Below are 72,089 nucleotides of genomic sequence, written 5' to 3' on the forward strand. Positions count from 1 at the left end.
GGGCAGGGCAGGGCTGCTGGCTGAGGGGCTCAGGGAAGCCCGCCTCCAGGCCCTTGTGGATTTTAACTTACAAATCTCAGGAATTAAGCTTCCAATTTTCCTTTTACTCTTTTCATAATGATCTAATATGTTGTTTTCCTACAGAGGTCAGCCAAACTTTTATAATGTAGACCTTGAAGGATTTGCAGATGATGGCAGCCTTAGGAAAAAATCTCGAAAACTCCTGCTTAGCTAATGCCTGTGCAATCAGCTCGAGTCAGGCAGTGTTAAACCTTACACAAATCCATGAAGAAATTAACAACAGCAATTAAATGGAGGGAACAGTGAATATGAGAAGGGACGCTGAACAATGGATAAGGACACCTTGCAGGTCAAAGATTAAAATGGCAAATACACATGTCTTGTCATATGGTTTTGTTTCTATTACTTATTTCTTACGTTGTCTGCCTGGCCTTACCTACTAAGTTTATCAATGTGTATTCACCAACAATGCATATATCCTAGCTAGCAGCAGAATATATCTACAAAATGACTTAAAACATGCATCTGTCATAAAACCCAAGTTATGTCCAGTTCTTCAGCTATAGCTTTGCCTTTTTAATAATACTTCTAAAGTAAATATATGCTTGGCTTTCCCCATGTAATTCCAGGGAATTACATACATTATTTTATTTCATCTCATCTCCTGCCTTAGGTTTTATGTCCTTCACTGAAACGTACACTACCATAATTCAAACTTGGTCTTCTAAAAGTACCCTATGCGGTACAGGGGAACCTTCTTCTCTTTCATCTTTCAGAATCCAGTCTGCAGCTGCGAGCAGCCCTGCAGGGAAGTTGGATGTCACTGGCTGCGTTGTCACTGCTGTCTCTTCAAGGGGCTCTATAAGGTCACCACCATATTTATAAGCACAGAGGAAAAGACTTTTCTTTTTCTGGTATTCATTTTTTCATCTTTGAATTACATCTTTGTCCTTGAAAGAGGGCCTGCTGCAAGAAACATCAAGACTCTCTGCTTTAAGATTAATTTTACATTCCTGTGAAGATCTTAATTTATTGGAAAAATTGAGGTTATTTTCTTCTTCAGCTAAGACTTCTTCGTCACAATGTTCTCTAGTCAGTGACTGAAAAATAGCTCTTGGGGCTGTATAATTTGTGCTTATGCAAGCCTGCTAGTTCTTTTATTATTAAGAAAATGCCTTGGTTTGGAAATGAGAAATAAGGTGGTTTTCTTCAGAGGCAGATTTTGAATATGCAGGCATATATTTTGAGGAAGAGTATCCCCTGGGTGGATAGCTACAGAAGGAAAATAATTTTCATTAAAGATATTTAAGTGAAAATACATTTGGATTAATAAGAGAAATAAGGCGTGTTTTACAATTTTTCTCTCTTCTTTCAGAAAGCATAAATTAATTTTTGAAAAGAAGTCCAAAAGGTTATGGTTGCTTCTGCATGACTCATCATACTTTTTCATGAAGATGCCTCCTATTCCAAGTGAGATCTTTGGATCAAGCAGCAGAAGAAAGAATGATGGAGACATGGCCAGACAAGGTTGTATGGTTTATGCTGTACAGGAAACCAGAGCAAATGATTGCTGTGTTCCCTTCTGGCCTTCAAATCTTTTTGTCAGTTTCATAAAAAGTTCCACTTTTTCCTCACATGCTGCCAAACAAGATGGCACCACCCTGATTTCAGAATTATTCAGTATTGGAAATGGTGTGTGCTTGATGATGCCTGGCTTTGGGACTTTTCATCACTTGAAGGAACAGCAGTAAACCCTACAGCTCTTTACAACAAGGCGTGCATGGCCACATCTTCCTTCTTCCCTGATCTCCACGGGGAACCCAGCTGACACAAACCACCACCATGACCCATGTCCTGCTAAAGCAATAGAAAGGGTTTCCATTGGCTTCAGTGGGAGTGGACGGAAGTTTTGTGTGCCCACGTTCCCTCTCCTGGTTCAATACCTGGAGCGACAGAGCTGTAGATTCTGCCTTACCCTATTCATTGCAACACTCCTGCTTGGCTCTCAGCTATCCTTTCTCCAGCCCATTTTGCTGGAGGACTCCACTGTGATGGGTTCGATATAAAATTTTTTCTTCCTCTGTCACTTGTTAGTGAATTGAGGCAGCAGAGAAAACCTTGTCATGCTTGCTGTTGCTCTCTGCCTCAGTGAACTTGCAGTCTAGAGAAGGTGCGGATAGACTGAGAAAGCCATTGCCCTTAAGCCTGTCCTCAGCCTTTTTTGCTGTGTTATACAAAAGATGACAATTATCCTCTCTGGCTTTGGAAAAGAAGCTAGATAAAATGCAGAGATTATGAAGGGGAGCAGTCACATTACAACAATTCTGGGCAAAGAAATAATAGTTGTGGGTGGAGTGAAAGGATGGTACAGTGTCATCCAAATGCGCACTGGTGCCAGTGTGAGTCTTTCCAGCCACAGTCAAAAGAACTTTATGCAGCCCTTTGTTTGCTCTCACACTATGATATAAAAGGTGAAATATTCCATAGACTGAAGTGACCAGGATGTCATTAGTGTTATTTTACATAGGATTTCAGGGGAGATGGCTTCAGGGGTTCATACACAGGATTTGGACTAAGGATCTCTATCAAATCTAGGGTTTTTTTTCGGTGAAGTAATTGGTGGTGTTGCAGCTTGAATGGAGCAGAGCTCTTTATTGAGGGCTGCACATTTAATCTTTTCTCACTAGGACTTCAGGAACTAATAGAGTGTTAACAAAAGAGTGAGAATCTCATTTTTCTGCACATTTTGTTTTTATAATTGTAATATTATAGTGCTGTTTACTCAACCAATATAAACCCAGTGCTCTTGGCAAATACTTACAATGCGTGTGCTCTGAATTTATTCTTTGCAAAGCAGTCTTTACACGCCACAGATGAAAACGCTTCAGCCTTTATTTAAATAGGAAATAAAAGGGATTGCATTACTCTACTTCTTTGCAAGCTGAAAAAAAAAGGCATTGTCCTCTTTCAGAGTTCAGATTTCATTTTCTTCAAATGAAGTTGCAGTGGTTAGATTTACAAACCCTCTATTCTCTTTTTTTTTTTCCACAGATCTGCAAATTTCCTATCTTTAAAGTGTTTGCACAGAGTCAAAAAGGAAACAATAGAAACACAAATCTTCATGCTGGCATGAAAAATGGCAAGAACAAGATTTGAACACTTCTTAATACCAGTGTAGCTATGAGATTACTTTTAAATTATTTTTAATGAAAATCTTGTGCTTTATTTATGAGGGCAAATCAGAGTGTAAAGTAGAGAAACCATTTCTAAAGATTTTCTTGGACTGTTTAAAGCTGCATATAGACATATAATAGAAACACACGGACCAAACTACTATTGTGTTTTACACTTTGACATTTTTGCAAACTTCTGTAATTATGTCTTTTTAGTACATTAAAACAAACAGCAAGGAAATAGAAAATATTTCTTCCACAGCTGTGTTTACAACCTTAAATGTGTTGGTTTTTTTTTTTCTCAACCAGGCAACCAGTCTGAGCTAAGAGGTTTCCCTGCTGTGTAACACAGCATAATCAGAAGCACACACAGCACCTACCTGGAGTATTATAATACACAAGAGTAGTGGAAAATTAAAGAAATACAATGGAAAAGTCAATAGCTTTTTCCAGTGAGACACATTTGACACAACAATAGACATACTTTTAAAATATATAAATGTACATAAGATGTTGGAGAATTTCTCTGAGTGAAAATTCTGTTCATACAGGTGGGAAAAAAAAAGAATATTCAAACTTTCTTGAAGAAATCCAAATTTTAATTGAAAAATTTTAAAACAGATCCCCATTTTAACACAAAGTGAATCATGATTTTACACTTTTTTAACTAATTTGGGGAGCATATTTTACATAAAAAATAGACTAATGAGCTATTCCTGGTAAAATGAAAATATTTTGTCAAAATTGAAAATATCTGAAAAATGTTTTTTAGTTGAAATCAGCAGCACCTTCAGAGATTTCCTGCAGAGCTTTAATCTGCTTGAATATCTGTTGAGAAATGATACTGAAATTTTTTTTACCACCATTTCTGTAGAAGAAAGAAGGTGCAAATTCACTGCTGAAAAATATCTTTCCCTTGAAGTTATCAGTATTACTTTCTGATTTTCAGACATTGCTAATATGATGTATCCACTTTTCAAAAAGTTCAGACATCTTTAGGTAGGATTTTATTTCACTGGAAAGTTATATGGATCTTGTAAAAACTTTGAATTATCACACAATAATTATTCCAAATGCCATAGGAATCAGAAATTCTGATAAAATTTTTGGGTCATGTAAAGCATACATTTTTCCTGACTGAAATGAAATATTTTATTTTAACTTCAAGTGTTTCTTTCAGTTCTTTCATTTAGTATAAAGGAAATGAAATAAATCATGTAATCATGGAATAAAAATGTGTTGTAAAACATCAAGATGGACTTTCCAGGCTTTCATACTACTTTGTTTTTTTTTTCTCAGTATGGACAGCTGAAGATAAAAACTTCAGAAATCTAGTGATGAAATATTTCTGTCTAATCAAATTTACAGTTTTTGTTAGAAAACAACCTTGTCTGAAAAAAAGTGATTGGAACCTACTTTATTCTTTAAATCGAACACTGGCCATTGAAGCATTAGCCCTGAGAGCAGACAGGCACATGGAAAAGGAGGGTCATGAAGTTGGTAAGGAGACTGGAGCACCTCCCTCATGAAGACAGGCTGAGAAATTTGGGGCTGTTTTGGAAAAGAGAAGGTTGTGCAGAGACCTCACACCAACCTTCCAGCATCTGAAGGGGCCCTGCAGGGAAGCCAGAGAGGGACTATTTGTCAGGAACTGCAGTGACAGGACAGGGAGTAATGGCTCAAACTGAAAGAAGGGACATTTAGGGTATCTAGGTGGAAGGAATCCTTTACTGTGGTGAGACACTGGGACAGAGAAGCTGGGCATGGCCCCATCCATGGAAGTGCTCAAGGCCAGGCTGGAGGCAGCTTTGAGCAGCCTGGTCTAGTGAAAGGTGTCCCATGAACTTTGGGCATAATCTGGTCAATTAACCTTCATTAACATGGTCTTTGCAGCTTGCCTTATTTTAGCCACATAAAATTCAGGTTTCAAGTCTAGGCCAGTACCTTCAGCTTCCATTGCTGACATGAAGAAGGACTGGATGTATCTCAAGGTGGGATCACTCTCCTAGGAGAGACATTATGGGACAGCTGTGTGGATGAAACCCTGAACTTCTATCAAGAATATGGTCACACTCAAGTGTTTATGATACAGATGGATATCTTACAGATAATGTAAGCTAATATAACCTCTCAGGAGTAATTTCCATATTACCTATAATAGAGTCTGAATATTTAGCACTCTAAGGGCATATAAACCAGGACAACCACCAAGAACCATCAAATAAAAGTGTTTTTGAGTCTTCAAACTCTTAGTTAAACCCATCATCTGGCATGAGTGCCACCCCAGGCACTATGAACAGGTATTCAGTCACAGGGACAAGTGTAGCATGTTCTCAGGAGAATCTGAAGTCAGAATACTCCAAAGAGAAGTGACACAACTCTTCTTAATAATGAAGATAATTAAACCTCAGACACCATAGTCTAAGCAAATGTCATAGCAAATTCATTGCCATCAGAAAATCATGTCAAAAGTGTTTTGGAGCAAGGCTGCTCCCAGTGGTGCAAGGAGATCTTAACCATGGCCTTCCCCAGAGGCCAAGTCAGGTCAGCACCCATCTTCTGCAAAATCTCAGTTTATCATCATGAGCTCTAGTTTTGTCATTGGATAAGAACCACCAGATGAAATTTTATGTCTGTGCTGCAGTAGATGAAGCTGGTGGCTTGCTCTTCTAGCATGTCACCCTTTACTACATCCTCCACAACACCTGGCTTTAAATGGGACTTTGAGAAGTGTTTAGAAATAGTTTTGGTTATGAGAGAGCTTAGCAAAGTCTGTATCAAAGCTTAATAAGGTAAACGCAAGCTATTCCTTAAACTTGGGAGGTGTTTGTTTAACTCAGTCAGTTCACATCCCTGGTGGGCTGGCCTTGTCCAGCATCTCAGTACCCACACTGCTGCTCATTCACTTCTCCCACCCAGGAGAAATAGGAAGAGCAGAAAGAACAAAAGAACTCCCAAGGTGTAAAGGTAGTTTAATTCGTGAAGAGACAAAAACAGCAAGCAAAGCAAAGGCCCACCACCTCCCATGGGCCAACCAATGCCCAGACAGTTGCTGAATGTCACCAACTTGGAAACTGGCTCTTCATCCCTCCTTCTTCTGCCTCAAGTTTTATTGCTGAGTATGATGTGACAGCATAAGGAGGTGAACAGCTGCAAAAACTGATCATTCCTCAAAGGATGTGTGAATTTCTAGGCACTTGTAACCATTAAAAACAGAAAAAGTAGACATAGGGATAGATTTGTCCTACCTGTGATGCCTAGAGAGTCCTTTCTTTAGGATGGTATTTGAGTCATGGAATGTGAGTTTCCTTAAGGAGGATAACTGGATAAAGAAGCATTTTATTTTTCTTTCTCTCTCTTTCAAAAGAAAAAATGACTGTTTACTTACACAAACAATGCAGTGAACCTTTCTATTCCCTTTCAGAAGAAACCTGGAGTTGCAACCAGTTAAAAATCACTTTCTGCAACAAAAAGCACTGTTCTGCTCACTGAGATATTTATAGAGGAAATTAGCACAACTTCTTCATAAATCTGCTGGATTAAAAAGTGATGTGGCTGGCAAACACAGTTTCCCTTTTTAGCTTCTTGAGCATTTCTGTCATAACAAACATTGTCCCCCAATTGTGGCACCCTTTCCTTTCACAAATTTTTGAGTGGTGCTGGAACACACTGATATGATTCTCTTTCATTTCTGACACTGTTATGTCATTTTATGGATTTGCACTGACAGCATTTCATTTCGACATCATTATAGCACCTCAACTGACTTTGCACACTGAGCACACCAAGAGGCTTTTGTGGTGATGCTATACTAAGAACGACTAGAATAAACAGCTTATTAACATGATTACAAATAACTTCACTAAAGATTAAGTATTATGCATCAATATGAACAGGTTTTTTTTGGTAAATTTTCATCTGTTGCAAAATATTATATTTTCTATCTTTTACAAATGGTCAAGAGATTCAAGTTATAGGTAAAGCTACCCTGCAACTGGAGGATGCAGAGCCTGGTGGGTTCACAGACTGCTGTTATGGCTATCGAAAGTGGGCACAGCACTCACCAGGAGTCAGGAGCCAGTCCATCATCTTTGGTTCCTTGGAAGGTGCCTGAGCTGGGCAGCAAGGTGCCCAGGGGGGAACTGGGACACCTCCACCTGAAAGTAGGAGGAACCAAATAGGGTTTGACCTGTCAGTGTTGGACCAGCTTCTTAAGGTGTGACGGGATTTTGTTGGGACCATGCTGGTACCAACTGCAGAGGAAGGCTGGAGAAGTGAAAGGTGTCTCTGCCCAAGGCAGGGCAGTTGGAACTAGGTGATCTTTAAGGTCCCTTCCAACCTAAACCATTCTATATTTCTCTGATTCTGTGAACTAGCAACACTGTTTTAATTAAAAAAAAAAAAACAAAACAAAACAAAAACTTAGGAGAGTCTAGTTCTATCCAGAGAGGTGAAAAAAAAAAAAAAAGGAAACTGGAGAAAAATACCATAACAGAAAACAAATAAAAAAAGGAAGAACCCGTAACCTCCAACACATCTCTTCTTAAGTCTTGGTGCTGCGTCTTAGAGATTCACAGCTGCACAAGTCAGGGTGTGCAAAGGAATCCCAAGTGACAAGCCTAAGCCAGATGCTTTTCTGAGGCCCCTGTGATTAGAGGGGGCCAATCTATGACGGCAGAGGTGCTCTTGAACTGACATCCATGTAGGCCAGCAGTGCAGCCAGCCCAGGATCAGGTATATCCCTGGGTGCCATGGCTGGTGGCCCTGGTTCCCTGAGTGGAGAACTCCTCTCATCCAGGTAGCTGGGCTTGCAAAATGCAGATTGAGATGCAGATTGAGCTCTGTGTGGGAGCATAAGACAAAAGGACTGTCAGCCTTTGAGATAACAAAGGCCACAAAGATGGGTGACAGCCGGTCAGGTCAAGGTGAATGGACACTGAGAGACACTTCAGGAGCTGGGAACTGCCGACCTTTTGGATGTCAAAGTAGATGAAGATGAGTGAAGACTCCTTTGTTGAGGGTGCTCCTCAGACATGCCAGCTCTGTCAGTTTCTCTGTTACTGCTCTGTGAATAAATGGAACTAGACATCTAAGAGTCTGCTCTGGGAAAATTAGAGGTAGGGAAACCCGGTCTGACTGTAAGAGTGGAGTGTGGAGTGAGTCAAGTGGCCCTCCCATCAGCACACCGGAGCTGCCCTCTCTGAAGGACCTTCAGTCCCAGCAGTCCCAGTCTCTGGTCTTGGGAATGTGACTGGCAGAGAGTCTCAGAATGAATGGTTAGGCTGGGGGTAGTTTTCTTAACACCTGAACCTTGCTGCAAAACCTCCACCTGCACCTGAGCGTTCCCAGACTTGCATTTGCTCTAAGCAAGAAAATATATGCAAACTCATGCACAATTACATTGAAAGTTATAGAATATTTAAATAGCAGCAGAACCAAATACAGCAAAATTAGATTTTTCAAAATGTGCAATATTCAGAAAGCCTTCATTCATGTCCCTTCTGGAAGTGTGTTCTAACACAGGCTCTAATTACATCATCAACTACAATTTTTTTAAAATGAATTGGAACATTTGTGTTGGCGAGGATATCCAAGGCATGCTTAAGAAGTGAGATAGGTCAGTATTTTTACTGCAATTTTAAAATTAGTGATCTTTACAACTAGTGCATTTGGTACAAGTAGAATCAGTTATTTCTTCATGGTCTTCTGCAGAAGTGGGAATTTTCTAGTTTCTGTAGTATGGAAATGCCTTAACAAACTTGATAATGTTTTTGCTCAGGTGAAACGAGACAATGAATAGCATTACCTCCACTGTTTTAGATAGAAAAATGAGACAGAGGACACTTACTGGAGTCTAGATTAAAGTCAGCATTTTGGGCTCCCATATCCATCTTGCCACTGTCTCCACCTCTGTGAGGATATCCTCAGGCAGATAGAAAAACAGAGATCTATTTTCCTCTCCTTTACATTTTATTCTTTACATTTTTCTTCTTCTTTACACCTTCACACTGCAATGGCATAGTCAGTTGTATGGGAAAAAATGTGCACCTGAAAGAAGAAAAATTGATGGTGTGTTTTCAGTCAGCTAAATCCTCAGATAAATGTTCCAGCAAGCTCTGGATGCATGGGATAGGGAACAAGACTGTGAGGAATCAGATGAGGAAGTAGTGAGCTGGGAATGCAACTATTTAAGACAGTGCTGCATATTTTTTATTTGATATTTATGGATCAGCTGATGTAGATCAAAAAAATTACCAGGGGCAGTTCTAAATGATCTTATTCGAATGAGAAATCCCAGGTAAATGTGAAAGTCTGGAGGCACAGCACTGGGAGCTCAGAAGCCTGAGACTGCTCTCAATTGAGTAGTACAAAGTTTCCTTCATGTGCTTTGGAAAACCAGCAGCCATAGCATGTATAACAGGAATGTGGAATGGTGTGTAGGAAATGGGTATGCCACCTGTAGCCTGACCCATGAATTATTAAGTTGATGTTTAGTCACAAATTTTATTTTTTTTTTGCAAGAGACTACTTTGGAATATTAATAAAGACCATGGATAGCTCAAGTTGCAGGTAAATTTATCTGTAAGACAGCAGGTGAGGCTGCTGTGATCCTTAAACATGTTCTGTCACTGTACAGCCCAGAGGACACTGCTGTAGTACCTGTGGACCTCAGTCTGTTCATGCAAGTGCAAGAGTTTGGTTGTCTAGACAGTCAAAGGGGTGCTCATTTATAGGACCTCTGTATGTATACCATACACCTCCTATCCAAACTTGGGAACAGCCACAGTTCCCATCCATACTTGTGGGTGACCCACAGAATCCCAGAATGAACTAGACTGGAGAAGACCTTTGAGGTCATCAAGTCCAACCTATGACCAATGCCATCTCATCAACTAAACCATGGCACTGAGTGCCACATCCAGTCTTTTTATAAACATGTCCAGGGATGGTGACTCCACCACCTCCCTGGGTAGATGATCCCAGTGCCCAATCACTCTTTCAGTGAAGAATTTTTTCCTGATGTCTAACCTAAACTTCCCTTGATGCAGCTTAAGACTGTGTCTTCTTGTTCTGCCAGTAGTTGCCTGATGGAAGAGACCAGCCCCCACCTGACTACAACCACCTCTCAAGAAGTAGAGAGTAGAGAGTGATAAGGTCACTTCTGAGTCTCCTTTTCTCCAGGCTAAACAACCCCAGCTCCCTCAGCCATTCCTCACAGGGTTTGTGTTCCAAGCCCCTCACCGGCCTCGTTGCCTCCTCTGGACACATTCAAGCATCCCAATGTCCTTCCTGAACTGAGGGCCCAGAACTGGACACAGCACCAGGTGCAGCCTCAACAGTGCTGAGTACAGGGAGAGAATGACCCCCTTGGTCCTGCTGGCCACACTATTCCTGATACAGGTCAGGAGCCACTGGCCTTCTTGGCCACCAGAGCACAGTGCTGGCTCATGTCCAGCCAGCTGTCACCAGCACCCCAAGTCCCTTTCCGTGGGGGCACTGTCCTCGTTGGAAGTATTCAAGGTCAAGCTGTATGGGGCTTTGGGCAACCTGATTTAGTGAAAGACGTCCCTGCCTATGGCAGGGCCTTGGATGTGAGGATCTTTAGAGGACCCTCTCAACCCAAACCAATAACCTACCAGTGCAAAAGTCTCCCAGTCCAGGAAGAGTTTTAAGTGTTTCCATGAATAAGCAAGAGGATGAGCCACTCTAAGGGAGGAACAGTGTTTCTCTTGTGCCACCTCAGCTTATTCCTGAGCTAGTGAAGCCTGAGTAGACATTTGTGAAATGAAGCTTGTCCTTTCAGATCCAAGCCTATGCCTTTCAGCTGCCTCACCCCAAGACAGATGTGCTGCGCCAGCCTCCAGAAAACCTGATTCATGGCTTCATCCATAGCCCATTGCCAACAAGCAAAAGATTTCCGTTGACTTCACTCAATTTCACACTGGCCCCTGGGACTCAAAACACGCTGCAGAAGGCCAGCTCTCTGCTGAATCTGTCAAGTGTCTCCTGTGTTGTCAGAGCCAGCAGGGCCTCACTGGTTGCTGCCAGTAGGGAATTTAGGCCTCTATGCCATTTCCAGTTTGCAACATGGATGTCGCAAGATGATGGGTAAATGATTTCTTTTGAGTTGTTACAGATAAAAAATATGTCAGACTTTTTGGAAAACCCTACCTCTTGTTCTACTGCCAAGTGTTTCCTTCTCTATTGCTACCAAGTTTTGACTTCAAATGGAACTTCCAAATTACATCACAAATATTATATAATGTAAATTTGGAACCTGTTAACATAGTCCAAAATAAAATAGCTGAAAAATAACAGAATACAGCCTCTTTTCATTAGACTTTGAAGGTCTAAAAAGTTCTGGAGTATAAATTCTCAGTCCTGTCTGAGTATTGAAGAACAGATGACTTCACAGCAGAATGAGCTGGTTGCCTAAAGAAGTTGGCTAATCCATGAGACATTATTTCTATCTTCTTCTGTTGGCATCTTTTGTAATAGTTTATTAACAATGATTTGTGTCCTGTTGAGTAAGCTGTGTTTGTATAACACCATTGGCACTACATTAGCTGAAGCCAAGGGTACTCTGACTAGTTAGTCACAGCTATCAAATGCTTGGAACTTAATTTTCACTCTTTTCTAGCTAAGCATTTTTAACAAATATTTTGCTGCAGGGTAGAGACAATCCCAAATACTCAACAGTATTGTTTGCAGGACCAGACAGGCATTTGCAGCCAGATGAATATGTTTGATGTGCTTTTGCAGTGGAAACACAATGACATCTACTGGCTGATGAAGACGGCTGTCAGTGTCTGCTGCAGCAAAACAGCCCAGAGTCGACTGTGCAAGGAAAGGGGGTGACATTCTTCTGGGAGGCAGGATGACAGATCAGAACAACACCCATTGATATCTCAAGAAATACAGTAGAGATTGAAAAACAGAAAATAGAAGGTATTTTATTTGTATGCCACTTGTTTATTGTTAGCTGAAAAACAAACAACACAAATCCTCTGATGATGCAAAGTTTCTCTGTTGTCCTCAGTAGTGGCTGTTGGAATTAAAAAAGTTAAAGCAACTTACACTGAGTGTAGACAGCTAAAACTCACAGACAAGATCTAGAATGCACAAGGGCTTTCTCTCCTATTAAAAAAAGAGATACATGTACCCTAAAGTGATGCAGTTGTGCACGACACTGATATTAGTGCATTTTTTTCTCTTAACACGATGCAATCTCTGTAAGTCTTGTGCAGAAGACTATACCTAATCAACCCCAAAGGCATGGTGCTCCAGCAGTATGGTATTCCTCTTGCAAATAGTGTTATTAAAAATAAATGAGGCAATCAAAACATGTCTGTTTCTGAAACTGCCAATGCTAACAAAAGCAATGAGAACAAATTTCCTACCAGCTCACACTTCATATGTTTAAAATGTGTATAATTTTGAAATCCTTTGTCTTCCATCAATTCTGCTCCTGTAATTTTTAGTTGTGTTGCCTCAACAAAATGATGCAGTGCAGCAGAACCAGCTCCTCTGAAAATCATCATGCTTGCTTTCTAAAATGGATAGGCTGTGCAAATTACTCAGTGAGCAGCACTAGGTTGGAAATGTTATACAGCCAGTACATCAGTGGAGCACCCAGAAGAGGAACTGTGTGGAAAAGAAGTCTTTGGCTTCTGTTCATGGAAGCAAAACAATCCAGAACTAAGGAATAGAGCATAGACTAGATTTGTCCATGGTTGTACAGGCTTCTAGATGATGACAAGAAAATAGAGGCTGTCCAAAATTAATGAATATTGCGCATGGAAGTAAGAGCAGAAAATACAAGCAATGCATTAAATGTGTCACCATACTCCATGGAGACTTTAGTACCATTTCACATTGGATTTAGCAGGAGTCAAGAATGTGCTTGTTATGGAGCAGCATCTTGTACAATGTGAGTGCTCCAAAGCTCTGTACAATTTTGCATGTCACTTAGATTTCAGCCCTTACAGAGGAGATGGGGGAATGTGAGCAAAGGGATTTGACCCTAATGTCACAACCCTACTGCTCAATAGGCCTTTCACGATGCTGTTGCAAGGAAAAAATGTGGAGAAGAGACATGGCATAACACAAACAAGCAAAAAATGGTAAGGTGTTACGTGTTCAGTCTGTGATTATAAAGATCTAAAAATTGTCCTCATAGCAATAAAAGACAAATCTGTGATAAAAGTGGTCTGGCCATCAAAATATTGCAGGAAGTTCTCACCAGACCATATACAGCAGATGATTCCTTCTGTATATTGCATAGCAGTGGAACAGCTGTGGGCTGGATTTCCCTCCTCAAATCATTTCAGAGCATCAGAATTGGCATTTGATTCCTGACTGGCAGTATTCAGGACCCAGGACCAAACAGGAATGTGTACATCTGTGAAGCTGCTTGTTTGCATGTGTCATCCAGGGTTTTGGTTCTGAAAGGCTACATTCTATTGAGACAAAAAAAAATTAGCAAGAACAAGGAAATGTCTTCCATATTTTTCTGATATGTGTAACTTTTATACACAGAGCTCTCATGGGATGTGAATTGTCATGTTAAACATAGTGACATCTAACAATGAGTAAAAAATAAATCAGATGCAGATTTCTGGGCTGCTGTCCTATGTTACCACACCATCCACGACTTTTGAAAGTGTCATGTATGTTAGTGGTTTCCACGCTGCAGTAACTGGGATGCAACCTGAAAACAGTCAGTGTGATACTCATGTCCCTGTTCAGTGCTAATATAAACCCTCTCTCTTTTATGCTGGCAGGCGGGTGCACCATGTGTCCATGGGTACATTTCAAATTAATTCTGAGTAATAATCACTCTGTGGAGTCCTCATAGTTATTGTCTTCACTCATTTGACTTTTATTACATTTCCTATAAACATACTTACACAGAAATATTAAAAAATACTTGTTTAGATAATGAAGGGTGAGTTTCGGGGTTTTTTTTCCTTCCTTCCAAACTCCAAAAATCTGCTGACTGTCTTGACTAGCCAGGATGTTCACTGGTAACCTTCACTCCCCCTCCAAAAAGCATTTCACTGCCTGGGTTATTTGCTTAAAGTGATACTGTGATGTCAATCTGGGATCTAAAGATAGCAACTTTAAACACAATTCTTTTAACAAACCAAAGACTCGTGGAAACATTTCTATGTTTATAATTTCCAGTGCATACCTTATTGCAAATCCTTATTGCAAATCAACATCTTCCACTCAGCCAGTCATCCCAGACAATGCAGCCTTATGCTCATGCATGGGAGTTAGGGAGTAAAAATTATGAGAAATTCATTACTTAAAATTGAAATTAATCAACTAATTTTGTTTAATTTGGAAGAGTGAGAAAATACAGAGGAGCAGTTAAATACTAAAAAAAATTTATGAAGCCTCAGAAAGTAAAGGTGGGAGAGTTAAGCACCCTGGTTAGAAACACATCTGGAAGAACATTTGTCCCCAGGTGTGCCAGATCGCTGCTATTTCCAGTTAAACAAAGTTAGGAGGAGCCTTTTACATAATTTTCTGCATAATTTTCTGCATTCCTGTCTTCAATTCAGAGATCTGTTTGCATATTTGGATGCATAAATATGTACCTTCTCCATATACATATGTAGAGATGAACCAGAGAGCTTTGCATGCACAGAACTGCAGTCTCCACCTGGATACACTTCAGGAGTGAACTGTATTATTCATTTGTGTGCTCCCTTTGCGACATCCTGGAAGATCCTGCTTCTTGGGACTACAGAGCCTATGCCATTTTAGGACACTTAATCCAGCCTCTGGATGTGAAAAACACTGTTTCCAGCCTTAAAGCCTCATTTGTCAAGCCTAAAGACAGAACTCCTCTAGGTCATGCAAAACTGGACTCAGGAACACCCTGGGTGAGGGGTGAAGCAAAGTGAGGCAGGTGAGGGTGCTGATGTTGAAGCTACTCTCATCTTGCCTTGATCCCTTGCTGGTCCTGGGTAAATCTCTTCATTTTCTTCAGCAAGGAGACACCCAGCGAGGAAGAGATGATTACTAGACAGTGAATAAGCCAACTGTGGAATGGCTAAACAATATAACCATGCTAATAATTATTAGCAGTTTTTAGTCCTTGTCTCTGTTAAAATACATTTTTTCATCCTGTGGCAACACTCATCCTGCGGCAACTGTCCTTCTCTGGTCCTGCAGTGTGGCATAATGATGAGATTTGTCTTACCAGCCTCTAGAGATTAGTTGGATAGAATAAAAAACTTCCACTTTGCTAAATGACCAAATAAAAAGAGTTGTCTTTGACCACTTCCCATCCTCCTCCACCCTGAAAAGACCAACCAGAAAATCTAACAGGATGTATATAAAATACGAGCTTGTGAGCATCTCCTGGTAGTTGGTGTTCATATGACTTTTGAATGTTTCTGCATATCTTCAGTTCTCTTTGATTCTTCTGAGGTTATATGGGTGGTTGCTGGCAGAATTACACAAATGCAGTCTTCATAGCTCAGCAATCCTTGGATCCAGATTTGGAGCTCAATGTGGGTGGCATAGGAGTAAAAGCCAATAAGAAGGCTAGGACAGTGTTGTTACTTTCAGAAACTAAATGACTCAGTACAGAGCCTTTGCAAGCAGCAATTAAAGAACCAGAAGAATGTTTTGTAACTACTAAAGAGCAAGAGGGAAACCTCATTTTTTTTTTGTAATGATGTTTTATTTTCACTCTTTAATGAATGTTTTAATCTTGCCTTAAGATATATTTCTGTTACTGAATGTCAGCTAGAGACAATCAGTATCTTTCAAGTCTTTTGCTGCTAGGGCATTTCCACCTTTGCTGTGGGAACACCTTTAAGTTCATTTTAGGGTTAAGGCTTCAGATCTCAATAGCTGCACGTTCCTGCTGTTGAGAGAGCCTCTACAGGATATATAGAAAGCATTTACTAAAATCCTCATAGACTTTAGATTGATTTGTATGGGTCATATATCTGATGATGATGATGAAAATGATCTATTGTCCAAAAAATTTCAAATAAGAAACTGACACATTCATACAATGTGGAATAATACAAAGTTGTCCAAACTTCAGAGATAATATCAGCTATTGACTGAAGCACTGAATTGAGACACAGGCAAGCCTTAAGTTGTTGTACCATCTCTGACACTGTTCTACTGAAGGCTAGGTTGGCATGATGACTCAGTTTCTCACGTTTCCCATATGTGGAGTGGCAATGTGGTACTCTCAGACAATCTCAGTGTACCTGGAGGCACGTTTTGATAGGCAAGTGTGCAAAGCAATCAGTGAGTGTCAAGCACACACACACAGGACACAGTTTATATTGTGGAAAATACTGGGAAATGCTACCAGAAAGAAAAAAAAAAAGCACCATATTAAAAGCCTTAAAAATCTGATTACACAATAAACCAGGAAAAATGGTTTTGGTATGTTATTTCAGAATGTTACAGTAACAAAGCACTTGTCTGTGTGTGTGTATGTATTTGTGTCCATGGACATACGTATGTGAGTTTGAAGGGGCACGTGGGTGTATGTATATACATTTATATAAAAACAGGTATATGCACACATAGCACATACTACTTGTGTGGCACATTTGTGGCATATCTATTCCTTTGCTTGTGCAGCATCACATGTATCAAACAGACAATACTTGAGAAGGAATTGAAAGCATTTATTGACAGCAAGAGAAATTATTTGTGTTCTAGTATCAGAAAAGTAATTTTTGATTTTGTTTCACTTTTTCTAAACCATCAGTGATACTAAATATTTCTCAACTGTCTGTTTACCAAATTTTAATAATCAGTTTGGTTAGCTGAAGAATTAAGCTTAGGATCAGTCTGCAATATACACATATTTCATGGATTTCATACCCTCAGATTTCTCTGACTTGTTTACAAAAAAAAATCAAGAATCAAAAATCGCTAAGCACTTCCACAGGGAGGGAGGAATTACTCCAAATTTACACTGTGAAATGTTCCAGTTATTGTCATGACTAAGTTTTCAAGACAATCACCATATCCCAGTGGATTTCCAGGAATATAAAATGCAGTTCTCCTAGGAAGGTTGAAAGGAAGGGGTATTATCTGAAGACCTGTTAGACCAACTGGCTTCAGACTTGCATGGATAATGATGCCTCTGGCCCTAGTGAGGTGTAACAATTTTCAAAACATGTTGGAGATGCCTGTGGATTTTAGAGCACTTTGAAATCCAGGTCTTAAAATGAGAAGTTTTGCTCTCAGGGCATAACTTTGAAAGCAGAGTGCAGGAAGACAGTAAATGAGTACCAGCAAAGCCCTCTGGAAGCTGTAAAGAGCAGTTTTGATATCTGAAGCTGCACAACAGAAGGGATTACAATTCTTGTCCTTTTGAAGAATTTCTGAAGTACTGATCCTCTCAAGTACATCTTTTGATATCACAGCCTGAGATCTGAAATATCAGCCTGATATTTGAAATAGACACTGTACCCTAGACCTGGATGGGATTCTCCAATATTTCACAATGACACAGTAATCATTTGAATTTTAGAGCTCACAGAAAAATCATCTGTCCTACAGAATGTAGTTTTCACCATAAGCTCCAGGAGTATATCTCTGCATTAAAGAGTTTGCTTTCAGAATCACTGTCAAGGATTTTTAAATATGCGTTATCTTTATACCCTACTAATGAATACAAAAGAATTATAACTTATATATGGTGGGAAAATAAAATTGGAGAATGAAAAATGCTAGGATACTTTGTAATTGCTATATCCCATTAATGAAAAGTCTCCAGCTTCTTTCCTTTCAAGAGATTGTGACCATCCTGCTGTCTATATCATTAGACTGAAACAGTTGAAATTTTTTTCCCCAACATCTTGGTCTGTGCTTTCTATACCACCTGGAGCTACTACTGCTCCATAGCATACAAGAACAAGTTATCTTTCAACATCTTAGGTTAAAAACAAACCTCAAAGAAGTAAAAAAACAAATGCCACTTCCACAAAGCAGCAAGCAGTTTGTGATCATTAACTCACTTGTTTTTCAGTCTAAAAATTATTCCTGTGGCACCTTGCAAATAAGTTTTGTTTTGGTTTAGGAGAAGTGAAAAGCCATAATTCACATGGCAACAACAATAAACTCATTATTAAAAACCATATCTCGCAGAAGTGATCATTTCAATACTAAGAAATGCTACATGTCTTTTGATCACCACTGATCCTGCCTTCAGGTGGTTTGGGGAGGGGGTGGAGGGAGGAACTGATTAACAGTGATAGTGATGTTGGATAAAAAGGGCTTAAGGAACCTTGAGTATTTATTTAAAAGCTTTTTTTAATGTGGTATCCTACACAGTTCTATCCTAAACCCCAACCATTAACACAAGATGTTATATCAAGAAACCGCATAGGAAAATCCTGACTATCAAGAAATGTAATTACAAATATTACCAGATCCAGTGAATAATAAACCTTGGATGAGTAGCCATCCAGATACACCCCCAGTCTGCAGTGTGGTGCTGAGTTTCAGGGCAGGGAACACAACAAAAGAGCACAAACAGTTTCAGAGCTACACAGTTTCATGTTGGATTTGTTTTCCTGATTGATTACAACATCAGAAACTGGATGGAGACAAGAGATGCCTATCCAAGGCTGCACATCAAAGGAAATGCCAAGTGTTTTAGCATGAGGCCAGTTAAGTATTCCAGAACCTGGCCTGCACCTTAAATTGTCCTGGACAGACTGGATGCATTCAGAGGGCTTTTAAAGTGCTAGAGATCTGAGATGGAACATGTGCTTTGCTGATAGTATATTGTTTGTGCCAAAATAATGAATGATGTTGGATAATGCATGCTTCATTTTAAATAGCAAACAATGATCTGGATTTGTGAAACAATAACAATGTTATAGAAAGGCCCTGAACCTGAGCAAACCTGTAACCACTGAGCAAAATTTGCAACCACTGAGTATGGTAAGAGGAGAAATCCAAACATTCTCAAAGGCTGTCAAAATTTATGTTTGGCTTTGAATTTTATGGATTTGCCCTGCTTTCTGCTCTGAAGTGTGCAGCATTGCCTGGACACTTGCAGCTGCATCCCCCATGCTCAGTGCAGTCAATGGCTTTGTTTCTCTCCTAGTGGGAAGGTACAGGCCGCCAGACCAGTAAGAGCCACAGGGCTCACGCTTTATTTGTGACATGTAGTCTGCTATCTATATACCTTAAAAAAGCAAGAAGGGATTTCCAATTGATCTGTGATTACTTTGTGGAGCCAGGGAGAAAGAGAAAGCACAGTTTTCTTCCCAGTCCTCTTTGGCTCTAACGCCAAAACTGAAGCAGCCACACAGAGAGCCAAGGAAACTTAAAAAACTTAATTAGTGAAGAAAGCAAATAAAATAATACTATGGTGTGTTTACTCAGAGCTGTAATGCTGCCAGAGAAATCTCACAGCTTGCATTTGTAAGCTATGCTTTTCATATAAAACATATTCAATGAAAACAGGAGACGGGACAACAAGCTTTCTTCTAACTTCATTTAAACACGTTTATGATGCACTTTAAATTCCTCTTGGATTAATGTGGAGCTGGGCTAAAAGTTTGGAAGTGATGTAGCCTAACTACCTTTATTCCTTGAGTTTAAGCTTCAGGGCCTGACAGCATGTCACCTGGAGCTCCCAGGACACATGGGCACCACTGGCCAGAAGGGGCTCGCTTATGCTCCCCTCCTGATGCTTTGAGGCTGGGCTATACTTTTGCAGTCACATATATGTGGTTCTTTCTGCAGCTTTTCAAAATACTAATTTTTTAATTTGATCATCTATTCACTTGTTCTGTTTCCCCACTCTGTTAAAAGCATCAACATAAAAATTTCTGCACTCTTTTTGTGTTATTATGGAAGGAGTTTTAATGGATTTGTGGAAGCATCTTTGCATGGCCTTAAGTTTTACAATGACTTACTAAGTAGAACAGGAAAACAAAGCCTTACCTACGAATGGTGCACACTTCATTATATATTTGAAATAACATAATGTGTGCTTTCAAATTGTATTTATTTCAACATCAGCATTCTGCTATTAATTCACTTACTATGTGAATAAAGAGCAGAATATTGTATCTCTTGCAGAATTTGAATGCAATTAAACAGAACAGCACACGTGGCAGATTAAGTAAGTGAACTAGTACTGTATTTACCAAAAGGATCGTTCACAAGAGAAGAAGACGCACAGCAATTCCAAATAATTGACACTTTTAAATTCTGTTTGGATTTTCAAAAGTAGAATAAATGTTTTGTAATATAGGTAATCTTTTGGGTGCTTTCTTTGAATGTTGAAAACAATAGCAGCTTAAGGATGAAAAAGATTTCCAGTTCATAGTCTGACTTGGCACCATCTATAAAAGAAGGTGTAGGATTTTCCCCCTAAAACCATCTTGCCTGCCATTCTGCTGACTTTTGATGCTCTTTAATCATTCTACCCAAAATTTAAATTTTGGATCAGTTCACTGAGTAGAACTCTTTTAGAAAATTTCCACTGAATACAAGATGTTTCTGAAAAGAGATTAAAGAAAACCCTCACAAGATTAATGGCAATCTCCTCTTTTTCTTTCACAACACTTCCCTGAGACAAGCTGCTGCATGTGTGCTTTGAAATCCAGAGCTGGACTAGGGAGAGGAGATGAAGGTGGGGAGATGGGGAGCAGGAGGGTCCATGTGCAAGCCTGGCACCCCTCTGGGCTGAGGTTGCCTGCACTTGGCTTGCTCCAAAGCTCTGCTCACACGTATTCAAGCAGAAACTTGACAGAGTTTGGTAGCTAAATTCTTTGAATATTTTCACACACTTGGCATCTTTCATGTCTGCAGGAGGCAAGCAGATCTTCCTCAGGAGCTGTCAAATATTTGTTTTGGATGATACAGATCACGTGCTTCAGATGAAAGTACAAGAAATCCTGCAATGAATGAGTGGCTCAAGCATAAGCGGAACCAAAGCAGAACTTCCTTTTAATATCCAAAAGTACCAGCATACCAAACATGTAAATAATTGATTCTAGTCCAAAACCAGCTGACTGCCTCTCCCTTCCAAAATTATCATGTGCTGTATTTATTTCATCAGAAATATGTTCTATTTGTTTTCATCCTACTATCAGATGCATGTGTGAGTACCTGAAGCTACACTGTTGAGTTGCACCAAATTACATTTATTAAGACATCCTTTTTCCTCACTGACATGGAGCTTTTGGAAGAAAATCATCTGTCCTGTCTTACTACTGTGATCTGCCTGGAGCATACCAAGCACAGACTGTGTGAAGAACACTGGGCCAAGCATGGAGAGGCAGTTGCCTCTGCAGCCAACATCAAACACAGCTGGTACCTTCATTAGTTGTATTTCCCCAGGCCCTGGCAAAAGAGCTGGTCCATTTCCAGCAGCATCCATGTATAGTAGGGTCCAACTTTTGGGTGGGTTTTGAAGCAGACAGTCCCATGCTAGGACTTTGCTTCTATTGAATTATGGACAAAACTCTACTCCAACAGAGGTAGAAGCATCCTCAGAATCTCTACAGTACCTATGGCTTTTTCTAAGTCATTTATGAAAGTATTAATTTTCTGTTTCCTACAGTGCAGGAATAATTCTGCGTCTTTTTAGTTTATGAGGAACATTGGAAGATGCCACAGAATATTTAGTAGACAACTTGTGCTGTCATAACAGTTCTTTGGCTTGGTTTTTGAATCTGCCTTGGTCTGGAATAGCATGCAAAAAGAAACTGTCTTGAATCTATTCAAATGTTTAGAGAGTTTATTAAAAACATCATAATTCTGAAGTGAGAGATGCAATTTTATTGTGATCTGCATAATGCAAAAAAAGGAAACGGGAAAGGGCTATATTTTTTTATTTAATAGCAGGAAATTAGACTGTACTTTAACATTTATCCACAGTTTAAAGAAAAGATTACAGATTATTCTGTGGGGTATATTTTAAATATGACAATACAATTTAGCTTCATCAGGACTATCAACAGTTCTGGAAAGAAATATCACATCATTGCATTCTATATTTAATCATTTATTTTGATTCACAAAAAGAACTTCTATCAGGATGCTCTTGATAATTTAAAAAATTACAGCAATTATACCACCTCAATAAATACTTCAGCTTCATCTTCTTTAGTCAACATATTACTGATAAAAGGAAAAAATAAACATGGAAGTGTTCCTTCAGTCTTTCTACATTTGGAATTAGGACTGTAGCAAACAACATGGCCACTCTGGCAGATTCATGGGGTCAAAAGTTCAGAAGGATGGCTATGAAACCCCTTTGCATCTATGCTTTACCACAGATTTCTTGTATATCCTTAGGAAAGAGCTGAGATGCTATTCACACAGTTACTAGCCATGCAAATACAGATTTAATATATTGGCTAAGCCACTCCACCTGTCTTTGTGCTGGCCTATTTGCAGAGCTGACACTGCCTCCCCAGATCCAAAGGCACTATGATGGAGTATGGCACAAAGACACTTGTATTTTTGTAGGATCCACATCAATTCTAGCACAACAAACACTGAGCCAGTGCTCTAATTCCCAGTCAGACACAGAATAATCCATTATGGGTTGTCTAAATCGTATGTACCACAGTACATCTTTCTATTGACATATGGAAGGAAGTAGTGATTAATTGCCTCCACCTGCCCAAAAAGGAGTGGGATGAACCACACTCCTGAGATACCTCTTTTTTTGATGCAAGCTAAGAAGTGCTCACAGGCTGTGGAGCACCAGGAGCAGCAGGACAGACACCCCAGTGCCTTGCACAGAAGCAGTGCTGCCTGGTAGAAGAGGCAGGCACCAAGAAGAGGCAAGCAAAGGAGTTGCACTCACGTGTGTTAACTAAAATTGTGTCTGGATTCAAAGTGTGGTACAGATATTTTGGGTACTGATGACTGAGAAGTCATTATGGAAATAATATCTCTAATAGTCTATCTTAATGAGTTCTGATGGTGAGTTCTTTTGCGCTCATACACAAAGAATATGGCAGTCAATTGCCTCTGCTGCCTCTCCACATTACCTGATAGTGCAGAGACCTTTGAGGACCTAGGTACATAAAAACTGTTAATAGACAAAGACTAACAGCTTAGACTGTTATCAGCAGCTTGATGAGCTTACAGCTCTATCTTCTGCTCCATGGGGAATTCACTGGTAAGTCCTCACTCCTCTAGCAGCAGCTAGGGAAGGCACAGGGACAAGGCTCAAGAGCTGCAGCTAAAGCAGCCTGGAGGTGCAGAGATGCTGCAGGAATCCTCCTGGGCAGGAACCACTTGCCCCACAGGATGGGCAAAAATGGCTTTTGTCTCTATGGACAGAAAGACAAGATGTAAGAAATGTCGAAGGTCACAGATCTGCCTGAGCTGGTATTTCAGCCTGGTGAGTATCTGAATGGAAAAGTGAGTGCCCAGCAGAGGGCTTAAGCAGGCCATGGAAGGAAAACAACTCCTAAAAACCACACAGGGTATGTGTAGCAAGGAGAAAGCTCTCAATGTGCAACATGAGTATGGTGGTCAAAATATAATGAAATATTTAAATAAATTCTCTAAATGAATGTACCCTGAGATGATTCAGAGGAATTACATCACTGCAAAGAAGTGATACAACAAAACAGTTTTCTAACTTCAATCCTCTTAAACTATGAATATGTTGAAGGATATATGGTAGACAAAATGCATTAGGTCCAGAAATCCTCCCTCAAATAAATGTCTGCAGAAAATACAGTTTGAAAATATAGCAAGACAAATCAATTCGAAGATCAGGCCAGGGCCCAACTGCTCACTTCAACAGCATCACCAGCACGAATAGGACAGGAGACTGTTGTTGAGAGTAGTGAACCTCAAGCATTTGCTTTTATTTCAGTAACTTTGTGTTACTGGGAACTTCAGTTTTCCATCAATTAAGTGCTTAGGACAATAAATAAACATAAAGAAATAGTAGACAGTAATATAGCCTCTACTTCGCTCTTTACTCTGTTGCTCTCATATAATAACTTGGGCCTTTGATGAGGCAGTACATTTTTATGTAATTTCCCAATATTTTAGTAAAGCTTAATGCTCTCCAGCCCAGTGGAAATATTTCCTTTTTGTTTTGAATCATGAGTAATTTCACTGGCTGGAAGGAGCTTAACACTCACCCGTAATGAGGCAGGACTTTTGCCACTGCTGCCACTGCCCGACTGCTTTTTCCATAATATCTGTGACTGTTGACATTTGAAGGTTTTTCCACATGGGCGAGTTGGATGTGGTATGAAGCTGCTGAAAAAGCTTTATGGAGAGCTAGGGAGCTGGAGTTTGAGCTGTAAGTAGGACATAGGAGAAAGCAGGAGCTCGGTAGTGACAACGTGGTGGCAACAGAGTCCCAAGCAGCACCACGGAGGCACTAAGTTTCTTGCTACGACTCATCTCAGTGAAAATGTAAGTAAATCAAATTTAAGCGTACTTAGCTTGGACTTAGTGGCCTAACTATTGTGCCACATTCTACTCTGGTATAAAGTGCACATTTCGTTCTTCTGGTGGTGAACCTGGAGGCAAAATGAACTTTGTCCATCTAGATATCGTGATCTCTGCCACCCGCACCCGTCTTTGTGGAACAGCATCCTCCATGCATTTTTACAAGTGCTACTTGCAACCGCACGGCTGGGTACGGCTGTAATCGCTCTTGGCCGCCCGGGGAGCCGGCGCTGTGTGGGCCCGGGGAGCCGAGCGCTGTGTGGGCCCGGGGAGCCGGCGCTGTGTGGGCCCGCGGAGCAGGCGCGGCCCGGCCCTCGGCCCGGCCCACGGCCGCCGCCATGGCGGGCGGAGCGCGGCGCCTGTACCGCCGCCTCCTGCAGCTGCACCGCGCGCTGCCGCCCGCCCTGCGCGCCCTGGGCGACCGCTACGTCAAGGAGGAGTTCCGGAGGCACAAGGCGGCCGGGCCCGCCGAGGCCCAGCGCTTCCTGCGGGAATGGGAGGCAAGTGCCCGGCGGGGGGAGCGGCGGGGCCCGGCGGGGCGCGGGGCGGGCCTCGCAAGGTCAGGGACGCCGGGCGGTCGCAGCAGTTCGGAGGTTGGACTCGGAGATCTCAGAGGGCTTTTCCAGCCCAGCTGATTCTCTCTCCTCGGGCATGCTCCCGTGAGGGCGAGTTCCTTAGAGAGCTGCAGAATGCCTTGTAGTTCCATGTCTCTAGGCAGGTTATCTTTTACGGTTCTTATTGCCGTGCCTCGGATGTGTGTGATCATACTTATGCACGCCCAGGTATATGTAACAGAGTGACATCAGTTATATAATTAGCTATGTATAAATATATAAATAAAAATATACGCACCATTATCTGTATGATCTATAATAATGCATTATATAAGTCTATATAAATATTTATAACTACATACATAACTAATTGTATAATTATAATTAACTAAGTACATAGGTGTAAATAGCTTCCCGGTGAACTTGCATTTCCTTTTTGAGTAATGTTTTTTCAGTGTGGCCTAAGGAAACAAGTCTTAATGTGAACATTGCTTCTCTGCTTAGCACCCCTTCGCCTGAACTTGGTGCTTGGTTTCACCGAGGAGAGAAAAGTGGATCATTCCCAAGTGATGAGGTTGTAACAAGTTTTACAAGCAGCAGAGCAGGGAGACCCATAAGGTGCTTTCCGCACATGCCTGCACCCCAACAGATACCAGCATATTAATAGGTCCCAAGAAGTCCACAGGGCAGAAGAGTTTCTCTTCACAGAAGAGAAACTTCAGTTAAAGCATAAACACAGCTGCAAGAGACAGATGTATATACAATCTTCCCATTATTTTTCATGCTCCTTGGTACCAAGCCATACCATAAGTAAATCAAATTTATATTATTATATAAATCAAATTTAGATATATTATATAAATACTGGCATGGTAGTACTTTTGAATCTCAAAACTATTTTCCTTTCTGTGGAAGGAAATTCTGCTCTGCTTTGCAGTGGAAGGTGGTTAGCAAAGGTAGAATCTGTTGCCTCCCAGTTTACCAGTGAAAGGGTGATGCAGGAGAACTGCCCCATCCCTTCTACCTGCAGTAGATGAGATCTTGTGGGTTAAAGTAACTTGGGCTGGGGCATCAGGAATAAGCAGGAGGAAGACTGCCTGGTATTCTCAACAGAGGAAAGGAATAAGTGTATTTTAATTGCCTCTTGTGCCAACTGATAGATCCTCGAATCAGAAAAATTTGTACCTACCTCTCAAATGCCTGATGCTATTGTGATTCTCAATTGCCTTTTACTTGATACTGCTGAAATGTTTCCGCATCACTGCTTTCAATTTTAACGTGAGCTGAAGAGACAAGTTACAGGTTACTATTTTCAGTGCTAAAATCTTCCTTAAAATAGTTTCAGAAAAGGGAGGAAATATTTACATTGAAATGTTTACATTGAAATATCTTTAGCCATTTTTAAAGTGAAGTAAACAAATAGTGAAAATATTTCTCAGTTTCGAAACGTTTTAAGAGTAGATTACAGGGAAAATGGTGACAAAAATTAGACTACAAGTAACAGAAGTTTAATTTTGAAACCTGACATTTAGTGCTATTAGCTATGATATGTTCATGGAAAGGAAACTAATTTAATAACTGTTTTGAGTGTGTGAGTATAAAGAACTTTGCAAATATGTCTGTCTTCTAACAAGATGCTAGGAGATATTAGCACATAGTTAGCATGTCTCATCTTTAATTTTTGTTTTGTTCTGGGGTCTTTTTCTCACCCAAATAATAGTCTATTTCAAGTGTGATATTTAAATCAGACTTTCACATTTTTGGCCTGTGAGACTTGCTTTGCATCTTATGTTATCCTGTGGTTCCCAGCCCCAGGAAGAGTTGAACTAGGTAATTTAGGATAATGGACTGGGGACAAACTGGGATTAGGTAACTCAGGGCTCTAATTACATGCTAATTAATTTATGTTGGAGTCAGTCCTCTGTCCCGGTTTTGGCTAAGATAGAGTTAATTTTCTTTGTAGTGGCTTGTTCAGTGCTGTGTTTTGGATATAGTATGGGAATAATGTTGGTAATGCACTGTTTTAGCTGTTCCTAAATGTGCTTACTCTAAATCAAGTATTTTTCAGATGCCCATGCTGTGCCAGTGAGGGGATGCACAAGAAGGTGGGAGGGAGGATGGCCAGGACAGCTGACCCAAACTGTCCAAGCAGATATTCCATACCATACAACCTGTAGAATGTTCAGTATATAAACTGGGGGAAGTTGGGCATGGGGAATTGATCATTGCTCAGGCATGGGCAAGGCATCAGTCAGCAGGTGGTGAGCAGTTGGATTGTTTCTGTTGTGTTTTATTCTTTGCACTCTTCTTGGGCAGCAGGACACTGTTTTGACCAGAGATAGGCTGGGAGCTCCAGGACAGTTCTTGCAGGACATACCAGCATAGCTGTGAAGTGCCTGGTTCTTACCTAAGAGTCACACAGTTAGCCACGAGTGAAGCCAAGATACAGCTGCTGCATCGTGTACGTGAACCATAACTGTATCTCTTGCCTCTAATTTTATTAAACAAAACAAAAACCAGTAAAACCAAACAAAAAATCAACCTAAACAAATCACTAAACATTGATACAAACTGGTTGTTTAAATTTCCTGTTAAATTTCTTTTTCTTTGGAAAATGTGTACTTACAGTTCTGATAACGGTATTTTGGCATGTTGCATTTCCAACATTTTTCTTCCCAATTTTCTTTTTCGTTAGGCTAAGCATATACCTTGCTATATGCACTTTAATGTTGTCAATATTCAGCTTACATCTGGAAATGTTCTTTCCTCATGCCTTCTGTTGCATTAAGGGCATCTGGTACAGAGTGGCATGATGTCTCGTGTTACAGAAAATTAGTGTTCTTAATTTATGTTAAAGTAATATATCTTGATGTATATTCATCAGAGGGTAAAGATTATGGATATGATGATTGCAGTGATGTTTCTTGACTTTGAATGAGGATTTCAATATGAAGTGTAATCTTAATAAGTCATCTGAAATGCTTTTTGCATGAAAATTTCCAAGGATGTCTTATTTTAACATGAAACTACTTAACTATTGCTAAAACTCTTCAGGCCCTCTTTGGGTAGTCTGATCTTCTGGGTATGCTTGAATATACTACTTCATAGCCTGTGGTGTGCTTTCTTGTCCTCCAATTTGATTCATATTAGCTAAAGGTTTAGAAAACAGGCCTGGCATTTCAATCACATTATGGTTGCCTCCAATGATGGCCCTGCTTCCCTTGCTATTTAAATTATGTTGATTCAGGGGAGCTAGGGGTATTAATTCAAGCTTATAGCCAGGTGGGAGTCAGCCTCTTGTCTCAGGCAGCTAGGGACAGGGTGAGATAGCCTTGGGTTGTGCCATGGGGAGGTTCAGGTTGGACGTCAGAAGGAATTTCTTCACAAAAATGGTTGTTAAGAGCAGACTGCCCAGGGAGGTGGTGGAGTCACTATCCCTAGAGGTGTTCAGGAGATGACTGGACTCAGTGCCATGTTTTGGTTTACAAGTTGTGTTTGATCTAAGGTTGGACTCCATGAATTTAGAGATCTTTTTCAGTCTGAATGATTCTGTGATTGTGTCTCACAAATGGAACAAATTGCCTTTATTTTTTGAGAAACATGGTGGAAAACCTGTAGGGAGATTTCTAAGATCAGCTTTGAAAATAAAGGGGGGAAAAAAGTGGTAAAAAGCTGTGAAATAATATTGCTGTAGTAGGTGAGTGGTTCATGTTGTTTTCCTGTAAAGGAGATGAGACAGGATCTCATCTTGCTCAGAATGCACAGGGATTTGATGTTAGAGCCAACCATGTAGATGGCTAATGAAGTTTTGTAGGAAACCTAAGCTGACCTATTTACATTTATAAAATAGGGAATCTATCCATTGAATATTCTTGGAGGAGTTTTTAAGTGGGTACAACCAATAATAGACTGCAAGCCCATATGTGTTTATATAAAAGTAGAATATAGATATTATGGTTTTCCTATCATTGGTATTGGATTGCTACTTTGTGTCTTGAAATCTGCTGGGAAATATTAAAGGGAGATACAAAGAAAGTAAGCTTTGTTGTTCAGGAATTATGCTTGTTCAGGTAGATTCAAATTAAACATATGAATTATTAATATATGTTCCTATCTATTTTCTAAATATTTAATATTTTAATTAAAATAATTGGTACTCGTTTACAGGAGACTACTGATATAATTAGATTGATACTGATTATTACCTTGGAATGCTATTGAATTAATGTTGACAGGTATGGTAAGTCAATTAGTTCAGCAGTCTCCTAAATCATGGTAGCTGATGAGAATGCTTACATAAGATAAGTAATATTAAGATAGTATTGATTACTTCCATTTCAGATTGCAGTAGGTACAATATTCAGTTAAATAATTTCAATAACAATTTGTTTCACATTTTAGCTTTAATTTTGAAAATGACCATTTTGCACTTTGCTTTTTTAAAAAGCCCAGTCCTCTAGATGAGAGAGCCTGGACTGTCTTTTAGACAAGCAGAATCATTCTGCAGAATTATACAACATTTTCTCCATATAATAAATTTAATAAATTGCCTGTGAAATTCTTCGGCCACTCTTGACCCTGATAACCTTTTTACAGGCTTTCAAATGAACTGTCACATAGCCTCTCAGGAATGACTAAATTGTTAAATCGGTGTATTTGATGCAATACAAATAATTCTCATCCATCAAATTTATTTTCAGTTGCCTGCGTCACTTGCAGTATTTACTTTGCTGGGATGATTGTGGGATGCTGTCATATCTCAGAGTATATAGTTGTTCTGATATGTCTTTTTCTGCTTGCTTACAGAACTTTTTCGCTTCTTAATTTTCTGGGCGAGTATGATTTTCCCTCCCCTTCTTGATTTATTTTTAAACTACTGGCACTCGAAAATATGTTGAAATGTTGAATGGAGAATTTGAAGAGCAAATAGTCAAAGAGGGTGGAAGAGGAAATTGTGGCCAGTACTGGAGTCTGACTAAAATGGGAATGGGATGTGTGGGTTGCCTTTGGTGCTGTCTTTCAGCAAATAATGTAGGTAGCATAAGTATAAAATGGTTGCTGGCATTCTGAATTCTGCTCTCAGTTTCAGTGAAGTACATTATATAAGAGATGTTTTCTTTTCCTGACAAAGAAATATAATTTTTGGAAGTAAAATATGTCTTTAGGTTTTTTGCCATTTTATTACTTTTATTAAAGTCGTGAAATAGGATTTTAGAGTAGTATTTCATTTTAACATTCCTGGTTACGTCAGAATTTGCTTTTAGTGATTTTTATGGCTATCTGAATGAAAACTTTCTTATTAAGAGTAAATTCGTACTGAGTCCCATGTTTTTGTCCCCCACTTAGGGTGTTCACTAGTTGTTAATTTGTAAGAGCTAAATTGGAGTCAATTTCCTCTATTTTCTTTTGTATTTCTCAAAAGGTAGGAAGGAATTTTGCGCTTTCCTGAGAGCCAGGGAGTTGTGGCTGGTAAACTGAAGAGCATGTGGAATTTGGGCATGAATGGCCACAGGAAATCAGGCTGCTGCTCTGTCCTGGCATTCCTGGTGGCCTGCTTGGTTGTAGGATTTGAAGTCTACCTCTGATGAAGTTTTGCCTGGGTATACCCATGATTTGGTGAGGGTTCTGAATTAGTATTTATGTGCAATTGCAAAGGTTGACCTTTTGTTGTGAATCCCTGTTGTGAAGTTTCATGCAAATGACATATTTTTCATATTATGCCGTCATTTCCATCCTTCAGTGCTCTTTCAGATTTGGATTTAGAAGCAGGAGCTGGTGTCTGCTTCTCTTCCCTAGAGAATCCAGGCAGTCTGGGAGCTTTCCGAGGTGGTGAGACTTTGGATAGCGTGGTGGATACCCACTGCCTTGTGCATGATGCACACCTGTTGCAGGAAGGTGAATTTGTTGCTTCTCACCTGGAAAGCAGCATCATACCCTTTCAGGTTCACCTGGCAGCTTTTGAGGCCAGTGATTTCTTGCTGGTTTGGTTTTTTTTTTTATTTTTTTGTCCTCTGTACATACTGGTTTTAGACCTTTACTGTATTTTTTAAATTTAAAATTTTATAAATTGTGGCATCAGTATTCTCAATGCTCTTGTCATGTTACCATGCCAATTATCTGTATGCTATCATATCTATGATTGCATGTAGTTAGTCAGATGGTTGTTTTGATAACTGCTGATCTGCTAGTTGAAGTTTTTATTTTGAAATTTATTTTATTTTATTTTATTTTGTTTTGAACTGTTTTGACACAGCAGGAAATGATATCCAGGTCCTAGGGGTGACATCCAACAGTAATGTCAGTCACTTGCATGTGCCTGTCACCTCAGGTACATTGCAAGTATAAATACATGGTGTGCAAATAGGTTTATAAATTGCAGATGGTTTTATAGCATGCTTTGGATATTTAAAATGTGGCATGAATTGAATCCCTGAACTGAAATTTCTCGGCAGAAATTTCTAGCCGTAGTTTAGATTGAGAAGTTTAAGTTGCTGTAGAAGTGGGATGCATCTCTAATGAGTGTTAACAGTTGATTCCTTACATTGAATAGCACTGGAAGGGCATATTTCTCAGGGTTAATGCTCTCAGGGTTGAAGATGCTGTAGAAGTTTTGTGGATGTCTGCTCCATGAGCAGAGACCTGTACCTTCCTAATGAGTACAGGTGCAGTACTCGGGTACCTTCCTAATGAGTACAGGTCAGCCAGTGTGAGAATAGATCTCTAAATAAGAAAACAGCCAGGCACAGTAGAAGCAGAACCAGTAATGGAGCATTTACAGAATTGTCAGTTTAAAAGGTAATTCAGGTTTCCATCTAGTGGTGGTATAAAATTCCGTCCAAGCCATATGAGACAGGATGTGCATAGCCATGTTCCTAGCATTCCATTGTACTTGTACATGTGGTATGTGTGTGAAACTTAGGGAATCAAAAGCCTTTATTATGTATAAATTATATCTGTAATAGCACACAAATTTCAGGGCCTCCAGATTTTTTTTAAGTTAAAGCTGCAATGACCAGCAATCTGTTATTTTGTGCATTCAGAGATCCAAATACTCTTTGAATGTAAGTTTATTTTATTTGCTGTTAATTAGTCTGATTCTTCTTTTTCAGTATTCCTTGACAACCGTTTCAAAATGTTTAACTTGATTCAGGTTACTGAAAGCTAATGGGTGTCTTAAAAAGTTTTCTCCAAGTTGTATGTGCTCAAGTATGAGTGTTGTTAGATTTCTTGCTTTCTCTTACATGTAGACAAAACAGAAAAAAAGGAAAAGGAACAGATGGGTATTCTGATTCTTTTGCCCTGGTTATTACATTTTGCATTATTTTGCCCTATTACATTACATTTTGCTCTCATGTCATAGTCCTGTTTTTAGTATTTAAAGTATTTTGCAGTAGAAAACCTTACCAGGTTAGGTTTTCAGATGAAAGTTAACAGCGACTGAAAGATGGACCAAGAAGTGTGATGCTGCAAGGACATTTATTGACAAAAGGCACAGATATTTATGTTGTTTTAGCTGGTGCATAACAATTTCCAATTGTTCTGTCTACATGCGATTTAGTACAGACCAGTCCATAATGTATATTTTTTCTTTTATACAGTTACCACTGCAGGCTGTTCTGTTCTTTGGGAGGGGGACACAGTTTCTGCAGTTCCTTCTTTATGTATCTTTCTCAGTTTCTGCAGATCTTTCTCACAGCTTTTTCTCACAGTTCTTTCTGTACAATCTTCAGGAATTCAAGTGTATTCATGGTTTTTAACTCATTCTGCTCTGCAGCACAAGGTATCGAAGTCTGAACATTGCTGCATTTTAAGACAACGTAGTGGGTCAAACAGAGTATGAATTGCAGTTGCAAAGTTATATGGATTTCTGCTTGTTTGTATTTTATTGACACCTTCCTTCTAGCATTTGTTTGGTACTTGTGTGAATATTGTCAGCATGTAGTGTTTTGTAAGCATGGTAGGTTTTACCGCCTTGTCAGTGCATTTCCACTATCAACACTGTAAACACTGCCAACTTTCTACAAGTGCTGTCAAGTACCATATTTTGTAATTACTGCAATAACGAGTGCTATAATTGCATGTACTGTATAGATGTGCCTTTCTGTCCTGTGTAGACAGAAAATTGATATTTTCTGTAAGTTAAAATGGCATCTGGAGCACACTGGAATAATTGTTTAGAAATGTGGGGCTCTATTTTTTTTTTTGTTTGGTTTTTTTGGTTTTTTTTTTGTTTTTCTTCTTTCATTGTAATGTCAGGTTGCACAAATAGAGTTATGCATAGTGGAGGATTTTAAAGCTCCAGATTTTTTATGTATAGAGCTATACTTAGGACATACTGATGTGTACCCATTGAAGAATGAAAAGGGTTTTTTACACAGCTTGCTGATACTAAAGTAATTTAACTGCATATTGGCTTTTGCAAGAAGCTGAACCTTAAATTTTGACGTCATAATCTTGGTATTAGTGGCATCTTTATCAGCATTCATGTTGCTTTAGCTGTCTTTTGTAATGCCAAGAGCTTTGGCTGTTTTGAGGCTGAAGCTGACTGTACTTACAACCATATGTCTTTTAAGTGATATCCTGCTTTTTGTGCAGCTCACTCCTGGGAATCCATTGAGCAGAAAAATTCTGCTAAAATATATTTTATTTCTGTGTCTCAAAGCTGCTAATTTCCAACTGTATTTTTGAAGGATATAATTTAGAAAATATATTTAATCATAGTATCTGATTAAATGCTTGAACTTCTAGCTTTTACAGGTCATTTCCAGAAGTTGTGTATAGGTATTTCTAATGAATAAGTTAGAAGTCCCACTAGAAGCAGAGTTATTGAGTGTTAGGCTTATTGGTATGTAGGAGGGTTGAGTCCTGTTAATGTGCTGTTTTTTACTGTTTCAGAGATATTAGTGAGAGACAGAGCAGTCTAAGATGAGAGAGAGCGTGATGCTTTTTTCCTCACTTCAGTAACTAGGTAAATCTGTAAAATACCTTCTAAATTGACCTTGCTCCTGTATTTCAAGACTGGCTAACAACAGACATGATATAGATGCATCTTCCCTTTCTCTGTGGGAATTACTGAATGATGTAAACTTGACAAACTAGTTTTATGCAACTTTATAGTATTTTTTTCCTTCTTGCTGAACTGTTCTGTTCTGTAATTTAGAGGAAATGAACATTAGGTCACTGCAACGTTCTTTTTTACTTTTTTTTTTTTCCTTCCTGAACCAGAAGAAATGTGGTGGAAGGGTTTAAGTCCCCATAACCATTGCTTCTTTGGAGAGGTCATGGCTGAAGGTATTGGGTGGAGTTGGAAGTACTGATATTTGTGTGGAATAAGCCAGAGCAACTGGTTTATTTTTTTGTGGGCCATCAAATACCATTTACTTATCATCAGTTTCTTGCTTCTTACAATTGCATAATGAAAGCATGTGGTCTTTGCAGTAGAATTTGGATTGAAGGCCTGTATTGAGGTAAGAATTCATATTACATTAGCAATCCTTGAAACTTAATCACCTTCTGACTAAAGTCTGTAATGCCCTTATGTGTATTCTCATGGCTGATTTTTGACCTGTGAAGGAAAAGTATTGTTCATAAGTTTGCAGTTTTTAAAGTGTACACATGATGGCGGCAAATACTTAGCTAGAGAAGCCTTGTTCCTATGCTGGGAAAAAAAAAGGCAGTTGAATTTTTTAATACAAACTAAAATTTGTGCAGATTCAATTATTGTTAAATTATTTATTGAAATATATATTGAGAATTGTTAACTTACTGCTGCAGATTTTGAGAAGGCTTTTCAATTAGAAAACTTTACTGGACTTTCCACCTGGTTTAGTCATAATATTGTCATAATGTGCTTTCTGGTTTGGATTTACAATGGTAAACAATACTCTTGGGCACAGGGTGTGACTCTTGTGAGTGATGCTAAGCAGGGCCAGGAGTTGTTCTGATCCTTGTGGGTCCCTTCCAACTTGGCATATTCTGCAATTATAAAATTCAGATCAGCCGTGGTAGTCCCCAGGAGAGTATGCCCAGAGCAGATGGAGCCTCAGTATGTTGATACAAAACTCTTTTAAAAAATGGTATGTGTTTATTTTTGTCATAATGCATCTATTGAGTTTTAAAACAATTGTATTCTTGGAAGTGTATAGTGATAGTCTAAATGCAAATTTTTTTTTTTTCACCAAATGAAAAGCCTTATTGTTAGTAATGTCACATTTTAGATGCTGTTACAAAATGTGTATTGCAGAATACTGTTTAGAGTAGGAAGGTTTCTTTAAAAATGAAAATATAGTATAAAATATTCCTGCTTTTATTTATGAATGCCAGTGAAACTTTTAAACTGGATCGCTTTCTCGTTTTTCTGCCCCTTTCAAAATGAGTATGGTATATGTCAGTCGTCCACCATGGTATTTTAAGCCAAAATTTTACAGCTTGCCACAGTTCCAATAGTAAAACCTTGTGGAATGTGTAGGTCAGCTTTTGGCTGTGGTACAAGCAGGCTGCTCTAAAATTATGGATATTTTGGTTCATGTTCAATTACTTGTTCTGTCTATGTACATTTTTTGCAGTAGTTCAAACTTGATTTTATGCTTAGAATTAATTTTAAGGTGTTCAACAAATCATGATATTCACTTGTTTTCTGGGCCTCTTAAATTCAGTTTATTGTTCACAGTGAAGTACCCTGGTGAGCTATTTAACATCCATTACAATGAGTCATTTTAAGAATTTATTTAAGACATCCGCGATGTGGAGGGTTTTAATTAAATAGCGAACATGTCTTTTGTTCTTCAGTTCAGCTGCTGACTGAGAAGTGAAAAGAAATCTCATTGGTAGCACTAGCAATGTTGTTCTGGTTCATAGGCAATTCAGTAACGGAAAGGAGTTACATTGTTGAGAAAAACATCATCATGCTATCAATCAAGAAGGAAGTGAGGGTTTCTTTGTGAATAATGTGAATTCTGATTTGTCTTTTAATTTTTTTTTATTATTTGTTCTATTGGTGAATCTGATTTTTGTGGAGTGCTTGTCTGCCAGCAGATGCCACTCCTCAGCAGCAGACTAGTTTCCCAGACTTAACCAAATAGAAGAAAATAGTTGTGGTAGACCCTTGTTTTTAGAAATTATGGCAGTTTGCCTAGGATTGCGTAGGATTGTCTTTGTTTTCCTCAATATGAACAACCTATGCTATAAACAATTAAATATTTATATTTTACAATGGAGATGTTTAAAGGCTTGTTTCCTGCTGATGCATTAAACCCCAGGGCTGCAAAAATGGTAGTATGTGGGGTAAGATGCCTTTGTTCTTCAAAGTATTTTAGTTGAATGGAGGATGACCCAGAAATCCTATAGGACTCAGGGAACTTCATTACAGAAGGTGTAAAGGTGTCTCTGTTGGAATTGCTGAAAAGATGTAATGAGAAAGACTTGGAAGCTGAAGTCTCAATGGCTTGCAATAGGCCAAGTCCTTGTAAAACCTTGAAGTATATGGAAAAACAGATGGCCCAGTTTTAAGTGTAAGAAGGAACTAAGAAGCTGTGCAGAAAAGAGACAAGGAAATCCTGGTAAGAATATTCTGTTTGTCATTTCTAAATTTTGAATATACGTTCTCCTGTGTCCCAGGACATGAATAATGACATACTGCTATCTCTAAACTTCAACAGCCATCTTTTTAACAGCTGGTGTTTTGGATATGGGCAAGGCCTGTCTTGGCCTCTGTAGACATCTGCAATAGAAGACTATTTTGATAATTGGTAAATATGGCCTCAACCCCTTCCATCTGTCTGCCAGTAACAGAAGTACTCCTGATTCAGCTAACAAGTTTTTGATTTTTCACACAGAACCCCCTGTGTGTGTTGTTTCATTCTAAAGGGTTTAGTTTTATATTCCTGGTGAGAGAAGATATGTTATAAATACATACATACACATATTACGCCTCCTCAGCTTCAAAAATAATGCAGACTGGTGGGAAACCTGTCAAGATCTGGGGATGCCATTTGAGTCCTGGAGAATTAACTGTGAAAACAGCCATCAGTGCCAGTTTTATTGCATTCCTGCATGCTTTCTGGGAAAGTTCTCCTTCAACTTGTAGTTTGTGTTCTATAGTTTGGGTTTCATTAGCTCTTCCTTGGAAATTGTATATTATGCATTTTGTTTTATTCCCATCACTTGCAGGAAAAAGTATTTCTGACTTCATCTGACATTACAGCAAACTTTTTGCTCCTAAAGATGTCTTCTGGAGCATTAATTAGTATCAGTGTTCCAGTGTTAACAAACTTAACTGTTTTATAGACTTGTTTTTCTAGATTTTAATTATTTCCAGCCTTTTGGAATTGTTTTTTTTTTTCCTGTATTCATGTATCTATAGCTGTGCAGTTTACATTCACGGTGTATTTCAGGGCTTTGGCACCACCTACTTCATTGAGTATTTAATGGCTTTGAAGCAAAGCATATTGAAATCACAGGGTGATTTCACAAGGTTCTGAAATTGCAAGTGTGATGGACAGTGTCTTCAGTGCACTGTAGCTCTGGGTGAAGTTGAAATTCCTTTCAACTCTTTTACTGAAGTATGAATTAAAGCTGTTTGTGTATCAGAGTGTTTGGTCAAGAAAAAAGATTTGTAATTTTGTAGTTGGAGAATTTAAACATTTCCTGTTTGCATGCAAGCAAACCTTTGTATTAATTCTGCTTGACAACGTTCCAAATGTTGTACTCTGCCATGCAGAGCCTTAGGAGCCTTCACAGCAATGGGGGTTTTGGAAAGAGTTATCTTAATACAAAAACTACACACCACAGACGAGATACTAGGAAAAAGCAAGCAGTATATAAAATAAGATTTTTGGCTTGGGAATAGGAATACACTTCTTTCAGAGTGTGCTGGGGACTGTTTGGCTATAGCATTGTTGAGCTAAAGGTGGGTCTGCACTGCTGAACTGATGTGCTTAGGCTGCTTTGCAACTGGCAGTGGAACAGCCCATTTCCATGCTGTTAAACTTATGCTCCAGAGCAGGGTGGTCACATCCAAACTGCCTGCTGGGAACAGTTGCTGATCTGTGCCAGCTCACTGGCTGAACCTGGGAGTTGTTTCACATAAAGATGGTTATTCTGGATTAAAACCTGTGCCAGGGACTGTGGCATCAAGCTCTCAGGGTGGGTGGTTGAGTACTGGTACCTTCTCAAAGCACTCCCTGGCATTGCTATAAGTTGTTGCTGCAGGCTGTCAGACTGCTCTGACTCCTCTGCTGTCAAGTGCAGGTGCTGCTTTTGTTCTGAGTTCTCTCTGTCACATATTAGCAGATTCTCAACAACTGTTGGATGTATCTACCTTTCTCCAAATCAAGAGCTGTCATATCTGAAATCCGTGTGGAGATTGTGCTGTCTGAGAAACAAGCTCTGAGCTCTCTGGTGCTGTTCTGCTGCTGGTCTGGTGAAACAAGAGGAGACTCTCTAGGCCATAATGAAATTGCATGTCAAAGCTGGGCACTGTGTCTGCACAGTAGCATTTGTGAATGTTCAGCTCTGGGCAGGTGGAAAGTATTTTCCTGGAAGGAAAAGAAAGTGAAAAAAGCCACCTTTGCTGTCTTTCTAACCAGGAGGGATTGCCAGTAATGTGTCTCATTATTTTGCATCCTAGATCTGTAAAATATTATTTGAATACTAACATTTTAAAATAAATTAGTTTCTGATTCAATTAGGAGAGAGCATTCACTGCTATTTCAGAGGCCTCTGGAGAACATAGTCCAGCTGCTGTTCATAGTTGTGCTTTGTGTTGATAAGACAAGTAAGCATGCACTTTTTCATTATTCCTTTTTACTGGCCTGCTTATGAAATATAATGGGCCAGGGTTCTGCTTTCTTGGCCACAGAGATGAGACTTTGGGAAGATTGTTTTGTATGGTGCCTCTGAGAGGGTGTTTATGGGTGAAGGAAAAGCTGCTTGAAGAAGCCTTGTTGACTTGTTTGGGTGATCATGGGTATAGAGGAACTCCTGAGTTCCCTGGAAAAACTAGAACTACTATCATCTTACACAATACCTCAAGGGCAAGCAGGCAGAAAAGAAACCTTCAGGAAATGCCAATTTGTGTATTAGAGCATTTCTAATTATTCTTTGTTGTCAATGAGCCTAAACTGGTGAACTGTTAAGATGTGCTGTTTATAAATTTTGATCAGATTTTGAGTGCTGTTGCATAGTATGTGCATTGTTTCCAGTGAAAAGGAGTTTTTGTTCTTCTTTTCACTTGCATTTTGTATGAATAAAGCTTTAGTGACTTCGGTATAGTGAGGAAAATGATAAATACGGTGTGTTTCTTTTCTGAAAAACAGCTGCTTATAAAGTTTTGTGTTGGTTATGAAAGAATAGGGTCCTTGTCTGTGTGTTAGTAAAAGCTTGTATACTAAAAGAGTTTGAATAAATCAGCTGATTATTGAATACTGTCAATATTCTATTACTGATCTTTTGAGTATGTAAATTTGTCTTAGTGAACTTCCTAGTTAATTTAGTTACTTTGAAACAATTGCCTTGGGGGAAGAAGAGAACTGTTTGATATTGTATAGTTTCAGTGCTGAAACATTTGAAAAAAATTTGAAATCTGATAGTCCTCAAAACAAAAGGTCAGAATTTAACAATAACCTGAGATTTGTATTTTAAATATTTTTAACTTGGGGGTAGTTGTTAAAATATAACTTGGACTAATCCTGGGTTTTTAATGAATGAAGTAATAAAGCAGAGGTAGCCTGGAAGACCTTGGCTAGAAGGGCCATTTAAAGATCAGTTTGGTTGTGGCCTCATGCAGTCCTTTACACAAACCCTTTTGGATTTTGCTGGTAGAGGATATGTGGACGATGCGTAGAAAAGATTTGACTTAAAGTATACCTTTCAACTGTTAGCTGAGAAGGTTCCCAAAGTTTCTTAGTTCAAGTTTGTTCAAGCAAAACTAACTACAGTTCTAAAAGTCCGTTGTAACCTGTTATATTCACAGCTGGTTGGCACTGCAGTACAAGTGCTGACTCAGCACTCTGAAGGTACATCATCACTGGCACTGTTGATATCATTCGTGGCACATTTAATCACTTGGTTTCAATCCAAGAGTAATGCAACCTGAAAAATTTCAAATCACACTGTTGGGTTTTGCCTAATAATTAGTTAAGTTTATATAGAAAAGTAATTGTGTAGGTGTGATGTTAGCAGTGTGTTTATGCTTCAACAGTACGTTTAGTGTTCTTTAGTTTGTGTTTTTATACAGACACAAGTCAGCCATATAAATTGCACATGTCATTGCAATGAGGATTAACATGCTAGACAGTGTGGAATGTAACTGTGATGGAGCAACTTTCATGGTAATTAACAAGAGCTTGGAAACCTGTATTATATTGATGTGTATGCTGTCTACATCATTATTAATTTTATTGTATTGTTTTTGATGGATTGTTTGCGGACTTCCTTGCATAAATACACACTTTAAATGTGTAGTAACAAGTATAAGAATAAAGCGTATGAGTTTGCACATCTTTTTCTTTTGGAAATCAATGACATGGTATCTAAAATACTTAGTTCCAGTCTTTCATGGCATTAGATTGATATCTAACAGTTTCACTTGGATTTATTTAGTGTAGCAGAAAGCATGCAGCAGTGTGCAGTGGATTTAATTGCAGTGTGAATGAGCGCTTTGAATTTGTTTTTATTTGGCTTTGTCTTTTCTTTCTTCACCTTCAGATGTTCAGTTCTGTTGTGTGAGCTGAAATTCTCATGATCCCTTGTACTATTTAGCATATCCCACTTGTGATTAAAGCTTTTGGTACAGTGGTGCACCTATCACTGAGTACTTACCAAGTGTCTTGCCAAAGGTTTCCTTTTTCCTGAGTAATGGAACTTTTTTGTTTTTGCTTGTGATTAGGTAGGTTGTAGGAGCGTTGTTGAGGGAAGATAGATTCTGAAAAACATTTCAAATAGGTATGGTAATTTTGACAGCAGCTGTAGCAGAACTTTCCTAGGGAAATTCTCGACCTACCTGATGAAATAAAGCATTACCAAGTTAGGTCCTGTACCAGGAAGATGTTCTGTGAAGTTGTTATTTGTAAATTCACTGCTGTAGTGGATATAGCAGAGTTCAGTGAAGATGAGGACATCTGCTTTATTTTTCTCATAAATATAGTAGAATACAAATGATCCTGTCATTTTTCCCCAATGCTGTATAGTCTTGTTTCAGTGTTTTCGTCTCTTGAGACATTAAAAATTCATGTTAAAACATTATGCTTTGACACAGAGATGTTATATTTTGTTCCAGTTTTCTAGGGCAGTAGTCACTAGTCAAGGCTAGTCCTTCACTACAGCAGCAGGTGGACTTCAGGCTGACTTTACTCTAGTGCACATGCCTGTGGGTCAGAGATCCATGGGGAGCTTTCAGTGTCTAGCCCATAGGGACATTTCACAAGCAGCCCAAAAGTGGGTTTGGAAAGAAGTGTTTATTCTGGATTTTCCCTGTCTTCTATGATATAAATTATACACAAGCTGGGATGGCAGAGGAACCCTTGCAACCCAGTGCCTTCCTGTGCATGGCCAGTGCTCGGAGCTGTGACCTGATGCAATGTGTGCTGTGCTCACCTGCTGCATCTCATGATGCAGGTGAAGGGGAGAGCTTTCCTCTGCATCACTAAACAGAAATAGTGGGACTGGGCTAGGCTCCCCTCTCAGATGGTGACTTCACAAATTACCTTTTTTCAAAGATACATGAAACATTCTGCAGAGCAGCAAATCATGCTAATAGTCATCCCCACCTTTAAGACTGAAATAAACCCCTGCTCACAAAGATGTCATGAATTGCCATTCACTGTGATCCATTAGGTTCTGCTCTGCTTGTGGGCAGATATACACAAGACTTTCTTTTCCATATTTGTGTTGGCTAGCAAGCAAAATCCATTTAGACATATAAACAACTAAAAAATAATTCAAGTTTTTATTGCTCAAATAGCATGGCATTGTTTTAAATGAGTCCAGAGTAATTTTAAAGCCATGCAAATATAAGCTGAGATAATTCCTTAGTGTTGAAAAGTCTTGAAACACAAATGAAACCTCTTGAATAGCTTTAGTATTAGCTGACTGGTAGGAGCCGTATTTATTGCATCATCAATGAATGGCAGGCAGAGATTTTTCTAAACTTATTATATAGTCAATTTAAATCTCATCCTGGTCATATACAGTAGAAAAAGAACTTGGTTCTTAATTCAGTATAAGCAAACAGTGCAGTGGTTTGACATTGATGCTAATGATAAGGAGTATCATTGTATTAGTGTGCCGAGAGCAGCTGAGCAGATGTGGGTGCACCATACCAAAATGATTAAACGGTACCACTTAGAGGACAGGTTGTTTATCATGGCAGTTTTGGACATAAAAGTAGAATATGACACTTCCTTTAATGCTGTCTTTGCCACAGGCAGGCTGCTTCTGCTCCAAATGTTAATGCTTTCTTTACCTCTAAGTGAAGACTGGCACATGGCTGTGGAAGCACCTGTGAGGGTGCCAGAGTGCAGAGCTGACCTCGCCTGACCAATCTTAATGTAGTGCATCCCCATTTCTGAAGGGTTGCCCTGGTATTTTCATGGCTCTGGTATTTTCACATGCTTTTTAAAGTATGGAGGTAAATTAACTTCTATGCCAGTTCAACACATACCTGTTTGCCTGGGACTAGACAGCCTGTTTTTGCACAGAGAAAAATGAGGGGTTCTAAGTGGGTGAGAATTTTTAGGAATATGTAGGCAGTCTGGATTTTTGTGGTGAAATTTTAGAGCTTTGTTAACTGAGTTATAACTTAAAAGTGAAGTACATACAGCTCTAAGCTATTTGACATACTTGATTTCCATCCCTTTATTTTTTCCTATCCCGTTTTCCCTGTCATTTGCTAATTGAAAGCAAGCTGCCTTTAATAGCTGGAAAAACTCTGGTAATAGCAGGAAAAAAAAAAATTAGAACAAGGTATAGGTGAGATGCTTTTAAAGTATTTGTTGTATAGCGATTACAGGAGAACATGTTGAGGCTTGAGTTTGATATATATTTGGTCTCCTCAAGAACAGTACAGAATATGTGATGGATTTTTTTCAGAAGTACTTTCAGATTAACTGTCTCTACAGTACTTTATTGAATTTCAAAACTTGTTTAGCAGATGACTGAATTTTCCTTTTTCATATTCTGCTTAATCCCTCCAGTCTTCTGTGACAGCGTGGTTGTCACTTGCTGTATTGTGGCAGACGCTATAAAAATCCTTTTAAATGTCAGAGCTGTTGGATAAACCGATAGTGACTTGCAGATGATTACAGAAGTTTTTTGATTTCTCAGATTGGAGGGTTCTTATGTAGTCAATAAAGATTCATGCTCCCTTTTGGCAGCTCTTGACACATTTGCATTCTTCAGTTAACTTCTGTGGCTAGTTCTGAAGTAGTTCAGAAGTTATATAAAAATCTTCAAGTTAAAAACCCTTGGTAAGATACATAGATTTGTAGACTTTAGAGTTTTCTACCTTAAGAAACTGGTGAAAGAGTAAGCTCGGGTTTGGAATGGGAACTTTTAGTTTCTCTGAGCATCTTTGTCTGCGGTTACACCAGAGGACTCTCTGGCTATATATGTTAAGGAACTTTATGTTGTAATTTTGAGAGCAATAAAACTAAAGAGGAAGGAAATGCTGTGATTTAGTCTATTGCTTGGACGATATGGAAGACTTTTTGAACAATATAAGTTATTAATTTCATTTGACAGATGTGTAGGTGTATGTGTATACAAAGCATTTGTCTGGTCTAAAACTTGAATGCCATTTAACAAACTTTGTTGCAGTGACAAGAACTTTAAAAATTTGCACTGGGTCTAGCACAGATAGTAATAAGTTAACTTTTTTTGTCTTTCATTAAGTTAATTGCAGTAACAAACTTTCTTTCCATAGAGTGAATTTACAAATATTAACCAATGTGTTGTTTATTGTCATAAGGAAAATGCTTGTTACATCAATTTGCATTTATTTTCATAGAGATGTCCTACTGCTGCTATTTAAAAGTAGGAAGGACTGAATTGCAACCAAATGATTGTGGCCAAACATACTGATTTATTTTTACAGACCAGGACCTTCAGAAATTCCAGACTAAATGTCATACTTAGATAAATCACACCATTATAAGAATTCACCTGTGTTTTCCACCGGCAGAATTTTTTAAATTTTTTTAAATCCTGAGACTGCCTGTGTGTAGGCTTTCTTTTATTGATGGTCAGTCTCCTAAGTAATGCTCTGTGAAGAGCACACCTCAAAATGTTTGTGTCTTGTTGAAGAAGCAGGTAGATAAACTTCCATGACTCCTTGTTTGTCATTTTAAATGCCTCCACAAGCGCTGAGGTGGGGCTTGTCTCTGTCCCCTGTTACTGGAGGGACCATGGTAACACTGGCCAAAGAAATCAGCCTCTGATTCAGTGTTTTCTCATGCCAAATTTACTTTGCTGAATTAGTATCCCACGTATTGTATTAGAACAGATAACTTTGGCTACGTTCATTTAAAACTGGGGAAGTTTCTGTCTGTTTGTCCCTAGGGGTAAATGCGACTTCTACGCTAATAACCTTCTTGTATGTTTACTAAATATTGCCAATGACTTTTGACTTAATTCATTCAAGCACGTATTTCTTCTACAGGTCCATTAAAGTAAAAAATTCAGCGTACCCTCAGCAGAAGGGTTATTTGTGGTGTCATAGAAATCAATACAAGATGCCTATTAGTGGATTAATTTTTCATTTATACTTTAGGTTTTCTTCGTTGTTATATTAGTTTAAGGTTTTGTTTCTAATGAGCATGTAGAAGTGCATGCAATGGAAAAATAAAAAGAAACAAATCTCTTTTGGATATATATGTACATTTTAAATGCATCATTAGGTATAAATTGAGTAGAAGAACATGTATGGAAATCTTTGAAATGTTATCATCTGGGATATATAATCTTTTGCATGTTCTTAGTATCTAGAGGTCTGGCAACTAATGTGGTTGTCTTGGAAACAGGCTTTATTTTCCTTTTGTGAATATCTAGATGTGAAGTCATCATCTTCCTTGAAAATCTAGAAGTAATACTTCTGAAAGAAATAACTGCAGATTTAAGATGCTTGTCCTCTGTTTAAAGAAGTCTGTAAGTGATGTTTGCATTGTGAGCTTTAATTATAGTTGTGTGCTTATGTTGCTAAAACAGTCTTTATTGGGTTTTTTTAGGTAAAATCCCTGTACTTAGTGTTGATATTTGTCTGGGAATTATCTGCAGTGAAACACTGCCAAGATTTCCTAGCTTAATGTTTAAATAGAAATATTACAGTGTAACTGATGCTTTAGAAGTGAAATTCCTAAAACCAAACTGATACTATGACTTCCAGTCTTTTCCCTTGCCTTGTTTTAAATTAACAGCATGCAATACCACCTCTCCAAGGATAGAGAACCGTGGCAAGATCTTGTTTAGCCATTGGAACCCAATTGCACCCCCATTTCTTTTGTTCTACCTTCCATCTCTTCCTCCTGCTTCATTTCTTGTGCTGTACCCACATTTCAGATTGATCTCTTTTTCCAGAACTTAATTGGCCATTTTATTTTTGCTTAAATGTCCAAGTATGTTCTAAATTTTTTAACTTCCTTATTCCTTAGAATAAGATCAGGCTTTCTGTGTAAGTCTTAAGATGAAGCTTATTGACCTAAGTGGAGAGAAACTTAGAGACTTAGACTATGGTTGTTACCAGATGATGCAAAAAGCTTTTAGTGACCTGTATTTTGGCCCTAGTGTACAATAGTGGTGTAAGTATTCTACACTCAGAAAGAAATAAATAATCACAGTTTGTTTTTCCACAAATGACAGTAGTCACTCTAATTGTACTCTAATGGTGCTGTGTTCCATTTCGGATGCAATTTATATATGTTTACCTTGATGGCCAGGCCATAAACTTCCCACTTTCACCTCAAATTAGGATCTCATAAACTTACATTAAAAAAGGATATTAAAGTAACATGTTATTTAAGCAACAAACAAAGCTGAGTTAGTCCTTGAGCTTTTTTCACATTCCTCTAAATAAATGTCATTTCTTTCAGTTTAACAATATTAGTTAACTGTGTTCAGAAAAAGCAGTCCATTTTATACCTTCCTGATCAAATAATAATTCTTCATGCTGATTACTAAGTATTACATAATTATATTCCCTGGCTCCATTTCAGCTGAACAATTTTTCATTCTTTGCTCCCAAATTGCAAACAAGCAAGCAACTGAAAAAAACCCCAAACCCCAAACCCCTTATGGTAACAATTCTATATTCTATATTGTGCATCATTGTGTTAATGTGATCAGTTCCCTGAAATTGGTTGATAGTCATGTACTAATATCCTTCTTGAATATCCTGGGAAATCCTGATATTGTTAAAGTTCTCATGGCTTTTCTTTTCAGATTAACTGTTAGTAAACTTCGATGTTTTCTTGTTCCTATTCTTTATGATGCATATATTTTGTCCTGAAGAAATCTGTTTTACCTCTGTGCATTGTAATTGGAAATGATGACATGCTCTTTCATCCCTAGAAATGAAATTATGTGTAATTCAAAGTTTGTTCTAAAGATAAAGGGGAAGTACAGATTTTTTCTCTCATGTGTTTCACTTTAGGATGTTGCCACATCTGATATCAGCAGCATTAGAAAAAGATAAAATAAACTCCAGGGGAGGGATTTTAGAGTCATTCAAGGAGAAATGGTATTTTTGTTGCCTTTTGTAATTAAAAAAGTACAAAACAAAATAACTAATGAACATTTTTCTTTTACCATAAGCAAGGAAATTGATTAAGATAGCTGTTATCTACAGCCAGAGACACAGAGGCATGTAGTAGCTTTCTCAGTGAAGAGACCCACATCTCTGGAGGACAGTGTATCTAGTCATCACATCATGTTTAAGACAGAAGTTTCTCTCTCCAATGGCCAGCACAAAGACAAGCTACATCTCTAGCTTCACTTAGCACGTGATATTTAGGTGTAGGCAGTCCCATTGCAAGTGCATGACTTGGCTTAAATGATCTCTGCAAATCCTTCCATCTAATAATGGACTGAAATACAAAATAGCTTATCCAAGCTGCACTTCACACAACTTGTTTTAGAGCTTCTCATGAATTACAATAGCTATTTCTTTCTTGTATATGCTTGGTATGTTGTTACTCATATGGTGTCTGCTGAGGTGATTCAAATGCTGCACAAGAAATTTGCTTTTTCACCTTCTTGCAAGACTTGCAGTGGAGCTGGACATCTTTATTCCCTAGAGGTCCTCTGCTGTGCTAGGTACCTCAGAGTGAAAGTCTTAATTCTTCATTCTGTTGCCCTTTTCCCAGCAATTACTGTTAATTATTCACATAAGAAGCTCTTCTAATGCTGCCATAGGTCATTACTTGGTATCATTCAAATACCATTTGATAGGTATTTTCAAAAGCAGGGGGAGGGCTTACGCAGAACTCTTTGTAGTATATTGATTTTCCTTTTTTTTACATGTTAATGGTGTGACCTTTACAAAACCAAAAGTGATTTAAAATTTAAAATTTGAAATTGATAAAAGATTGCTCCTGTTAGAGGATGTGGGACTTTACAGAGGTGTTTATTCACATTAGTTAATTAAGTCGGCAGTAATTGTATTTTATGCAATTTTAAAAACGTTTAGGGCTATTTTTAATAGTCTTATCTGGTGAAATATAGGTTGTTATGGGTTATTGTGTATGTGAATGCATGAAAATGTTCACTGAAGTGGTATATCAAGCTGTGCTTAAATGAGGTTGAATTTTCATGGGTTTATTGCTGCATTTCTAGCTATACTTACGACTTCAGGTAAAATTGATGAAGATACTCTGGAATTTCATGAGGTGTAGTGCCCATTTAAAAAGCACTTCTGTAATATTGTATGTTTTTCTGATTCTCAGTTTAACATCAAAACAGTTTTACAGTAAAAAATATAGTAAATAATTTGCAGAATTCTATCTGAATTAATGTGAAATAATTAATTCAACATATCTGTGTGCAATAATAAGAACAGGGTGCTTCTTGCTGTGCTGTTCATTCACAGCTGTTTCTTCATGCTGCCACCTTGGCAGCATGTATTTGATTTTGCTCTGAATGACAGCAGAAACAGTTGAAATGCTGCAATTTGAAATTAACTTCCAGGGAGTGATGACAGTGGCCTGTCAGGCCGTGCTAATTTTTTTTATGTCACCCTGAAAGAAATAAATTTAAAATAAACAGATAGCATTTTTCTAGTGCCTGACTGTGCTTTGTTTAACACATCTCAGAGTAGCATTTTCTGATCTGGTCACAGTAATGTTTTTAATCAATGCTGTCATTAATTTGGTTACAGGTAGAGATAGTCTTTTTGGAATGAATGAGTACTTCAGCTTTATACTTGAACTTCTTAAAGGAGATAAAAATTTTAGACCTTTTTAAAAGAGAAAATCTGAATTGAAAGTGAATTGTATAGGTAGTTACTGTGAACAGACATATCTTACTGAGATTTTTTGGAGCAGTTGTCTAAAGTGCAGCATTGTACATGTTTAGGAAGAGGCTAGAGAAAATAAAAATGATAATAAAACTTATGATTGTTGTTCTGTCCAGTGAAAATGGGCTCTTAACCCATTTAATTTTATGATTAAATAATAAATGTCTATCAGCAATTGTTTAGCATATGAGATAAATGTGTGTCAGTGTGGACTGTATCTGGTAGGACTGTATATATCTGGCAGTCAGGAAGTGAGGCTTTTGGTTGTCTAATTTTTGCTTTTATTTTTCTATTTAATCATTTCTCAACTTGGAAAACAAGAAGGCTGATGCTCTTTCTGTAATGTGTGGTATTTTAGACCTCAAATGTCACCCATCCCCTTGCCCTTTTAATGAATTTGTGCATTCTGTGAATGCCTGTGAGTCAGAGAGCAGAGGAGAACTCTGTATTTGCTTCACTTAGTGAATTTAAACAAAAACCCCTAAGGTTATTGACTATAGCAAACACTCACTTTCTGGTTTTTGGTATAAATCATTTAGAGGTGCAAGCATTTACTCATAGGGTTTTAAGAGAGCCTGATGCTTGGGTTCAGCATGCATGCTGTAGATGCCAGTGATCTGAGGTAGAGGCATGACCTCCTCTTTCAGGTGAGGGATCTGCCTGCGCACTGGCGATACAGAGGGTTTCTGGGTGTCTCTGTGGTTGCACACACCAATGTCAATGCAGTGACATGTCCAGTTTGCACCTTGGACTGTTACCTTGGGCCTCCTTTAGAGCGAGAAGGCTGTCTGTGATGTGGATGGACTGCAGGCTGGGATTTAATACGAAATAAATCTTTTGAATGTAAATGATCAGGAGAGGTGATTGTAACTTGAGCTTGATTCTGATCCTCTGTGTTTCTGGTGACAGTCACATACAAGGGGGAAAGGCTTTTGCCATTCAGGTGGTGATTTGGGTTTTGCTTGCTTTTTTCATGTAAAAGAAAGTTTACAGCTGGTGCAGGCAGAGGATCATTGTAGTAAGATCTACTTCCAAAGAAACAATCAACCAACCTAAAAATCCACCAGGGAGGAGCGCTCCTGTGTCCCTGTGCTATCCTTGTGTATGCTGAGGCTGGCTCTGTGAGGGTGCAGGATTACTTGTGTTACATTTTGTCTCCTGTCTCTGTTTTTGTGTGAGCACAGTGCGATCCATAATTGAAATAAGATGCCCTTGAAAAATCTGCTAAGGATTTGTGTCATGATTGACGACAAACGAGTTTTGTTGTATTTGGAAGATGTAGTTAAATATAACATAGAACGAAAGGCAGAAGTGAAGTAATTTTCTTTGTTTGAGGAAGCTAAGCAAGAATTTGTTTCTGTTCTGCTGGTAAGGAAGATGACACTAGAAAGTAGTTAAATTCTGTATTTATTAAGTTCTAATGAAAACTAGACCATACATGAATATACTGCTTCTTATTACCTGAGAGGGACTGTGATTATTGTATTTTATGATGAAAGTTATATTATTGAAAGAAGAAATGTTAGCTTCTTCCCCTTTTATTTTTCATTATGTTTTTAAACCTGTTACAAAACGGAGTTCAGCACATTAAATTCATTTGCTGCTAGGAAAATGGCACATTGTCGCTAAAGGACACAAAATGATTCACACAAATGTCTCTCAGTGTTAGAACAGGAAAAAAGGCCACTTTATTGTCTGACTCCAGTATTTACAGATTCTCTATAGTGACCAGGGATTGGATAATTAAGTTACCACCTTCCTAATCACACTGGTCATGCGAAACATCCATCAAAAGACATTTCTTAGAAGGAATCTGATAAACAACTTAAGTTTATAGAACTTTAATGGGAAAGTAACTAAAACTATGAAAACATTATCAGGAGGCTTTAATTTACAGGGTGACAGCACATTTTTTGTATAGGAGCTGAATCTTAAATTACTATGTACCATCAAATCACGTAGTACCTTTCCACAAATCACTGATCACGTAATAATAGTATTAGTTTCTGAGGGAACACTAATGTGTTAAACAGTTAATGCAGACTTTGTTTTTTCTTCATCTGGTAACACAGGCAGAAAAAATGAGTTACACCATATAGTTCATCTTGCTTTCAGCACTTCTATAAAGGCTGCAACATACTTTCTTTGATACACCACTGACTTTGGTAAAATGAGGTGAGAAAGCTCCATTTTCTGTCAGGAGCCAAACAGATCCTAGCATGATTCCACTGTCCAGTTTTGAATTTCTGTTCACATTGCAGATGGAGGTGAAACTTCAACCATTGAGGCTTTCTGGCATGTACAAAACATTTGTTTAGCTGGAATCAAGTGATGAGTGGGGACAAGTAGATGAGTCCAAAAAGAGCCAGCAGTGATGTCCAGATGGGAGCCCACTGGAGTGCTGTGAAGCAGAACACCTGGTGTAAGGAGTAGGGGATGTCCATGACCCTGTGTCTGGGTGCAGGGCACCTGTGAGAGTGGGCATTGCAGCTTTGTTGAGGACCACCACTTCTGAGATCTGGATTCTATAATGCTGCTGTGCTGTGAGATGAAATGCTGTGATGTTAGATGAAAAAAAAAATAAAAAAATTGCAGACTATTTGCTAGTAATTAATTTGATATTTTTGGAAAACAGTCAACAGTTTGTAAAATTGTAACTGTTTCTTAACTGGACTTATTTCTGGGTACCAGAGCTCATGCCTGCAGCAGTAGCTGCAGGCTGCTCCCAGATGGTTGTTATTAGCAGTGGGAAGGACCTTTTTCCAGCTGTGGAACCTGCACTGATAGGACACTGCATGAAGGGGTTCTTGGGGTTTGTGTGTTCAGTCAGATCTCTTGATAAGATGGAAAGACTTTTGCATTGCTTGCTTTCAGTATTGTTTCTGAATTATATGCTGTGAATGTTGTTCGGTATAATTAAAGTGGGGTGGGGTTTGTTTGTGTGGGTTTTTTGGTTGTTGATTTGCTTTTGGGGTTTTTTTATGAGGCTTTGTTAGTTTTTGTTTTTTGTTTTTGTTCTTTTTCTAGACCAGAGTCACTACTGAATGAATTGTTCTGTGCAGAAATGCAAAGATAGAATAAAATAGAATGAGGTAGAATGGTTGATGTGTAACTGTCAGTGTGTTACTGGTCTGCTGGGTAGCTTCAGAGATCACATTTGTTCAGCTGCCTTGATAAGAAATTCTGTAAATTACGAAGTTGAAGAATTAACCAATACAATTTTTTCTCTTATCATTACCATGTGATTGTTCAATCACTGGGAAAAAACCTATTTAGTTTCTTTTAAACCCTACATCAGCTCTACCATGAGGTAGTACCACTGAGGTATAAGTTTACCATGGGAATTAACTGTGGTGTCACTGTTTCTGAATGCCTATTTAATTTAAATGCAGGAGAGGTGATGTTGGGAAGAACCTTAAAGAATCAGTTTGATTCAGAGTCCATACGAATAAAATCTATTTTTGTTTGCCTCAGTTTTATCTACCTATTTTCTTTAAATCTACATGAATTAAGCTTTGCAACAGGGCTGGTAAGACCCTGCTGATTTCAGTGAGGCTTGACATAGTCCACTAACAATGTAATGTATTTATGTTAGTGTCATTTTGAAGTTTATCATGAGCTTATGAATATCTTTCTTCTTGCCCACTTCTGTGGAATTATTAAACATACAGCTGAAGCAGTGGCTTTAGTTACTTTTTGTGGTAATTGGATTAACAATTCAGTACACAATGCCGACGTTTCTTTTAGCTGAAAATTGGGAATAATGCTTTTCTGGATGGTTACAAAGTGTTTACATAGTGTTTACAAAGTGTTTACAAAGTGTATCCTATTGATATCCTGCTATATAGGAAAGATTATTTTAATACATATGTTAGATCTATAATTAAATTTTGTTTTGTTTTCAGTAGTAGTATATGATAGGGCATTAATCTATACATATATGAATTTTAAACCAGCTGCATAAAATTGACTGTAGATACTAGAAATGCTTTAATAACTTTTCTTTCTTATCAAAAGTGTGAGGTTTTTTAATCATTTCTTGTTGATTAATAGACTGTAGGAGATTGTATTAAAGTATGTTGTTACAATAAAATGCTATTAAAAAAAGTTGACCTGAATCTTGCTTTTGTCAGTTTTGTGACCTTTATATTTCTTTCTCATTAGAACTATGCAGCACTGATCCAGCAACAAATTAATGAGGACAAACAAAACTTGAGAGAAAAGGCTGTATATGGAATCCAGCTGACAGAAGAAAAACTTAATGACTTCCGTGATGAACAGATTGGGCAGCTGAAGGAACTGATGGACGAGGCTACCAAACCAAGTAAAAACACCATTTCTAAAGACTCAGAATACAAAACTTAAAAGATTGAAAAAATATTTTAATGCATATGGAAGTGTTTTGAAACTGCTTTTTCCAGTTGTACATGAATGTGGTTTCTGTAAGATAATGGATGCTGCTGATGCTATAACTTGTCTGAAATGGATGTGTTTCACTTTTTGTGCAAGAATAAATGGAAAAATTGAATAATCACAACACTTTTATGTTAATTGCATTATTTTTTTTCTTCTTTTTTTCCTTCTAATGGATGTTGAAGACAAAGAATTTGGGAAAAGTAAATTGACATTTTTAAAATACGGAGTTGTTAGTGTTTCTTGTTTTGTAATCTTGGCACCTGTAGAGCAAAACATCTTTCTGTTTGTCTGTCATCCTCTTCCTTAATGGAAAATTTGCTATTAGCATTTATTTTCCATGGAGGTCAGAGAACCAGCCAGCAGAGAGCTTGCTGCACTCCCTTGGAGAACTCATCTATAATCCACAGGCCCTGTTGTTCTGGAGAGCAACAAAATTTCTCCCCCAGAGACCTTTGCAACCCTATGTTAATCCCTGGTTCACCATTGGTTCTTCCCTTTACTCTCCACCCCCGTGCCTGCATCCCATTGGTTACTGGTTTCTCCCTGTCTCTCACCTTCCCTATATCTAGCCCGGTTTTTCCCCAGTTGAGAGAGCTTCTGTGCTGGCTCCCTCCACAGAGAGCCCTGCTCTAATAAAGGCTGATTTCTCTGTGGAATTGCTAGCCAGAGCTCCAGTCCTTTCTCCCCTGCGTTGCCTGGGAGAAGCTGCTGCTGAGCTGGACGCTGCTCTCTGGGCCAGGAGAGGGACGTGCCTGTTGCTCAGGGAGCCGTCCTTCTCAGGACTCTTCTTCAGGAAGGTCATGGCACTCCTGCCATCCCAGCCACTGTGGCAGTTTTCTGGTGAGGATTCAGTAGACAAAGGAAAGGTACTAGAGTGGGTTTGTTTTCATGGAAAGAAATGGGCAGTATTAGAAAAGCATACTACTGGTGAAATTGGAAGTTGGCTTTCTTCTTGAGCTAATTGTGAAAAGTACTTTAAAATAAAAGATGTAGCTCATAATTAAATTAACCTTGAATCATTCTTATGCAGAAAATTCTACATTTTTTTTCAAAGCTAAGTTCATATTATTGTTAGTAAAATTTTTAAAAACCTTTAATGAGTGGGTTGTGCTGTAGTTTGAATTGTTTGAATTAAAAAGTTCTTTAAAAACTTGGGATCCTATATTATGAAATATTTTTTACAGTTCAGGATTTGTAAATGATCACAGAAATTCTGTTGATAATACTGTATGATGAACATTATTAATATATTTCTAATAGGTTAAATATTCAGTAAGACAATGTGTGCTTGTTGTAACATATACTGTTGGAACTAAAAAAAAAAATGGGGGTTTTTTCTGTTAAGAAAAACACACCCCTTTCTGTGCAAAAGACAGCTTTAATTTCATCTTCCAAACCTAGTTTTATATTATTAGTTTTGTTCTATTTCTGGACCTTTCTCTGTCTGTTACCCACAGCACATTCAAGGCAACAGAATTTCTTTGCTTTTGTGGAATAACAGCTTTGACAAGAAAGCACATTTCCATCTGTCTCAATTTGTAACAACATGCTGTTTGCCAGAGCTGTGCTCCTGGATTGTAACAGAGTGGGGAGCAATTTCAGGAGCAGCCTCTTTTTTTCTCCTTTACCTCTTTTCCCAATTCTTTGATGGGATTGTAGGCTGCAAGTTGCTCATTTCTACTAAAAGTTCACTTGTAGGATTGCTGTGTGAGAGACGTGTGTTTGCTTCGCTCCATCTTCCTCTGGCACCCACTGCCTTGTATGTGCAGTAGGAACATGCTGTAACTTCAAACACCTAATGCAAACAGGATGGAAGGGCAGAGATGACATCCAGGCTGCAGGGCTGTTCACAGGTCCTGATTCTTGGTGCTTCAGGGGCATGGTTGGAGAGAATGGCAGCTCCTTCCTGGCCTGCTCCATACCTGGGACGCCCCAGCATCAAAGTGGGAAGCAAATGGCATGTGAAAATAGGAAACTTGAAAATAGTCTCTGATACTGACATTCACACACTCCTAAAGTCTTGTTCTTTTTTCAGTTTAAAGTCTAAAAATCTAATCCAGCTCCAGAGTTTAGGGCATAAAGATTTATTCTGTTGCACTTCCATCAGATGTAATCAGAAATTCCATCACTAAATCTATTTGGTTTTCATACCAAAAGTAATTTTCATGTGTTGGCAACAGATTTAGTTTCCAGTACTTGATTGGTAGTAGACCTGCTTTCCAGTCAATGTCCAAATTGCTTCAAATTAATTTCAAATACTGCAATTTAAAGCGTCGTTACTTTTATCAATATATTTAATGGCACTTGTTAGTTCAATTAAACTAGTTAAAATACTTGTTTTGCATCTGTCTACTCATGTATGCACCGAGATTTTTAGAGGCTAAATTAATTAATAATGAAAAATTGCTATATGGTATGAAAAACTTAAGCTTGTAATGAGACCGAAAAGGAGTTGGAGTCAAGGTAAACATTTTTACATGCACAACCCTGTTTCTAGTAAATCCAACAGTTTTTTCTTTCATTCCTAGCAGTAGTTTGTATTTGGTACAATATTTGTATTCTTGTCTAAAACGACTCTCACAAAAGCCAAAATTCCATTATGGGAATGAAGCATCTTTCAAGATTGCTGGCTTTAAGACAGACAGTGCTAATAGTAAGGTGTGCTCTGGTCTGAGCAGGGCTTATGCGAGTGGTGGGGCCCCACAGAAGCTTTGTGATGCCAACACTGCCATGCATTAAAAAAATTCTTTGATTAACAAGTGTGGTTAGTGACAGTTAAGTTGAGGAAAACAGTGCGCTTCTCATTGTGGTCACAGAAAGAGAGTGACACAGATGCTGTTTCTTTAATTTCTGGGATTTTTTAAGGTACAGGACACTTCTGTGGGTAACTTTACACTTGGTTTAAAGGACAATGAACAGAAGAAAGCATCTATTAGAAATGCTTCAAAACTTCAAACAGTGTGCTATTTCAAATGGCAAGAGTTGTCTAGAAGAAAAAAATTATACTTACCTTATAAGGAAAAATAGCCCATATCACTTTAGAAGAGTACAAACTCTTGTGTTTTCTGTGTTGTATGCATTGCTGCTATAAAACTCACCACTGAAAGTCTTCTACCACCCTTAAAAGACTTCTCTCCATTCAGCTTAACCATTAAGAAAGATCCATTATATTTTGTTGTTCTCTTCTGGAGCTAAAAAAGAGTGATGCAATTCACTGGCTGACTTGGCTGAGCCTTATCTGGGGTAACACTTTCTGTGATTTCCTGGCAGCTGGTAGGAGTTGGAAGGAGCTGAAGTTTTAAGTAGCTGGAAAAAACACAAGCTGAAGTCTTTCCAACTAGTAAAGAATTTTCAGAAATCTCTCTCATTAAAAACTACCAGTTTTGATATGCAAAGTTATACATCTTAAAAAGAACAAATAAAATGTCCTTCTTTCAGTGTTTTATTATGCCTATGATGTAGGTTTCTGCTTTTTTTTAACTGACTGCCTGGCAAGAGCTATTAGGATATATTTATTCCTTAAAAATAAATTAATAATGTAACATCTTGAAGGTAGGATTTATGAAGAAGTTTTATTCCTTAGCTATTTGGATTTTAATATTTTGGAATTATTAGTGGACATTCTATTTCTTCTTGAATACGTATTTGTGAAACACTGACAATGCACGGATGAGTCAGTGGCTGAATTTTAGTTGGCTTCTAGTTAAAAATATTGGACAGTTAATGAAAGAAACAGGCTTTTTTCTGCCTGTCATAATCTATTTTATTTTCTACTTTCTGTAGCTAAACTAATAGCAGATAGAAGGCTGAATCTTCCAGCAGACTGATTTATCCAAGTGGGACCAGGAAGGATCTATGTACCTTTGATGTAGAGTGAAAGCTGAATCACTGCATCACTGTGAAAAACAGCTCACATTCTGGGGCAAAATGAGTCTCTATGTGCTATCTGGCTTAACTGTTGTCCTGGGGTGACTGGTTGATTATCAGACCTCTTGGAATGAATTTAAAGGTAAATGCTACCTGTTGGATGGCGTAGATGCAGGAGGGTACAGATGCAGCAGCCCGGGTGTTGCTTTGGGCTTCTTCTAAACAGGACTGACTGCCTGACCCACCTCCTACTGCTCTGTGTCCTGGCATGGTGTGCCTGCCTCTCAGTGAGCAATGGTTGTGCTAGTTTGAAAATAAAACAGCAGGAGGTTCCAAGGAAGTTTAATAGGAAAATTAAAGGCAGTAAGTGCAGAAACACTGGCTTAAACTGGCAGTCAGAATATAACCTGACACCCTGGTTGGTCAGGGTGGTGGTAACAGTCTGATTAAATAGTAGCTGCAGTCCTGTTGGAATGACCTGTTCGGTTTTGTCAAAAGGGTGATCCTGTAGAACAATCTGGTCTTTCTCTCTCTCGAGGACCAGTAGTGGGTATCGAGCTCTTGTACTCTGGGAATCCAGTGGTAGTGCCTCCATCATGTTCCAAGCCTCAGATTATATCCAGGTAGGAATGTCTGGTTCCTCCCCCTTGGCGGGACATCTCAGTGCAATGATGTAATTTTATGGGAGACCTTGATGTCCCATTAGCAGAGATAGCCCAGAGGGAGACCAGGGATGAGTCATGGAAAAGATAAGGAACCCTGCCCCACCTATTTTAACAGTTTATGAAGATGGTAATAGAATACATAATTCTGGTTATATCTTTCATTGTAACCTAAGACAATGGTGTATGGAAGGGTCTTCCCCATTGAGCCAAATCAGGAAGTTGGATGCAAAACGGACACAAATTAAATGGTGTTAGAAGTGATAATATTTGCACTTGTAAATTATCTGTTCTTGTTACGCATCTGCTACAAAACCACTAACTTTGGTAGGAACATTTTCAGCAGTTTCAGTGTCCTCAGCTCTGCTCAGCCTTGACAATGCTGAGTCCTTCCAGCTTTTCCAGTGGCTCTGCCCACCAGGTAGGGTACATGTAGATCATAGAACCAAATTTTATTTAGATACAACCTTTACATATGTATATACAAAGTATTCTTTGTTCATTTGAGAGTTGAGAGCTGTAAGTTAGTGCATAAATTCAGTGTATAAGAACTGAATGGTTTTGCTGCTTGTAGCGGTGTGTCATGAGGAAATATCGGGTGTTTCAATGATCCTGCACAACTGTTATGTGTGCCTGGGGAGTTCAGTGTTTCATCTGCTCTGTAACCATTTCAAAGCTAGTACTTGAAGTATAAACAAGAATCTTTTGTTTAATAAAATGAGCTTTAGTTGTGGAATATTTGTTAATTTGTTATAAATGCTGAGGAACATGAGTGCTTATTACCACTGTAAAGCCCTTAACAAGTCGTTTGTTGAAACACCACGACTTAACTTCTATCACTGATGAGCCTTCTCGTTTATGCCATTTATGTTCCTTGAGGGTTGAAGTGAAATTTTTGTTAAGCAAATGAATATTTACCAATTTTTTACCCAAAGGCTCCTATTTCTGGTTTTGACTGGAGAAAACACAAGTACAGAATCTGAAACACTGATATGTGTTCACCCTGTGAGATTAACAGCAAAACCAATAAAACATGCAGAGGATTCTTAAGATGGAAATTCCCTGTTGAGGTTGTATCAAAGGCAGGATTTCACTTAGCTTTATTGTGGTGGAATAATGTACAGAATCTGTAGCACAGGAAGCCTCCCAGAGCAGACTACTTGAATACATATTAAAAATATCATGCTGTTATCAGTGAAGTCACCTTTGATTATAATTCAGCAAATTATCTTTTCAAAGATGAAAAAAAAACTCTAGTTAATCAAGTAGTTAAAACTGACTTGAGAACTCCATTAGATTCAACTTATAATGTAGGCACATACTGCTGGGTAGTGGGAAAATTGTCCTGTCCTAGGTATCATTTTAAGATGGTGTTGTACAGTGCCCCCAGAATGTACTCTCAGGTACAGTAAAAAGGAAAACTTGTTTGTGGCTTTTCTTTACAAATTATGTACCTGAACTACTCTGCTTTGTTTTCTTCTTCTGAGTTAAATTATACCATTCTTGTCCAGTTCAGCTATTCCAAATTAACACTGTCAATTGAAAGATCAGCTTGGAAAAGAAATTAAATGCATTTTTACGTGCAATAAGGTAAATGCATCTCTATTTCAGCCTGCTTTTGTCCATCTAGTCGCAGAATCACAAAATGACCTCAGTTGGAAGTGACTCACAAAGATCACCAAAGTTCAAGTCCTGGCCCCATATAGGACAGTCCCAAAAATCACACCATGTGCCCAAGAGTGTTGTCCAAATGCTTCTTGAACTCTGTTGAGCTTGGTGCTGTGACACTTCCCTGGGGAGCCTGTTCCAGTGCCCAGCCACCCTCTGTGTGAAAAACCTTTTCCTATTATCCAACCTAAATCTCCTCTGGATCAGTTTCATGCAATCCTTTAGATCCTCTCACTGGTCACCAGAGAGACTGGAGACCAGCAGAGCACCTGTCATGCTGTTGGTTGCTGATCTCATATGGGGGAACTTAGACTCTGAGGGAGGGGGAATCAATACCTCCACAAACAACTCGGATGCCTAATGATGTGTGACAGACTTGTTGCTATGGTGTGGACAGGAGTGTGGCACACACACGGAGCTGCACATCTGCAGCCCTTCCTTCTGCTCACTGGCAGCCCCCTGGCAGCCAGGGAAGAAAGGATTTAGGAAGAACGGGCTTTATTAAAACGTAAGTCTTCCAAGCATCTCTTGTTATTTTAAGGTACTTTCCTCTGGAGAGCCACTGCCGAGTGCTGATCCATCACACAGAGCTCCAAAGCCACAGGCAAGGTCTTGGTGCTATCACTGTCGCACTAGCACTAGCTCAGACTGTGGGATCCAGTCTTCCTCAGGTTCCAAATTCCCAAGTTTGTCCTGGAAAATTCAGTTTGTCCACTGCAGGAGAGAGTGGTGACAGATGTGTGTCTGCTCCCTGTGCTCAGGAGTGCAGCACTGCCTGCTTGCCTCCTGTGCTCTGCACAGCTGTGGCAGGTCCATAGCAGTAACCTGGGACAATTACTTTGATTTTGGTGCAAATATAGCAATGCAGCCCCATATTTTCTAGGGATTTAGTACAGTGTTGCCTTCCTGATCCCACAGTGGTGGCATGGTCAGAGGAAGACTGGCACTGCTTAGTGTTAATATTTTCCCTTCTCCACTGCTTTATTTGTCTTAGGCAGTTTGTGCTACAGCACTGTAGCATACAAGTCCTACAGAGATAAATCCAGTATTTCCTACCTGCCCTTCCCAAGCCCCTGCCTCACACTCCAGATCTCAGGATAGCTTTTGGGTCTAATTTGGCCCATGCCACTCACCCCAGTAGCCTACTTTCAAAACTGCAACAAACAAGTAAGTTGGAAAATATTTTAACCTCTTGCCACTCTCCCAAGCCTCAGGTGAGACTGCAGGATTGGAATTGTAGAACTGAGGAAGGAAAACATTTTTCATTGTTGCTATGGAGACTTGAGTTTATGTAGCAATGACTTACTCAGTTTTCTCTCTCCTTGATCTTAGGCCAAAAAAGAAAAAAAAAAGAAAAGAAAAGGGACATGAAAATATCACAGACAAAACCATGACATTTCAATTGGCATGACCTCTCTGCAGTATTGCACAGAAAAACAAAGACGAAAGGAGTGAGAAAAAGGTCTTTGTGTGTCAAGAGAGTCTCTTTCTGCAGAAAAGGAACTAGGAGGAAGTTAGAAAAGGAACCAGGACCACAGTGAACATAAGAGCAACCACTGCTTGCAGTTTCTTTGGAGTATCCAGTGTTCCCTATCCAGAGCCACTGCTCCAGCCCTGCAGTTCATGCAGCCTGGTCATGGTCAGATGCTAAGAGAACAACATAACACTTTTAGCTATAAGACCTACCCACATTTTATGTGTAATATGCATCTTTCAACAACAGGGACATGGGATCTGGGACTTTACCTCCTCCTAAATGGCTGTGGATGTGGTCTGCCCTTGCTAGTCCATCACCTGAAGGAAAATCTGCTGTAGCAGCTGTATGGCAGCTCAGTGAGGAAAAACGTGCCTGTTCCTTATGAGCACATGGTCAGTAAGGGTATGATGGCAGTAGATGAACCCTGTACCAGGCTCTATTGCAGATCGAAGCATGAAGTGTGTCTGATCATATTGCTCCAGTAAATCAATTATTTCCAGTATTTGAAAGCAGCTCTTAAGTTTCAAAAAATGACACATCATAAGCATAATAGATTGTCCTTAAAAAAACCCCAACATATCCATACAAAAAAGTGTGACTCTGCCAGACTAAAGGTCATGTTGCAGGATTTAAGCCCTGGAGTGGAGACAAAAGGCATCCCCAACACTGTGATCAGGTTTCAGAGCACTGTGGAGAAATACCCCTTTTGGTTTATGAGCACTGAAATCCTGTGCTGAAGGAGCAAAGAAGGTGACAGCCATATGGCCCCATCTCTGACTCCTCAGATCCATCAGCAGCCTCTTCTGGTTGTCATGACTCAGGACATAACTGAATCCATGTGCTTTTCCACAGTGATGCATGTGTCAGTTCTGAAACAGCAGCCCAACAAGTGGAAATGCTGCAGGACAAGTAAATCAGGTGGAATTAGCTTCTCCGTTTTCTCTTCTTTTTCCACTGTTCAGCTCTGCGAAGCTGCAGCTGGCTCCCAGAGCAAGAAGTGTTTCTCCTGGCTGTTCCTAAACAGCTGTATTTGCCTGTAATTAAGAGCAGCCGGGTGGAGGGGGTACATGTCTGTGCTGACTGACAATTATCAAAAGACTGGTTAATGGCTTTCAGTGTAAAAAAACAAAACAGAAATGAGATGACAGGGGACATGTTGCAGGAATTTACTAGTTTGATCCCTAATGTTGAACTGTTGTAGGAATTTTACCAGATTATATCAAACCAACCATGGATATCAAACCAAAAGCTCACCAAAATCTGTACAGTAAGACAAAACAAGCAAGGAATATTGACCAAGGAGGTGATGCCTTAAGAGGCTACCTAGAACAGAGGCTAGACAGTGTTAAAGGAATAAAGTAAACTTATTGAAAAGACTTTCAAAGGATACACCTTGGGCATGAGCTCTTGGTACAAGAGCCTGGCTGAGGCTACACCCAAGATGGACCCAAGTCACGAGTTTTCACACTTTTATAAGTTTTGGTCCATTTACATATTGGGGTTAATTGTCCAATTACAGCTTCAGGTAATGAAGTTCCATCCTCCCAGTTTGCTCTCCTCAATTTGCTGCAGTTTATACTTTCTGGGTCTGAAGCTGCAATGGTGTTCTTGGTTCTCAGGCTGGAAAGGGATTGTTTTGTCCAACTACCCTGTGAGGAGAACTTGCTAACACTTTATATGAAGTTCAGTTATATACTAATACAGTACAGAATCTGGATAATATGAAAGCTAAAACTTAAGGCATCAGCTACTTGGAGCTAGGGGCAACCCTGTAAAAGCTATTTCAATGTTATTGACATCCTACAATGCATAAAGTTATTTTGAAACTAATTTTCAGCAAGTTTACAGGCCAAAATACGATTCCTCTCCTTAAAAGCTGGATAAATTTAAAAGTTCATGTCAAAATCAGCCTCAAATGGAGAGTAAATTAGCTCCTGACAAAATATCTAGAGAACTGAAAAGGAGATCTTGGGGATTGTTTTAACCCAAGAGTGTCTTCAAATGCTAAGTCCAAATTAATAAACTGATGCTAGTTTGAAGACAGGTTGGACTTGATGATCTTGAGGTCTTTTCCAACCTTAATGATTCTATGATTTAGCTCTTTATTTTGCTCTGTTTAATTAATTTCTTATTACCATAAGAACTACTTGATTTGATTGAGTTGAAAATTGGAGCAATTTCTTTTCAAGTTGGGGAATAAATACAAAAACTGATGGTGGAAATGTGTGGGCTATAGGCCACACAGCAATGAAAAAGGCTTAGAAAATTAATAATGTTATTAATTACTCCTGAACAAAATATGAGATACCGGTGAAGCTCTTCATATCACATGACCTTATGTATGATTTATAATCACTTCTGGGTCTCATCTTTACCACATAACTCCTTCTGTTATATCTAACTGATCACCATGCAATTAGTGATGGAATAGTCATTTATAAGAGCAAAATTTTGTTTCCCGCTCAAAGGTAGCTGGGAAGAGCAATAAACATGAAATATCAATGCTTCCTGTGGGATTAAATTGCTGTTTTCCAATAGCTGCAATCCTTAACAGCTTGCTGCTGCAGCATGGATGTTTCAGAAATGTGAGCTGTGCTATACAGCCATGATTAAGTGAAATCACACTTTGTCTTTCATTTGGCTACTCCCTAAATCAGGTAACACTGTGTGTCACGTCCTCTGGGGTGCAGAGGAGAATTTGTGTTGGTGGGAGCCAGGGAATGTCCTCCCATGGAAAGGGGGGACCCATTCCCCACAGTCCCCAGTCCTGCCTCTTCCCTAGGCAGTGTGGCCAGCTTCAGGGGACTCAGACACCTTCATCCTCTGCATGGTGATGATCAGCTCATCAAACCTCTGAGGGAAATCCTGGCATTGTGTTGCCCATTGCTCTCAGCAGGCTGAGTTTTGGACTGTGAAGGGTTCACTTCTCACCTGTGTAGCACACCAGCAAAGCATCTCTGGACTCTGGTGGTGTGCTCACAGCAAACCTTTATCTTCCCTTGTGGAGAAACAAAATGGAAGAAACTAAAAATTGCATCAAACCAAGTCTGGTCCCAGATGTGTTTGTTCTTGCTGTGTTTTTTCCAGTCCTGAGGAGGCGTTTCTTGATCAGAACTGTTTGCTTTTCAGCTGAGAAAATGGAAAGCCTGGCTTGGAAAAAAGATTTCTTAGCTCTTCCCCTTTGCAGGTAAGAAAATCTGCTTGAGGTTTGCAAATCTGGCTATGATTATTGAAATTGATGCTATTTTACTGGAACATCAGAAGCTTTGGGAAGCTCAGGACCCACTGGCCTCTGCAACAGAGGTCTCCTCTGTGCAAATGAGCGGGGGCTGCTGTTGTCTCTCCCAGGGATCTGTGTGGATTTTCTGAATTAAATTTAACATACCACAGTGGGGATTAGGAGAGAACCTTTGTACCATCTGTTGTGGACTGCAAGTGAGCCTTTCTAGAAATTACTCAGATGCTGTGTGGACAGGCTGCTTGGATGTGTTTTTTAGCCTCAGGTCACTGCATAGCACCTGGAACACCAACATTTTAAAATGCCTTAAAATGCCCCATCTTTAAATAAAAAATGAACTTTTAAATAAACGTTGGCAATAAGCCCCAAAATAGGCTGCTTGTTTTATAATTTTTTTAGAAATGATACTCACTTACTGCCAAGTACCAAGTATGCAGCAACATCTGCATAAAAAGCACATCTGCTCAGCAGGAGACAGCCACAGAGGTCACCTTTGGAGGGAATGGTGAGGGGTGGGGATGAGGAGATGTAAGAGGCTGTGGAGGGTGTGAGGATGCTCTCTGAGCCTTGTGCTGCACCTACCAGTGCCCTGCCCTGTGCTGTCCCTGGTCAGCCTCATTCAGCATGGAGAAGAAGGCTTCCCAAGCCCCAGGATTGCTAGACTCAGATTGCATACAGCGAGAATTCTGAGCTGTCATGGAGACTTGACATGCTGGTGAACACCTTGTCTGAGCAAGATTTTTAGTGTATCGTCTTCCCAAATGAAGGGACAGACAGCTCCTCCTAGACTTTGGACCACAGGGCTTCCTAGGCCTTTGGTGTGCACCCTGCTTCCATGGTGCTTGGGAGCAGGGTATGAAACATTTTATAATACTTGGCATGTTTCTATGAAATATTTATAGAGGTACTATATTCCAGTGAATTTTATTGCTGGCTCATGCAATTCAGATGATACAAAATGCCCTTTCTAATCCACAGAAAATAAATCCATCAGCACTGTAGGAATAAGATTTGCAACTGGCAGCATCACTGACTAACTGGAATCCAGAACAAGGAGAAGCATCATTCCCCCAGGAAGCCCCAGATACAGGGGAGAAGGTGGCAAGGTTCACCTTTGTCCATGGAGCCAGGCTCCTGCTGCTTGTGTTAGAGAAGGAGATTTGTCAGCATCTAGGCCTGAGAACCAGCCTGAGTTTCCAGTCAGAGCAGCACAGGCTGTGGTTGAGGAGTAACATTGCTCGTTGTTCACCCTCACACAGTTGGCATAGAAAAAACCCAAACCTGTAGACAATTTCACAGTCTCAGGTCCTCTGCTAGAAGACAGAAATTGCAATGGTCCATAAGGTCTGTCTAGAAGCAAGAACAGTATTTCATTTGGTTAAGGAGAACCTTGCCATTCCCTGAGCACATGCATAAATGCTGGTGCGGAATAAAACCCACCACAAATGAGTTTTCATAAAAAGCAGAAGTGAGTTATGAAATTGTGTTCAATATAGTGGTGTTTTTCTTTTTCCACTGCAGGATGGACTCCAAGGGATGCAAGACAGAAAAGCTTGAAATTAAAGTCTTCCTTTTCCATGGAGTTTTATTGTAGTTCTTCCTTTGTCTTCCCTTATTTTTGTCTTGAAGGTAACTTGTCTCACCAGAGTGTCTGGCTCTGGCAGCCCCATCCCACAAGAAAAGTAGGTGGTGGCAGGGCTCAGCCTTGCCCTGCTCCCAGGACACAGCTCTGGGCCACAGCTGACTTTGGGGGAGATATTGGAGTAAAAGAGACATGAGCCAAGAGTGGCAAGAATTGGTTTCATTTGTTTTATATTTTCTGCTTTTTTTTCCTGAGGTTTTTATTTCAGGGTAAAAATGGACTAAGGGATTAGATAAAGAAGAACTGAATGAAGGGGGCTTGGATCAGTGGTGATGAAGGAAAAAAGAGCTGGAAAAATAAAACACATACTTTGTCACAGGAATTCCACACCCACTTTGTGGGCAGCAGTCTGCTGGATCCACCAGAGACCACAATATTCCAGGCCACTGGGTTATCCAGGAGCAAAGCTGTCTTTTTGCAGGAAAGCCACCTTCTGTGTTGCCATTGTCCTGCTTTGGAGTGTAAGTTCAGCCTTGGTGAAACCAAACACTCAGTGGCTGAACTGGTTTTCTGCATCTCAAACTTGCAGACTGGGAAACATCACCGTTTCTGCCTCTCCATGCTCATCTGAGTTTTCTCAGCTGTTAGCAGGACAAACTCCTAAGTGATATTTCTGTTAAGAAGGCTACTTAGAAACAGATATGCAATAATTTCAGGAGCATCCTTATTTTAATGTAGCCTTATATGAATTTGTCTTCAAATCCTTTGGATGGCTAATTCCTCATTGCACATGATGATTCATCATTAAAATAATAATCACCTAACTGGCTGCATAGCATTTAATCTTTCAGCAAATAAAGAAGTGATTGAAACTTGCTCCTATCACACCAGAACAAGTTTGTTCAGAATAAGAAAATAATTATGTTATTTTTGTACAAATTGGTATAATGAGCTGTCTCTGTGCTATTATCTCTGAGCATTAACTGGCTCTATTATGCAGGATAATACTCAGAATAATTATTACTTATCTGCGTGTACATACACTGAATAATAAAATAATTAGACCTTTTAAAACAGAGGATAGAAAAGATTCCATTTACCATAATTCTGACTTTCTGATTATAAGGTTGGAATAAAAAATGTGATATTTCATCAGTGTGTCAAGCCACTAAATGCTGGATTTCTAGAAATCAGTGCAGGCTTTTGCATAAGGTATGTATTTTGTCAGTCTAGACTGAGCAGAGATTTACATAAGGATGTGAAGGATCTGGGCTGTTGAAATTCAGAGATGGATAAGCCTGCTGAGCACAGCAAGTGCTTTGTAAGAGTGGTGCTACTGCTGCGTGCAACTGTGCTTTGGTGCAGGGGTTTGCGGTGCCTGTCCCATGGGAGCCTGCACATCTGGAGCACAGGGAGGGGGAGCTGGGCTCCTGCAGCTGTGGAAGCTCATCTCTTCTCCTGGTGGAGGCTGCTTCTTTCCCTCCCAGCTGGCCGAATTCCTCATGAGCTGGAGTGAGCACTGGCAGCTCAGGCTGGTCTCATGCAGAGCTGACCCAGCCATTGCATCTCAGAAAAGTTGTCTGGGCTCTTGGGCAGTGTGAGCACCCTGGATTCCCCTGAAAGAATGCACTGCTATGGCAGGTTACCTAGGGAGCCAGCACATGCTCAGACTGCCAGAGTCTCCCATCTGTCTGATGGGGCAGCTTCTGCTTCGTGTGCTGGGAAGGCAAAAGTGATTATAATGGTAAATGTGGTGATGTGTTACTGTACAAAAAGGTAAAATGCTCCAGCCCTGGTATTTTTTTGGGCATATCTGAAAGACACATGTCCTTCAGAAATGGAATCATAGAATCATAAAATAGTTTAGGCTGGAAAAGACCTTAAAGACCATGTCTGTAAGTACCACATCTGTACATCCTTTAAATACTCACAGAATGGCGACTGCACCACTTCCCTGGTCAGGCTGCTCCAGTGTTTAACACTTCCCAGGAAGAATTTTTTTCATAATATCTCATCTAAACATCCCTTGGTGGAACCTGATGCTATTTCCTCTCATCCTGTTGCTTGGTACTTGAGAGAATGGACTGACCTCCAGCTCACTACAACCTCCTTTAGTTGTAGAGAGCGACAAGGTGTCCCCAGGGACATCCCTGCTCTCCCCAGGAGAAGGGTGGGGAGCCTGGATGCAACCCCCGATGGCTGCCAGCAGGGAGCAGGATCTTTAGGGTGGTGTAAGGCAGACCTCTCCTGCCCCAAAAGGCTCTTCAGAGCCAGGAGACAATCATACACTTAGGGATCAGCTTTGAATGTGATTTCAAAGCAGACAGATCCTAGGGATCATCAAAATCTTCTTATTGTACTGGTCCAAATGAAATGGAATCAATGGGAGATGGCAACTGCAGAGAGCAGCATTCAAATGTTACGGTGGGGAGATGAGCAGTGCTCTGAGCTTCACATTTTTGGATGTTGCTCATTATTTTCAGAAATTGCATTTCTGTATATCATGCACCCAGTTCTCTTGCCTTCACTCACAGTTCATGCCAGGCTGGTTGTGCACTCATTCTTGGTCTGGGATTGAATTTACTCCATTTGCCATCTCAAGAGCATGACCTTCTGACTTGGACATATGCTACACAGTGGTCCTGAGGAATGGCAGTGGGTGTTATCCACTTCTTGGTGGATAACTATTTAAGGGGAATTTGCTTGGCTGCTTGTTTTTTTAGGACACCTCAGGAATAACTGAACTGTGTCAGATAATGAAGAGAAACCAATTCATCTCCTACTCTCTTGCAAATCCCAGACACTGAGTTAATCACAAAAATGATTAGGAATTCGAAGCAGACTGGTGGAACATTTTAATTCTGTTTGTTGAGAGCTGTAAACATAATTGATTTACATTTCTCTGCAATAAGTTAATTTGAGAGAGTGCTCCCAATGTGAATAATATCAGATTCAAGGCTGTATGGCTTCCAAATCTCAGTGGCTCCACTGGAGAAAATACAGATCACTCCTTGCTGCAAAGGATAAAAAGGATAAAGACTAATGACTGGTAAATGTTGGCTTCCTGTAAACAGAAAATTACCAAATCTGATAAATGCAATACATTAGCACTGTTACACAAGAAGCAACATGCTCTCCATTATCCCTGATAAGTTAATGGATCAGTGCTGAAATTTAAAAAAATAAATTAAAGAGAATCTTTGGATGCAAAATCTCCACTATCCAGAGTCGTTCTGGGTTTTAAAACAAATTGTTTCCTGGAAATACTACAATTAACTGAAGGTATGATGTATGAAACGTTTTTCCATCACAAAATGTAGATTGCCTGAAGATGAAGATCCCTACAGAAGGGCATCCCTTGAGATAGAATCTTTTGCTTTAATTGTGGTGAGTCAGAGAGAGGGAGGGAGTGGGCTGAACATGGAAATGCAGCAGACCCAGATTCAAACTCCTGCTGATGCTGCAAATGTTAATCTTTATTGACTTGTCTAAAGACAATATAATGGGTCTTTTTTTTTTTTTTTTCTTTTTAACTTTTCTTTTACCAGGAAAATCTTTGTAATTTTTTTGCATGGGACAAGATCTTACATGATTTTGGTTTTGTCTAAGTGAAAGAGAATTCTTATATCCTGGAGAGCTCTGTGGTCCTACCAAGTAGCCAAGACAAACACAGACACCATGAAAAATTGCATACTATTGTTACTTCCTGTTTCTACAGCAAAGTGAAGTAATTCAGAAAACAGAAAGGCTCAGTATTCAGCTCAATCAAAAAGTCACTAAAAACTCCATAACTAGTAAAAAAGAACCCCAAGCCCTGCAACAAATGGGGACAAAAGCCCCCTTATCAGCACGATGAAGGCAATCTGGTGAAAAGAGCAAAGGAGGCCTTGGTCACAGTGAAATGAAATTTAATTAAATAATGCCTTAAAGCATTTCAGTAAATATTAGTAACTGCCAATATGGAAAAAGTTTCCTTCTGACACAGCTTAATCACAGTGATAGGCAAAATAATTCCCCTTCTTAATGTGATTAATTCAGGTCGAGGTTTGTTATGTGTTTTTGCAGGCATGGCTTGGACTAATGACATGGATGTTGCAGATGGCTCTGCCCTTGCCAGCACTCATTTTCACAGCTCCTTGTTGGCACAGCTCTCCCAGAAGCCGGGCTGGAGCACTGAGCCTTGCTCACCTGTTCAGGTGAACTCCTTCAGTGCAGGATGCTTGAGGTCCCTCACCTGTCCTGCTAGGGAAGAAACTTTGTTGTCACCTCTTGGTAAAACACATGAGGAATTTTTCTAGCATCAAAATTAAAAATATTTGTAATGTTTGATAACAGCTTCTTGTAGATACCGCTGCAAAAGCAGTTCACCCACATATACATTTTATATATCCCTAGTAATCCTAACCCTTTCAGAGTTCAAATTTACATCCAAATCCCTTTGATAGCAGTTGAACTAAAAAAGTGAATTTTTAATGAGGTTATTATGGATGGAGGCTCAATTAACTATCACTGTAAACCTGAGTCTTTCTGGTCTCTGAAAAGAAAGAAAATAGTAATTTTCAAATGGATCTAAAAATTCTGCTGCATCAGTAGAAAAGACAGGCTGGATATTTTCTGCCCCATCCAGTGAATCCTAGGGATGCCACTGTGGCTCCTACTGTGCTGTTAGGATGCAAAGGACAGAAGGTGCTGGGATAGGTGCTTGAGGAGTGGACAGGTGTCTTACCTCCTTCTCCTCTGCCAAAGCTCCAGTGAGAAGGATGCTAAGATCTCAAAATGTCAGTCTTTCTAGACATGGAAAACACTATTTACTTCTTAGCTCAGGGGTCCTGGGCAAGACACCCAGAAACACCCAACTGTGGGCTGTCACGAGAGTGAATGAATATTAGAAGTTTGCTGGGAAGTGCAGTTAACATTAATGAAGTGCTAACATTTTAAGTTACAAAAGAAGAAGAAAACCTTATGCTGTGAAATTGTACCCAAAGTCAGTAGTGTCTGACTGTTAACCACAGAGTTAGATGGGATGCAGGTGTTAGTGTCAAGCACTTGTCCAATATTGTTGTCCTGAGACAGACACAGACCCCATCCTTTCCCATTTCTTAGCAATTTCCTCTGATTTGTTTGGAACCCGAGTTTCTCACAGAAATGAGAATGATTGCCTCAAATTATTATAGATTTACAGGATCCAGTCTGGCTCAAATTAGCTAGAGGAGGTTCTCAATAGGTGCAGGCATGAGTGTGTTATATTTCATATGTTTTTCCCTCTCTGAGTTTAATGGCACAGGATCTTTATGAAACATTCCCAAGTCTTTAAAAGCATGGTGTTTTCCCTGTTTCAATCACATTTTTCAAATCTGCTTTACTCATGAAATGTATGACAGTGTCACATATGTTCTGAATAGGCCCTGGTAGCCTCTGTTTAAGATGAGGAACACAGATCTGGCCTAATTTCCATTGTGAAACCTTGTTATGCTCTTGAAAAACATGATTTTGTAATGATTGGCTCATTTAGAAACAGGTTTGCATCCCTTTGCTTTGTTTTACAGCCCCAAGCTCCCCTTGTTTTTTCATATACGAGCAGGTTTTTGTTGCACCTGATGGCTCTTGGAGCACACTGCACAGGGAGCTGCTGGCTCAGCTCTTCTAAAGCCTTGCCAGCCAGAAGCTGCTGTTCTGCATTCTTGTCTGCACCAAGGTGCTGCAGAAGTGTTCTGGTTCCTGGATGGGCTCGCTAAGCCTCACGTTGCATTCCCTGGAAATAGGCAGATTCATCTTGCTATGGAGATGGGTCCAGCATTACCCATTCATCAGTGCTTTCTGACAGGACAATATTTCATTGACAGAAAAGAAAAATATTTTTAAAATCACAGGATGAGCTGTTGCCCCAGGCTATTCATCACAGTGATTCATTGCAATTTCATTTCCTTTGGGAAGTGTTCTCACTGCTGCTCTGGGCCACTGTGTACCTGTATCTGTCAGCTTGGGTGGACTGACTTGCTCCATGGGGAGCCTGGTGTTGGTAGGATACTGAGATGTAAAAAAATGTGGAATTATTGATTACTTTCCTCCTCAAATTTCAGATGAATTGCTCAGACAGATGAATGGACATGTTGTGTTTTGTTAATCAGTTTCTAATAAATATTCCAGTTTTTCATGGCTGAAACCACTGTGTTGACCATGCTTGGTTCAAGAGCAGTTCTAAAGGATGCTGGCTGGCATAACACTATAAATTTCAACCTATGCCTCAGAAATTCTGGAAATCTGTTAAGTAGGTGTCACATTTGCGGTTACTATAGCTCTTCAATATCCATCAGCATATGTCCTCTCTAAAACCAGCTGTAAATCCAACAAAGAATTTGGAAAAAAAGGCTGAAATACCTGTCCTGTCACCCTCTCCTCCATTCTTTCATCATTAAATTACTCTGTGTAAACTCAGCCTTGAAGATTAGTTTGCACAGAGAAGTGCTGAGGGACAGCC

At 39.2% G+C, this 72,089-nt stretch overlaps 1 protein-coding gene across 2 annotated transcripts; it reads left to right on the forward strand.

Annotated features, from left to right (window-relative positions):
* The first annotated feature begins 24,969 nt into the window (after positions 1-24,969).
* SDHAF3 (succinate dehydrogenase complex assembly factor 3) lies at positions 24,970-53,339 on the forward strand. Of its 2 annotated transcripts, none has more exons than XM_015620108.1 (2): positions 24,970-25,147; positions 52,866-53,339. In XM_015620108.1, exons 1-2 carry the CDS (start codon positions 24,986-24,988, stop codon positions 53,064-53,066), a joined length of 363 nt encoding a protein of 120 aa, XP_015475594.1. In that variant the 5' UTR covers positions 24,970-24,985; the 3' UTR covers positions 53,067-53,339. The 2 variants fall into 2 exon arrangements, with proteins under 2 accessions (XP_015475594.1, XP_033367746.1); XM_033511855.1 differs by lacking the exon at positions 24,970-25,147 and adding an exon at positions 25,328-25,429.
* The last annotated feature ends 18,750 nt before the right edge of the window (positions 53,340-72,089 follow it).

This window comes from Parus major, chromosome 2 (genome assembly GCF_001522545.3).
Source record: "Parus major isolate Abel chromosome 2, Parus_major1.1, whole genome shotgun sequence".
NCBI lineage: Eukaryota > Metazoa > Chordata > Aves > Passeriformes > Paridae > Parus > Parus major.

Bases quoted from the DNA above. Each gene is read 5' to 3' on its own strand.
- SDHAF3 (XM_015620108.1), top strand. From the start codon at position 24,986: ATGGCGGGCGGAGCGCGGCGCCTGTACCGCCGCCTCCTGCAGCTGCAC. The intron at 25,148-52,865 runs GCAAGTGCCCGG...CTTTCTCATTAG, and splicing joins GCTTCCTGCGGGAATGGGAG to AACTATGCAGCACTGATCCA.